Source organism: Ranitomeya imitator, chromosome 10 (assembly GCF_032444005.1).
Source record: "Ranitomeya imitator isolate aRanImi1 chromosome 10, aRanImi1.pri, whole genome shotgun sequence".
In the NCBI taxonomy this organism is placed as follows: Eukaryota; Metazoa; Chordata; class Amphibia; order Anura; family Dendrobatidae; genus Ranitomeya; species Ranitomeya imitator.
The window spans coordinates 119,223,867-119,295,955 of record NC_091291.1 but is presented as its reverse complement, the minus strand read 5'-3'; the positions used below and the strand labels follow the sequence as shown (position 1 = coordinate 119,295,955).

The following is a 72,089-nucleotide window of genomic DNA, read 5'->3' as shown; positions in this document are numbered from 1 at the left end:
CTTTGTATTTTTGACCAGTTCTTTCATGCTTTAGGTAAATATTTGTTATTTTATGTAATAATTAATTATTATTGTTATTAGGTGATTGCTGTGAATACTGAGATATCAATGGAGCTGCTGCTCTCTGGTGGTAGAAAGGTGAACTGCATGGAAAGGAAAGGAAAGAAATATATATTGGTACCGTGTTAGCCAGTAGATAGAAAAATATTTAGAATTGAGAGTCCTCAGTGGTTGATACCTTCTAATGGCCAACTGAAAAGATGATAACAAATTGCAGCTTTCGAGACTACACAGGTCTCTTCATCAGGCAAAGACTAATGCAAAATCTGAAGAATCACATATTTATGCACAACATCGTATAGAAAAAAAAAAAAAAACACCATGGATAAGCCAGGTGACATGAAGCAGAATTACCATGGGTGATAAACAGTTATGTCCATAAATATTGGGCCAATTATTGTTTTATTGTCCTGTGATTAGGGTCTCTGTTGTGGTGACCCTTCATGGTCTGAGGGGCAAGTTCCTTAGTTGATGTAAAAAAACATAAATCCGTGTGACACATTCATTCCTGCATTTAGAGTGTCAAAGGTCGTCATCAGTTTATATTCCCAGACTCTCCTTTCTCTCTGGGATTTGAATTTCCCCTTTAACACAAGTAATTTCATGTCCATAATATATATACACTGTATTCCAAATTATTATGCACATAATATTTCCCCGTATTTTCTCTAAATTACCTATCTGAATTGCAGTCATTGTTATTTTCCAGTCATCTACTATTCTAGTATAATTGCAATGTTTCGGAACAAACTGCCTATGAAAACAGTATCTTTAAAAAAAAAAAAAAAAAAAAACATTCAAAATGCATTTTCCAAATTATTATGCACAGCAAAGTTTTCAACCTTTTTTATCTAATTTTGAACCAAAAAAAATGGTCAATGGTGAAGTTATAAGCATTATCAGCTTATTATGAAATGAAATCAAACAGTTTTCAAGTGAAAACTTTATTCTAGGTGATGTTACGTTTGCACATAGGACCCCTTGTTGGAAAGAAGCTTCTGAACTCTCTCGTCCATTGAATTTGTCAGTTTTTGGATGGTTTCTGCTCCAATTGTTTTGCATGTGGACAGAATCCCCTCCCAGAGCTGTTGCTTAGTTGTGAACTGCCTCCCGCCATCATAGGTCCTCCTTTTGATGATGCTCCAGAGGTTCTCAATGGGGTTGAGGTCAGGGGAAGATGGTGGCCGCACCATAAGTTTGTCCTCTTTTATGCCCATAGCAGCCAGAGATGCAGATGCATGAAAATGATCTTGCTGCGGAAAGCACGGTTCTTCCTCTTGAACCATGGCAGGAAGTCTTGTTTTATAGACTCCACATAGATTATGGAGTTCATCTTTACCCCTCCAGGGATCATAAAGGGGCCGACAATCTCTCTCCCCATGATTCCAGCCCAAACCATTACTCCACCTCCTCCTTGTTGGCGCCTTAGCCGAGTTTTCATGGGGTGTCCATCAACCAGCCATCCTCCACTCCATCCATCTGGACCATCACGGCACTCATCGGTGAACAAAACAGTTTGGACGTCAGTCTTCATGTATCGTTTGGCCCACTGGAGCCGTTTCTGCTTGTGTGCAGTGGATAGAGCTGGTCGACAGGAAGGCTTACATACAAACCTCTGGAGGACCCTGCATCTTGTTGTTCTGGGGACGTTGGAGGCACCAGCAGCTTCAAAAACTTGTCTGCTGCTATGATAAGGCATTTTTGCAGCTGCTCTTTTAACCTTACGCAATTGCCTGTTGGAAAGAGTCCTCAGTTTTTCCTTATCAGCACGCAAACGTGTATGCTGGGAATCAGCTACATACTTCTTGACTGTGCGGTTATCACGATGAAGTGTCTTGGCAGTGTTGATTGTAGTCATGCCTTGACCTAAATACTCCACAATTTGTTGCTTCTCAGCAGCCGACACATCCTTTTTCTTTCCCATTTTGGCCAAAAATGTAGGCTGCTTAATAATGTGGAACAGCCTTCTTAAGTAGTCTTGCCTTTATTTGAACACACCGGCCAAACTAATGTGCACAGGTATCTGCAATTGCTTTCCGTGATATAAAGAGCCCTGACACACATCACCATCAATGAGTTTACATGACAAACAAAAACATTCTAACCTTATCACTCCGAAACTCTTTGTGCATAATAATTTCGAACACAGTGTATATGCTGGATGGTGGCCCGATTCTAACGCATCGGGTATTCTAGAATATGTATGTATGTATGTATATACGTACTTCGCGCTGTGAGAGGGGGTTAAATTCCGTGCCAATATCGCTGATTGGTCGTGACCGGCTGGCCGATCAGCGAAGCGTGGTTCAAATCTGGCGCCAATTTGCGGCCGGACTGCGCCTGTTGCTGATTGGTCGCGGCTGGCCGTGCACGACCAATGACTGAAGCCGTGTTTAAATTCCACGCCAATATCGCTGATTGGTCGCGGCCGAGCACGACCAATGAACGAAGCGGTCTTTAAATACCACGGCAATATCGCTGATTGGTCGCGGCCAGCCGGGCGCGACCAATCAGCGAAGCGTGGTTTAAATCCCACGTCAATTTGCGGCTGGACTGCATCTGTCACTGATTGTTCGCAGGATGTTGGGGGTTCGGGGTGCAGGATATAGCACCTCCACGTAGTATATAACACAGCCACGTAGTATATAACACAGCAACGTAGTATATAACACAGCCACGTAGTATATAGCACAACCCGTAGTATATAGCACAGCCACGTAGTATATAGCACAGCCATTTAGTATATAACACAGCCACGTAGTATATAGCACAGCCACATAGTATATAGCACAGCCACCTAGTATATAACATAGCCCGCGTACTATATAACACAGACTGCCACGTAGTATATAGCAGCCACGTAGTATATAGCACAGCCCGTAGTATATAGCACAGCCATGTAGTATATAGCACAGCCACGTAGTATATAGCACAGCCACGTAGTATATAGCACAGCCACATAGTATATAGCAGCCATGTAGTATATAGCACAGCCATGTAGTATATAGCACAGCCACGTAGTATATAACACAGCCCACGTAGTATATAGCACAGCCCATGCAGTATATAGCACAGCCCACGTAGTATATAACACAGCCACGTAGTACATAGCACAGCCACGTAGTATATAGCACTGCCACATAGTATATAACACAGCCCACGTAGTATATAGCACAGCCCATGCAGTATATAACACAGCCACGTAGTATATAGCACAGGCACATAGTATATAACATAGTATATAACACAGCCCACGTACTATATAACACAGACAGCCACGTAGTATATGGCATAGAAATGTAGTATATAGCACAGCCACGCATATACCACAGCCACGTAGTATATAGCACAGCCACGTAGTAAATAACACAGCCCACACAGTATATAACATAGCCCACGTAGCATACAGCAGTGTGGGCACCATATGTCTGTTAAAAAAAAGAAATAAAATAAAAAATAGTTATATACTCACCCTCCGGCATCCACCGATGTGCGCGCGGCTACCGCCAGCTTCCGTTCCCAGAGATGCATTGCGAAATTACCCAGATGACTTAACGGTCTCGCGTCTGTGGACGCCGGAGGGTGAGAATAGCACCATTTTTTTTTAATTATTTTTAACATTATATCTTTTTACTATTGATGCTGCATAGGCAGCATCAATAGTAAAAAGTTTGTCACACAGTGTTAATAGCAGCGTTAACAGACTGCGTTACACCGCGTTATGCCGGACATTATGCCGCGTTATGTGACAGACAAGCAGACAGACAGACAGACAAACAGACGGAAGTGCCCCTTAGACAATTAGATAGATAGATAGATAGATAATAGATAGATAGATATAGTAACATATTAACACATAACATTGTGCAAAAGACCAAACTGTTCTTCATGCCTTTTCCAAACTCCCAAGTTTCCCAGCCTCTGTTAGCACATTTAAAGGGAAAGCGCATGCAGGTTTTTATTATGTAATATCAGAGATGTAGGGACAGAGACCCTGATTCCACCTAAGTATCAGTTACTGGGTTGCTCTGTGCAGTTTTGATGAAATCCCTGCTTTCTCTGCTGTGGATGTAGCAATAGTCAGAATGCTGAGTTGTGTATAACCCCGCCCATGCCACTGATTGGTAGCTTCAATGGTGGGGGGTGGGGTTACACAGATTAGCTGGACTGGCTTGCACGTGAGACCTAGTCCTGTAGTGATAGTCTCCTACTGATAAAACACTGATTGTATTGAAACTACCACCCACCACTGGAATCAGACTCTCTGATCCTACATTATACTGGTCTCCGATTATATACCAAAAATTTGCTGAAAAATAACCTTTAAAAATCAGCATTGATTTAGAAAAGTTATTATGAGCCACTGACAAAACCAAACTGTTCTATTAAAACTATGATAGGTGGAATGATTTCTGTCCATTAATACCAGAAGATCCCCAGCAAACGCGAGTATTGTGATGATAGTTCAACCTTAAGAGATGCCTTTAAAAATTGTTAAAGAGTTAAGTGATGTAAGAAGGGGGTCGAGGGCAATATTACATAGGGATGGTGATAGAGGACATCCTTGACGAGTACCTCGAAATATCGGAAAAGTTGTAATTTGGAGGCATTCATTCCAAATAGATAGTTCACATCATTTATCTCGCTAATAAAGGGTATCCCAAACAAGTGGCATTTCATGGCTTAGAGTAGCAAAAAATAAATGATGCCAGGTAACAGGGCACTCCGGTGAAGTGGATAGTGGATAAAAAGCCACCACGGCATAAACGCAGCCTTAGGAAAATACAACGCGTTTCGGTTCATGAACTTTTATTAAAGGTAATAGTTTAGCCATGTACAAAACCGATTTGTGTTCCGTCTAGAATGCCAGGAAGTATACCCTGCGGTCTAATGATTTTAGGAAGAAGGTTAAAATCCGTTTTAGTAAAGAGAAAGGATGCTATGAGCAACGCAAATCTGGGTCCCTACCTGGTTCCAATAAAAGGGACCAATACCATTAAATCTGTCAAATAAGGAACCTGAACATATTAGTGAAAGGAATGAAGGGGAAGTGATAACTGTGGGTCTAACATCCTTTACATTTCCCCAGAAAACCCATCTGGCCCCATCAGGTGACTTCCCCAACTTCAACATCTGGATAACATTTTCACCTTCCTTTTAGGTAATAGGGAAATTTAATGGGGTTGTCCAGGGCCATTGATATTTTTATTTTTACAATGAGCCTAAGAACTAACAAGCAGGTAGTGCTAACAGAGGCAGCTACCTGCCTACTCTACCCGACGCTGGCACAGATTGGTCACCAACCGCTCCTGCCGGCGATTCGGCTGCTCCATGTCAACAGAACAGCTCTTCCTCTTCAGGGCTACTCTGTCGAAGGGCGATGACTGCCAGCATTATGCTGATTGACACCCGACTCCCTGCAGTTAGGAAGCAGGGAGCCGGCTGTTAGTCGTCATGATATCGGCAGGAGCACCCGTTTGACAGAGCGCAGGGGAAGAGAAGCCGATGCTCTGTTAATGTCACATAAGCGGAAGGCAGCAGAATCGCTGGTAGGAGCGGTCTGTTACTCTTTGCCCCGGCAGACGCTGGAGCCGGGCACAACAGGCAGGTAGTTAGCAACCAGCTGATCATTAGATAACTTAGGAGAATAGTTTTCTTGAAGAAAGTTAATTCTGTCCTCTACTTTTGTATCTGTATATAGACTAGAGAACCTCGATCATGTCTATGAAACTGAGAGAAAAGTTGATTCTTTACAGTAATTTGAGAGGGAGGCTAGACGATGAAGAGTAAGGCAAAAAAAGCTGGGACATAAATATCAGCGGGCTTGGGAATTTTGTAAAAGTTTTTCTGACTCCTTTTTTTTTCTGCCTCATCAGGGAGTGAAATGATTTATTCTTCTGTATGTATTTAATATCTAGGTATTTTTCAAAATTATTTATAAAGCATTTAAGTATAAAAAATAAGCTTTATAAATTAGACACCCTTGGATTTATTCATTTATTATCTAGTTGAAATACTATCAGTAAGTACATATCGTAGCTGAGCCAGGCAGAAGGGTTAAGTCCAAGCTTTGCCAGATTTGACTAGATGCATTTGCCGAACTTTTTACTAGAACCAGGGCCTATGTTCAATGAAGCAGAATGGAGTGTGCAGGAGCTGGCGAGTGACCAGCCAAAATGTCAGCTGTAGCCGAGAGAGAGAGACGTTGCGGGGTCTCTCTCTGATTGGAGACTGTATGGGTCTGCTTTAGAACCTTTTCCCACTCAGATCTGTTTCGTTTAGCATTATCCACAAATAGCCCATAGGACCCCATTGATTATGTGTCCTGTGTAGACATTTATAAGTAAAAAATTTAGGGAGCAAATTAAATTGCACCTACACAGTCTATATAAATAGAGAACACAGCCCCTGGACAACCAGTTCAACAAGATCTTTATCAGTGTCTTGGTGTCGATATTAAAAGATGAAATTGGGCAATCAACCTCTGCCTCATAAGCTGGTTTTAAAATAATTGTAGCTGCATAATTGGAGGGCATCCAACTTGGAAGAGGCTGTAAACGTCCCCAGGAGATGAGGAGCCACCACTTCTTTATAGTTTTGGTAAAATTTATATGATAGCCTGTAGTGTAATATATATATATATGTATATATATATATATATAATTTCCAATATAAAAATGTGCAGGGGTTAATTTGCCCACATATCTGGGCAACGTTTCAGCTCCAAATGAGCCTTTCTCAAGCACCTGGCACAAGCGCAGGTGTTATTTTCTATTTGTATTTCCCTGTCGAGGCTTGGAGCAGTACCATGGGGGCTCATGCTGTATAGAGGGGACTATATTGGGGCCATACTGAGGTTGTGTGGGCTTTGATTGTGCATGGGGGGCTATTTGTGGACTCCTACTATATAGAGGGGACTATGTGTGGGCTTATGCTGTATATAGGGGGCTGTGTGTGGGCTGTGTAGAGGAGGCTGTTTGGAGTCATACTGTATCTGGAGGGGCAAGACGCTCAGCACAGTCGCCTCACACTTTTTACTCCATCATGGGGGCAGCTGTGGCAATACCAGGATTGTGGGCTTGGAGCAGGTCAGGAGTTCGGGCAGAGGTGGTTCTCTACACAAACGGCTTCTACAAGTTGAGTCTCGTTGGATCTATTTACTCCATTCTACAGCGCCCCAGGGAATCAATGAGGATTTTCACTTCACGGGCTTCCTGGGCTGAACTGGCTATCTGGATTCCAGCACTATGGGCCTGGTCTCAGCCTGGGGTTGGATAAGCCCTTGAGAAGGGACTTTATGACTGGTTCATATTTATGAATATGTCACACATTGGACTACCAGCTGGTGATCCGTTTTGATCTTCTGATGAGACTGGATGGGTTAGAACTTTTGTGGACTATTATTGTTTCTTTGGAAGAAAATATAGTGGCTGGTTAATCATCTTCCTCTCCTCCCCTCTTGGGGTTCATGATTTATAATGGTCCATGTTATATTGATATTTATATACATTTTGCAGTTGTGTTTCCATTACTGATTTGTATGTATCCTAATTTGTATATTATATTTGTATTTGTATATATTTTGTAGTTTTGTATCCATCATTGTATCTTAAATTTGGATTCCTGTCATGTTCTAATCATTTCTTGCCCTAACAGACATTTTGTGCCGTTTAGGAGTATTTGTGGTTTTACCTCTCTATGGGTGGGCAGTGGGTTCATGCCTCTATGCCCCGGGTTTTCATATTTAAAAATAATTTGTTTTCCTCTTCTCACCCATTACTTCGTTGCTGTGGTCACTACTTATTGATTTTGTCCGCTGCTGTTATTCTCTCTTGGTTTCTATGCGGACCGCTGGTTAGTTGACCGTCGCGGCGCATTGGAACTGTGTGGGCAGAGACGTCTGCCCACTTGTAGCGTCTTTTACCCTCTGCGCAGGCGCGGGCGGTCCTATACGTTTTTCAATGTCTTCACTCCCTGCTTTTCGGCCATGTTACTTCCGGCCTATGGCGGCGCACATGTTGGCGTCTACTGATCACCGTTTTCTGCATTTAAGGATGTTACTCGCTATGGTAAGCACTTCCCCTGACGAAGCGGTCCTTGTAACCGCGACACGCGTTGGGATCTCCCGCCTGTCGGTCCTGCTTTCTATTTGGCTGCTTGGTTACTATCCTCATTGTAGGTGATCGTATGGTAACCGTTCACTCACGGTGTTCTTTTGGGTTGGGGTTCCGTACGGGATTTTCCTGGCCTCTCACCCTTGCTTACGGATAGCAGGGGGTTCATTGCATTATCATATGCTACAGTGGTCACTGTGTCAGACCTTGAATTCATCTTGGTCTACCAGGGATACTTACAGGAGTGGGTTGTGTTTTCACTTCCCCTCCCCCCCTTGTTTTGGGGGTTACTGGGGTATATGCTCTTTATATTAGGGTGCTTTACCCATAAGTATTCGGTTCCTGAGTCATTTTTGCAGTACGTTATTTCATGGTGTTTTTTCATGCGTACCATCAAGCATGTTTTCATGTCTTTTTTTGCAGCAGTTATTCTTCAATGGACTTGATGGGGGGAGTATTTTTCTGTATCATTTTTAATTGCTTTTAATTATTGTGTTACCAATAAAGTTGCTCCTTTTTGATATCTATTATGGGTGGTGTGCATATACTTGTATAGTGGCTTCTTTTCTCTTTGCTTCAGTGACATTGCATCAGCCACTTGCTTTTGCACCCCCACCACTTTCGGATTAATACGTATTTAGTGAGTGCGCCAGCTATTTTGGTATTTTGAGTCATACTGTATATTAAGGGGCTTTGTATGGGCTCATACTGTACATAGGGCGGCTATAACCTGTCCAGCCAGGGTGCGATTTAGTGTAGGACCCAACACTTTAGATGTATTGCCATCACAATGTCCCGTCTGATGTGTGGTGTGGGAGTATTGCACAAAACTCCCGTTTGTGTTTGCAGATCGTCTCTGGACGATATCACACACTCAGGAACAGACACCGTGTTCCGCTTTAACCCCTTAAGGACCAAGGCCATTTCCGCTTTTGCGTTTCCATTTTTTTGCTCCCCTTCTTCCCATGGCCATAACTTTTTTTATTTTCCCATCAATATGGCCGTATCAAGGTTTGTTTATTGCGGGACGAGTTGTACTTTTGATTGGCACCATTGACTTTACCCATATCGTTTACTGGAAAGCGGCAAAAAAAATTGCACAAAAGTGCAATTCCACAATTTTTGGGGGGGATTTTCTTTTACCATGTTCACTAAATGCTAAAGCTGACCGGCCATTATGATTCTCCAGGTCATTACGAGTTCATAGACACCAAACATGTCTAGGTTTTCTTTTATTTAAGTGGTGAAAAAAAAAATCCAAAGTTTGTAGAAAAAAAACAAAACTTGCCATATTCCGAGCCCCGTAGCGTCTCCATTTTTCGGGATCTGGGACCGGGTGAGGGTTTATTTTTTGTGCGCCGATCTGACTTTTTTTATTAATACAATTTTGGTGTGTATACGATCTTTTGATCGCCCGTTATTGCATTTTATTGCAATGTTGCAGCGACCAAAGAAATGTAATTACGGCGTTTTGATTTTTTTTTCTCGCTACGCGTTTCCCGATGATTGGATTAATTCTTTTTATATGTTGATAGATTGGGCGATTCTGAATGCGGCGATACCAAATATGTGTACGTTTCATTTTTTTTATTGTTTTATTTTGAATGGGGGAATTGGGGGGTGATTTGAACTTTTATATTTTTTTAAAATATTCTTAAAACCATTTTTTTTACATTACCTTGTGCTGCATAGAGCAGAAATGCTCACTTGCTATGAGCGCCGATCGCCAATATATTCCGAAGTACGTGCAAATTCTGTGGCGCATTCTTAGGACCGGTGAGCAACGTCAAAAAAAAAAATTGCCAAAAAATCAAGTCCGTCAAACTCGTACCCAGCTTTCCCTAAAAAGGATACATGTATCTCCTATGACTTGTTCTTGTAGCTACAAAGGAGTTTGTTCCAGGAGAAGAAAGTTCATGAATTGCTTTTAGTCCCAGAAAAGTTTAGGATGCTGCAATAAGAACACGTTAAATAATAGACAATAAATATAGTGACACCTAGTGGTGAAATAAAAGATGATGGCAGCGGTGGGATTCGAACCCACGCCTCCAGAGAGACTGGAGCCTAAATCCAGCGCCTTAGACCGCTCGGCCACGCTACCAGGTGACTTTGCCATTTAATTGCATAGGAGAAGAGCCAATACCGGCAGGCCAAATCCTGCCCCCCTCCCACTGGTTAGAGTGGGCGTTACCCATTCATTTAACCCTTTCAGTTAAAACCTTAGCAGGTGTCCATTAAACTCACCATTTACAAAAAGTGATTTTATGACCACGAAGCGCTGATTTTTTTTTCCCCCTTACTTTAACATTTGTTGTCGGTCAGTAAAGTAAAAACTGAACTTTTTTCAGACAATTTTAGGAATTTGTTTGCAATTTTAAAGAGCATCCAAAAAGAGAGGAGGAACCCTCCCTAAAGTAAAATTTCGCTGTTATGTGATTGTGTCAGTCTATTAGCAACCGCTGATTGGCTGCAGCGCTGACTTGAAAATTTTGCTGGGGGTATCAGGAGACCTGGTGGAACATCGCTGATGCAAGAGGAGAGTATGATTCAGTAAATATTCAGGCCAGATGACTCAAACAATGGCACGGAACAGCCGCTACCTGCATGCAACAGTGTCCTCCCTTATTATACTATTATTACAGTGTCCTCCCTTATTATACTATTACAGTGTCCTCCCTTATTATACTATTATTACAGTGTCCTCCCTTATTATACTATTAGTGTCCTCCCTTATTATACTATTATTACAGGAGTCCTCCCTTATTATACTATTACAGTGTCCTCCCTTATTATACTATTACAGTGTCCTCCCTTATTATACTATTATTACAGTGTCCTCCCTTATTATACTATTAGTGTCCTCCCTTATTATACTATTATTACAGTGTCCTCCCTTATTATACTATTATTACAGTGTCCTCCCTTATTATACTATTACAGTGCCCTCCCTTATTATACTATTATTACAGTGTCCTCCCTTATTATACTATTATTACACCTATGCCGAGCGCTGCTTTTCTCCTTCCTGATTCAGAGCTTTTCTTTTTTTTCTCGTTTCTTTCTTTTGGTAATTTAAGAAACGATTATCCGTTCAAGAAGAGGTTTGCGCTGGCTGATTATCCTAGGAAAGCATGTTACACAATAAGGCCATGTTCACACGATCCTTTTTTTCATGCGGAATTGCCGCGATTTTCCCGCTGCGGGTCCGCAGCTGTTTTCCATGCAGGGTACATTACATTGTACCCTATGGAAAACAGGAACTGCTGTGCCCACAATGCGGAAAATAAAAAAAAAAAGCCGCGCTGAATAGCTGCGGGAAAAAAGAAGTACCATGTCACTTCTTATTTCGGAGCCGCAGCGGTTCTGCACCCATTGACCTCCATTGTGAGGTCAAACCCGCAGTAAAACCCGCAGATGAAAAAAATATCTGCGGGTTTTACTGCGGTTTGTGGTGCAGAACCGCTGCAGCAGGAAGTGCGGGGAAGCGGGCGGAAGTGCGTGGGCGGAGTGTGGCTGCCCCCCCGTGCTCCGATCCCGCCCCCCCGTGCTCCAATCCCACCTCCCCGTGCTCCGATGCCCCCCCCCAGTGCTCCGATGCCCCCCCCGTGCCCTAATCTCCCCCCCTTATACTTACCCGGCGTCCCGGTGTCCGTCCGGCCGTCTTCTCCCTGGGCGCCGCCATCTTGCAAAATGGCGGGCGCATGTGCAGTGCGCCCGCCGAATCTGCCTGCCGGCAGATTCGTTCCAAAGTGCATTTTGATCACTGAGATAGATTATATCTCAGTGATCAAAATAAAAAAAATAGTAAATGACACCCCCCCCCCTTTGTCACCCCCATAGGTAGGGACAATAAAAAAAAATTAAGAATTTTTTTTTTTTCCACTAAGGTTAGGGGTAGGGTTAGGGGTAGGGTTAGGGGTAGGGTTAGGGTTAGGGTATTTTCAGCCATTTTAACCCTAAAAAACTTCCTAGAAAACACACAGACTCTGCATAGAAAACTGCATAAAAAAAAGGATCAAAAAAAGGATCAAAAAACGCATCAAAAAACGCATCAAAAAAAGGACAAAAAAAGGACCAAAAAAAGGACCTGCGTTTTCTGCCAAGAGCTGCAGTTTTTTAAAAAACAGTCCTGAAAAAAAAGGATGGAAATCAGGAACGTGTGAACATACCCTTATCGTGCTGCCCATGTCACCCGACGAACAAGCAGAATCCTTGTTCGTCGGGCGAATTGACCTTTCAGGGAGCCGACGGTCAATTGTACTCACTAACTTGCCCCTATCCCTAAGTTTTTTTGGATGCAAATTGTTCTAATAAAAGACAGAAATGACAATGAAGAATCCAAATTTTAAGGCTGTGTTCACACTCTGCGGTTTTTTCCACCCCTCTGCAGTTGTTTTATTTTTTCTGCAGAAAATCCACTTTGTCTCCTGCCCACTGGTGTTTAATGACGCTGTTGAACCATATGGGTTTTTTTTTTCCCCTTAAAGGATTTTAGGGGGAGCCTGAAAGAACACACGATGAGATACAATTGCGTTTTAAAATACAGATTTTTAAATAGAGAATCTCAGTGTTTCCAGACTTATAATAAGAAAAAAGCACAGAAAAAAAAAGTATGAAAAACAGAAAACGCTGCAAAAACCTAAGTAAAAAAAAAAAGAAGCGGGGAAAAAAATGCAACATGTCCACACTTGGGAGCATGGACTGAGAGTTATAGATCACACTGCACATTAGTCCAGTCATGTGGTTTTAATTGGATTAATTCATTAATTAATCCAATAATTAAATTATTTATTTATTTTAATTATTTCATACATATTCTTTAAAAAAATAATTTGCCGAAGCCGTTATATCAGATAACATGTCAAGTGAATTTTGTTTTGTTTAATAAATAAAAGTCTTAGATGAATAATAAATAAATGAAGAAACATTATTCTAGTTTTGCTGGTACTGTCAATGAAACTGAAAGGGAGAAGACACAGATTTTGACAGTGAGGCTGATGAATGAGTGGAACAGGCGGCCACGAGAGGTGGTGAGTTCTCCTTCAATGGAAGTCTTCAAACAGGCTGGACAGACATCTGTCTGAGATGGGTTGGTGAGTCCTGCATTGAGCCGGGGGTTGGATTAGATGACCCCGGAGATCCCTTCCAATTTCAACATTCTAGGATTCTATGATTGTTCTGTTACTTTAGCTCAGTTTTCTGTATAGAACACTCATGTCAGGAAGTGACAGTCAGCGCTCATACCGCCGAAATAGCTCAGTTGGGAGAGCGTTAGACTGAAGATCTAAAGGTCCCTGGTTCGATCCCGGGTTTCGGCATAAGTTTTTTTTAACCACTTATTTACCAGTAATTGTACATTTCTAATGTCTTGGAGGTTACATGGTGGAAAGAGGCTAGGATGAAATTGTATATATCAAGTTTTTCCTTAAATTTAGCTAGTATAATGTATATATAAATATACATATATAATGTGTGTAAATATAAAATATATTACACACACATAAATATATATATATATGCACTAGATGGTGGCCCGATTCTAACGCATCGGGTATTCTAGAATATGCATGTCCACGTAGTATATTGCCCAGCCACGTAGTATATTGCACAGCGACGTAGTATATTGCCCAGCCACGTAGTATATTGCCCAGCCACGTAGTATATTGCCCAGCCACGTAGAATATTGCCCAGCCACGTAGTATATTGCCCAGCCACGTAGTATATTGCACAGCCACGTAGTGTATTGCCCAGCCTTGTAGTATACAGAACAGAGCCACGTAGTATATTGCCCAGCCACGTAGTATATTGCCCAGTCACGTAGTATATTGCCCAGTCACGTAGTATATTGCCCAGCCACGTAGTATATTGCCCAGTCACGTAGTATATTGCCCAGCCACGTAGTACGGTATATTGCCCAGCCACGTAGTATATTGCACAGCCACGTAGTGTATTGCCCAGCCTTGTAGTATACAGAACAGAGCCACGTAGTATATTGCCCAGCCACGTAGTATATTGCCCAGCCACGTAGTATATTGCCCAGTCACGTAGTATATTGCCCAGTCACGTAGTATATTGCCCAGCCACGTAGTATATTGCCCAGTCACGTAGTATATTGCCCAGCCACGTAGTACGGTATATTGCCCAGCCACGTAGTATATTGCCCAGCCACGTAGTATATTGCCCAGTGACGTAGTATACAGCACAAAGCCACGTAGTATATTGCCCTGTCACGTAGTATATTGCCCAGTCACGTAGTATATTGCCCAGCCACGTAGTATGTTGCCAAGTCACATCATAGTATATTGCCCAGCCACGTAGTATATTGCCCAGCCACGTAGTATGTTGCCAAGTCACATCATAGTATATTGCCCAGCCACGTAGTATATTGCCCAGTGACGTAGTATACAGCACAAAGCCACGTAGTATATTGCCCAGTCACGTAGTATATTGCCCAGTCACGTAGTATATTGCCCAGCCACGTAGTATATTGCCAAGTCACATAGTATATTGCCCAGCCACGTAGTATATTGCCCAGCCACGTAGTATATTGCCCAGCCACGTAGCATATTGCCCAGTCACGTAGTATATTGCCCAGCCACGTAGTACGGTATATTGCCCAGCCACGTAGTATATTGCCCAGTGACATAGTAAACAGCACAAAGCCACATAGTATATTGCACTGTCACGTAGTATATTGCCCAGCCATGTAGTATATTGCCCAGTCACGTATGTCACAGGTTAAAAAATAAAAAATAAACATATACTCACCTTCCTTGTAGTTTGGTCACATGACCGTGACGTCATGGCAGGTCCTTGTCGCCTACCATCCTTGGCACCGGAACTTGCCACTTGCATGGAGCGGTCACCGGAGCGTTGCGAGGAGCGGGAAAGGTGGCGGAAGGTGAGTATATAATGATTTTTTATTTTTTTTATTATTTTTAACATTGGATGTTTTTACTATTCACGCTGCATAGGCAGCATCAGTAGTAAAAACTTGGTCACACAGGGTTAATAGCGGCGGTAACGGAGTGAGTTACCCGCGACATAACGCGGTCCGTTACTGGCATTAACCCTGTGTGAGCGGTGACTGGAGGGGAGTATGGAGCGGGCGCCAGGCACTGACTGCAGGGGAGTAGGGGAGGGACTAATCGGACTGTGGCCGTCGCTGATTGGTCGCGGCAGCCATGACAGGCAGCTGGTGAGACCAATCAGCGACTTGGATTCCATGACAGACAGAGGCCGCGACCAATGAATATCCGTGACAGACAGAAAGACGGAAGTGACCCTTAGACAATTATATAGTAGATATGTATATATACACACACACACATACATAACAGAAAAATATGCACAAATAAATATATACATACAGTACACATAAAAATAAAAACACACACACATATATATAAACATTTATAGTGAATATATTAGGCTATATGACCTGAGGAATGTTGAAACACACGCTGCCCCTTTTTCTAAGTTCTGTGATAAGTTTTTTTTTCTTCTTTTACAAAAAACTATCCATTTGCTGTCAGAAGTGGGATTCGAACCCACGCCTCCAGGGGAGACTGCGACCTGAACGCAGCGCCTTAGACCGCTCGGCCATCCTGACCGCCGGCTCTGAGGACAGGACTGTCAGTACAAACGATCACACAGGGAACAATGTGGTGCAGGAAGACCCCTGAGAGGTCAGACCCCCAGGTGACACACCGTTCACACCACCAGGGACTCCTGTACGAATAGTGATACTTGTGTAACAAGAGTCCGCACCGGGATAGGTTCACATGTGGGGTTTTTCTTCTGTGTATTTGATGCATAAAATATTCAGTGGGTTCCTGCCACCGCTCTGGTTTTTGGAGAAGTGAAAATACCCTACAAAAACGCAATGTGTGAACATATCCTAAAGTGTCTAGTATAAACTGCGTTAATCATTAAAAAACAAACCGAGTGCTACTCACCCTCCCCAGGTCCTGGGCCGACTCGCCGCCGCAGCTTTGGTCTTCGCGCTTTAGATGCAGTGGAGATATCACTGGTCACATCCAATCACTGTGCTCAAGGGTTCTGCCTATGTATACATCACGAACCGCTGCACTTAACGATTGGCTGCAGCCAAACAACAGAGACTGCAGCGGAGAGACGGCGCTGGACCTGGTGAGGGTAATAATCAGTTTTTTGTTTTTTTTTAATAATTAAAGCAATTTACAGTAGAAAGTTTTCTGAACGAGGACAAGCCATTTACAAAGGGAAAAAACGCAGCTTTTCTGCATAGTGGGAACATGGTGTAAAGTAAGTCTATGGCCTGAAGGTGCAAATAGAATCAGGAGACGCCGTCGATTTCTACGCCTGTACGCAGCGGGCAGGGGATTTAGATTTGCACTTTGGTCAGGACATGGATGCTGTGTTTGGTCCGTCAGCCACGGAGGATTTTTTTTAAGTGGATCTGCTCCAAAATCCTCATCAAAATCCTCTCCCTGATTCATTCAATGGAAAACCAACTTTGTACTGCAGTTCATCCAGCAAGATCGAACCTTTTTTCTGATGACGCAGTGAGATGTCACTTCTCTGAGGAGGATCCCTTGTGGAATCCGCTCAAAATTTGACACTTTAAAAAAAGGTGTTGTGTGTACAAAGCCTGAAAATTGCAGCAGGTGTAAAGAGACATATGGCAGCATTATTGGGCCGATTCGCTGGGATGAAATAATCTACTGCCATCCATGTACACCTGCCCGGAAGTTTATCTTCATACAGTTTGCATGGATTTTGGGGTCCCAAAAAAAATGTCAACAACAAGCTATGTAAACAAAGAATTGTGTAAACAATCAGCTGTGCAAACAACTAGCTGTGTAAACAATGAGACATGTAAACAATGAGCAGTGTAAATATGAAACAATGTAAGCAAAGAGCCATGTACACAATAAGCAGAGTAAATAATAAAGTGTAAAGAAAAAACAGTGCAAACAATGAGCTGTGCAAACAATGAACCATGTAAACAAAGATCCATTCATGTAAACAATGAGCCCTGCAAACAATGAGCCGTGTAAACAATGAGCACAGTAAACAAAGAGCAGTGTAAACAATGAACAATGCAAACAATGGGCATTGTAAACAATGAGTTAGTAAACAATGAAAACAACGAGTATAGTAAACAAAGAGCAGTGTAAACAATCAACAATGCAAACAATGAGCCGTGTAAACAATGAGTATAGTAACAATGAACAATGCAAACAATGAGCCGTGTAAACAATGAGTATAGTAACAATGAACAATGCAAACAATGAGCCGTGTAAACAATGAGTATAGTAAACAAAGAGCAGTGCAAACAATCAACAATGCAATGAGCCATGTAAACAATGAGTATAGTAAACAAAGAGCAATGTAAACAATAAAAAATGCAAACAATGAGCCGTGTAAACAATGAGTATAGTAAACAATGAACAATGCAAACAATGAGCCATGTAAACAATGAGTATAGTAAACAATGAACAATGCAAACAATGAGCCATGTAAACAATGAGAATAGTAAACAAAGCAGTTTAAACAACGAGCAGTGTAAATAACGAGTATAGTAAACAACGAGCAGTGTAAACAATAAACAATGCAAACAATGAGCCGTGTAAACAATGAACAATGCAAACAGTGAGCCATGTAAGCAATAAGTATAGTAAACAAAGCAGTGTAAACAATGGGCAGTGTAGACAATGAGCTGTGTAAACATTGTGTTATGTCCCTTCTGGTTTCCGTCTATAATTTTCTCCAAACTTTATATTGAAACCAAAAGACTGAAATAAAAATTGATCTGGATTTCTCTCGTAAACCAGGTCAGATATTTCCGCCTTTAAAAAGATAAAAAACCCTCTGAAAATACCCCGAGAATCATCACAGAACGTGATGGAAAATCATTGCTCATCCTGCTAACAATAGTATACCCGTGCCACGTGACTTTTGGAAAAACTGGTAATATTTATGTCATTGCTACAAGTTGGGCGATTTTAAAAACGTCCCTTTTTCTTCTTTCTTGTAATTGCCTCGTAGTAAGAGATGATCGTCTTCTTACATGGTTGATCGAGGCTCGTGTCATTTACAGGGGCGTCTCACTAAATTAGAATATCATCTAAAAGTTACTTTATTTCAGTTCTTTAATACAAAAAGTGAAACTCCTATATTATACAGAGTCACTACAAGCAGAGTGATCTATTTCAAGTGGTTATTTCTGTTAATGTTGATGATTATGGCTTACAGCCAATGAAATCCCAAAAGTCATTATCTCAGTAAAAGAAATGTAGCACAGACACAAAAGACTAGTGATGAGCGAACGTGGTCGGATTAGGTGTTATCTGAGCATGCTCAGGTGCTAACCGAGTGTCTTTGGCGTGCTCGAATATTATGCTCGAATCCCCGCAGCTGGATGTCTCATGGCTGCATGAGTCCGTAGAAAACATCAGACGGTACTCGGATGACATCTGAGTGCAGCCTGATTTCCACAGACTGGCACAATGGAGAAGATGGGAGAAAAAAAATAATTCTCCATCTTCTCCATTGTGAGAATCAGTTCACACTGTCAATTATTAGCATAACTGACTCAATTATCTCAGATGAGGGAATGTGGTGACGAGTTTCTATGATACTTTTCCTCTGATTGTTCCTCTCCTGATTTTGGCTTACAAATACTGAACGTGGCCTAACCATCAGTAGAAACTTCATAAACATCACATATATCAGAAAGAAGCTAAATTTTTCATTTTTTTGCATCATTAAAGAAATTAAATTATTAAAATTGTATCTTTTTCCAGCTTTTTACAAAAATAAAGTCACATCTGTCGAGGGGGAAAAAACCCAAAAAAATCAGCTTCAAGTTAAACTGGTCTGGTCATGAAAAGGTTAAATCCTTGACAATTGGTTTTGGTGGAGAGATTTTCGGGTGGAGTGTCTATGGATCCCTCCCGCATCACAGTCACGTAGAATAAGCCACTGGATACCAGTGAGTAATAAGCAGTCCATGAACTGCGCTCCCTCGCGAGACCTCCGTCATGCGGGACAGTCCTTGGGAAGACTGGAGTCAGAACTCGTGCTCTCCTCTTGTACGGGAACGCGGACCCTCTCACCTCCTGGGAAGAGACACAAAAGGGAAGAATTAATAAAAAAAAATGATAAATCCTGCAATAGATCCCAAGCTGGGTGCCCAGTGTCGGACTAAAGCTTACGACTGTAGTAAAATTGCTGGGTACCAAGACCGCTGCGTTTCGCACAAACACAGCGGTTATGGGGCGGCCGTAGCATCTTCATTATCCGGATGGGTGGACGTCACAGGGATTAAATGATGATATAACCTAGTGATTGGTCGTAAGAATATAGGATGCTAACGACATCTGTCATAATACAAACTGCATACATTATTGAACGGTTATCTTAGCCCTGATGGGGCTGGTGTACTTACTTTGAAAATTCACATGAGAATGGCTGAATTATTCTTTGTGAAACGTTTTTCTTTTTCTGTCTAACTATTGGACTCATAAAATGCTCATCGTATAATCAGGATTATATAGCCATTTTGACTCAGGTTTTCAAAGAAAGTACTCCAGTCTCATCAGGTCTAATATGTACACAGTAATGTATTCAGTTTGTATTGTAAAATCTGGTGACGGATCTGGTTTAATATCAGTTTAATTATTGGATAAAAGGATAATCAATTCTTGTGACTCAGTAACATACCCGTCTACAGTACTAATAGGCCTAAGGACTGTTTGGTTTTTTTTTTGTATCTGATTTTATTGCCACTACTGCCCCTGAATAATCTATTTTTCTTTCAGCTTTTTTTAAATCCGCCATACAGTTCCAAAAATGTTTTTTTTTAATTTGGTGATAATTTTCCTAGCCTTTACAAGTAGACAGTGCTTATAGCGTAATACGGAGCAGCCTAATGACATGCCCCAGAGGATCCTGTGAGCCACACCCCCAGAGGATCCTGTGAGCCACACCCCCAGAGGATCATGTGAGCCACACCCCAGAGGATCCTGTGAGCCACACCCCCAGAGGATCCTGTAAGCCACACCCCCAGAGGATCCTGTAAGCCACACCCCCAGAGGATCCTGTAGGCCACAGCCCCAGAGGATCCTGTGAGCCACACCCCAGAGGATCCTGTGAGCCACACCCCCAGAGGATCCTGTGAGCCACACCCCCAGAGGATCCTGTAGGCCATGCCCCAGAGGATACTGTTGGCCATGCTCCAGAGGATCCTGTGAGCCACACCCCCAGAGGATACTGTAGGCCATGCCCCAGAGGATCCTGTGAGCCACACCCCCAGAGGATACTGTAGGCCATGCCCCAGAGGATCCTGTGAGCCACACCCCCAGAGGATACTGTAGGCCATGCCCCAGAGGATCCTGTGAGCCACACCCCCAGAGGATACTGTAGGCCATGCTCCAGAGGATCCTGTGAGCCACACCTCAGAGGATCCTGTGAGCCACCCTCCCAGAGGATACTGTAGGCCAGGGGTGTCAAACTGCATTCCTCGAGGGCTGCAAACAGGTCATGTTTTCAGGATTTCCTTGTACTGCACAGGTGATAATTTACTCACCTACACAAATAATGAGTTGGTGATTAAATTATCACCTGTGCAGTACAAGGAAATCCTGAAAACATGACCTGTTTGCAGCCCTCGAGGAATGCAGTTTGACACCCCTGCTGTAGGCCATGCTCCAGAGGATCCTGTGAGACACCCTCGCAGAGGTTCATGTTAGCAACGTCCCAGAAGATCATGTGAGTGACGCCCCAGAGGATCCTGTGAGCCACGCCTCCTCGTAAAGAGCCAAAAAATTGCATTAAATAAAGAGGTTTATATCTCTGGAACCATATGGTGGATTTAAAACAAAAAACAAATCAGAATTCTCAGGGGAGCAGTGGGAGTAAAAGAGTAAATTCTGGACACTTTTGACCTTGTGACACTACCTCTAGTAACACAGACAGCATGTAACAACCCTGCTGGCATCACTGCATGGCCTCCCATCCCCCACCTGCATTACACTCAATCTCACTTACTTCTCTCTGCTGCCAGCTCCATGCTGTGTGCCTCATGTCTGCTGCTTGCTCTGTGCATGCTCTGTCTGTGTGCATAGGGGGGGCGGTGCCGGTAACTCCTGTTTCTTATTGAGACTGTGTTCACCTTGCTAAGGTGTCCCTGGCCAATCGCCATGAGGCTTCCTGTATTTAAGACATCCCCATCCATTGGTGGGGGCCTGTGCAACTTACTCCCTCAGTCAGTTCTTAGCTGCTGAGGTGCCAGGCCCCGTCTCTGTGACTCTTGTGTCCGCCACCCATTGGGGCTTCGTACCCTGGTCTGTGTCCTGTGTTTGCCACCCAGTGGGGCACAGTACCCTGGCCTATGTCCTTGCATAGCCACCCAGAGGGGAGTAGTACCCTGGCCTGTGTCCGTGTCTCTGTGCTTTGTCCCGTTCCTGACTCTGTCTTAGTCTAGTCCTGTTCCTGTGTTCGTTTATATCCGTGTCTTGGTTTGCTTTCTCTGCTGTGTGTACTCTGTGTCTTGCTTTGCTCTGCTTTCAGCGACCTTGCTTTGCTCCTTGCTCTGCACTGTGGTTTTAATCTCAGCTCTGTATTCTGTTACCTTGCTCTCGGCTCTGCACTCTGTGTCTTGCTCTGCACTCTGACTTTGCTTTGCTCTCAGCTCTGCACTCTAACTTTGCTCTGTTCTCCGCTCTGCAGTTGGTGTCTTGCTTTGCTCTGCTCTCAGCTCTGCACTCTGTGGTCCTTCTCTGCTCTGTGGTTCTACCTGGCTCCGCTCTTTGCGGTTCTACCTTGCTCCGCTCCTGCATCTCTGCTCTTGGCTCCGCCTCCTGCGGTTCTGCACTTGGCTCCGCCTCCTGCGTTTCCGTGCTTGGCTTCGCCTCCAGCATTTGTGCTTGGCTCCACCTCCTGCTCTTGGCTCCGCCTCCTGCATCTCTGTTCTTGGCTCTAGCTCCTGTGCTTTCGCTCTGCATCCGCTCTTACCGTCTTTCTCTACCTATTCTTAAGTCCTCCTGTCTGAACAGGTTCTTACCTGTTTTTACATACCTGCCTGCAGACCGGTCCCTACCGGTTCTTCCAGTGTACCAGTCTTGTCCGCCTGTCCTGCCAGAGAGCCAGCCGTACCTGCCTGCCTACCAGAGAGCCAGCCGTGCCCGCCTGCCAGTGTCTCTGTTGTACCCGTCTGTCTGCCTTTGTCCCAGCCGTGCCTGCCAGTGTCTCTGTTGTACCCGTCTGCCTGCCTGTGTCCCAGCCGTGCCAGCCTGCCTGTGTCTGTTGTACCCGTCTGCCTGCCTGTGTCCCAGCCGTGCCTGCCTGCCTGTGTCTCTGTTGTATCCATTTGCCTGCCTGTGCCCAGCTGTGCCCGCCTGCCTGTGTCTCTGTTGTACCCGTCTGCCTGCCTGTGTCCCAGCCGTGCCCACCTGCCTGCCAGTGTCTCTGTTGTACCCGTCTGCCTGCCTGTGTCCAAGCCGTGCCCGCCTGCCTGCCAGAGTGCCCACTTGCCTGTCCATGTTCCGTTCCCCAGTGGGATCAGCAACCACAGTCAGACACCACCCTGGAGTGGCACCTGGCAGCTACATGCCGCACAAGCCTGACCTAACCATCAGAGGCTCCAGCGAAGACTAAGGAAGCTACTTAGTTACGCCCCTTCCAGGGTAGTCTGGTCTGTGGCACAGTGGGGCCACACGCCCGCGCCAACCAGTCTGGCCAGGAGCGTGACACAGCAGAAGAGACAGACACATCCCCTCAAATCAACTTGTCTTACTGTACTTGACCCCAGCTTGTTGAGAGACCTAGGCAGGTGCCAAGACTGCCTAGTTTTCTCCTGTTGAGCCCCCTAATAAGAAGGAATTGTGGGGTCGCACTTACTGATGTAACCTCTGTTCTTCTTCTTACGATAGGTCTGCATTATCAGGGTCAGGATTATTCCAGCAGATGCTACAAGCAGGATGGCCCCGATCAGGATTAATGACAGAGTCCCTGAAACAACAAACAGGACATTATGTTACATCTTAATTAACGAGGAAAGCGAGCTCTGAAGGACCAAGTCATAAATGATCAGGGGTCACTTTTGATTTTTTTGTCTTGCGATATTTGTTTGTTTCAGGACAGATGATGCAAGTGGTGGATGATGAAATTTGTGCAAAACTACTTTTTCTTTAACCATTTTTTACAACTTTTTAGCCCAAAAAGACCCAAAGATCTTCTAAATGTTGGATAAAAAAAAATAATTATGACATACATAAAATCACGGGGGGAGGGGGGGGACTTTGTGCAAAACTTTTGCAACTTTTAAAAAAGTTAAAATTTAATGAATATAGTCAGTAAACATCTGGAACACCCCCCCCCCCCCAAACGTCGCTTGCAAATGACACCCGTAAAACAATAGGTGAACACACCCGTGCTATATACTTACGCCTTAATATCTAAACTCTGGCAGGACATGGACAATTAAAGGGACGGTCAGACAGGTCTGCACCACTTTTCTTAGAGCGGCTGAGTATTGTTTCACCCAACAAGACGAATCAGAGCCACCAAACCGCAGCATTTTTGTTACGAAGTTTCCACCAAAAAACACCCGTATTCCCATGTCTCTCAAGTCTTAATACTTTAGGTCTGCACAAGTAGAGACCAGATACAAGGGGAAGCTGCTGAACAGGAAATAGGATCCCGTCTGACACTGATCCTCGCCACAGGCTGAACGCTTCGTTCCGATTTCTCCCCCACCTCCTTCCTCTTCAGGGTTTTTCCCTCATGAACATTTATGATGCATCAATTGGAGACGTCATCGGTGTGTGATTATCTTCTATGACTACCATGCAATAATCATATGGATTTTTGCTATGGGAAAGTAATAATCTTTCTTATGTTATGTCAAAAATGGAAAGACTACAAAAAGACAGAAGAGGATTTTCCCCTGTGGGAAAAAAAAAAACACATCTGCAGAAAACCCCAAACTGAAAAATATACATATATATTTCAGCCTGACCAGGAAAGTCTGAAAGTTTATGCTCTCTATTTCTCTATTCTAACATCATTTTCTTGGAATCCCCTGTATGGAAACTGAGACTTGCTGAATGCAGGCGGAAACGGGCTGAGATCTGCTGGAGTTTTAGAATCCAATGGGCTTGGACTGGCCGGCTGGAGAGCAGGAAAATCCTCCGGCGGGCTGCAGCACAGGAATGGGCAACCACCTACTTATATGAGCACGTGAAACGTGGAAAAAAAAAAACTTTAAATTACATTTACCGGCAGAATTCTAGCTAGTCTATCTTTCACCCAGGGATAAAGTGCCCTAAATACCCTGGATATTTGTTCCAGTTGCCCCCTAGTGAAGCCCCTCGGCTTACCCCAATCCAACGATCTACTAGATGTGGTGGTGTTACGGACCGAGATATGGTTAGTAGTAGATGTAACATTCGGAAGGCTGGATACTTTTCTTCTGTAACTGGAAGAAGTTGGCGTCCAAGTAGTGGTGGGAATTGTAACCATCACATTGCTGGATTTGGTACATTTCACGTCCATCACGGCAGATCCTTGCTCTAAGACGTTTTGACCGTTAGCACTACAGCTGAAAAGCAAAAAACAGGGCAATGTAAAAATCAAAAATACAGCTTAAAGGGAATCTGTCAGCAGGTTTTTGCTGTGTAATCTGAAGACAGCATACTGTAGGGATTAAAACACAGATTTCAGCCTTGCCTCTCTTATCAAGCTCTGTGGTTTTGTTTGCTTGCAATGATTGTTTTAGCACCAAGAGCTCATTATTGCTGGACCATCCGGCAACGCCCGTTCCTGTGATAGGCATCTCACTGTACATCGACTTCGTACACAGAAAGCCTGGTGTGGGCAGGGCTAGCTGTGGTGTGGGCAGGGCTAGCTGTGGTGTAGGTGTGGTTAGCTGTGATGGGGTGGGGCTAGCTTTCTCAGCTCTGCTTCACTCTAAATCTAAAAGCTCTGATTGTGTCAGAATGGCTGCGCCCAGTAATCTACAGTAAGTGATACATCGTTGGATTCAGATTCTTATTGCCTATATTATGCTTCTCTCAAATAAGGTAGGAAAAACCTGCTGACAGATTCCCTTTAAATATAAAAAACAGGCAACATGGATAGCAGAGTAGGCAGACTACACGAATAAGGAATTCATAGGCTATGATTGAAACACATTGCGACAGCCCTTCTACGACAGCCCTAACCCACCTCTTCAACCTATCGCTATCTTCTGGTAATTTCCCCTATGCCTTCAAACATGCCACAATCACACCCATCCTCAAAAAAACAAACCTCGACCCAACTGCTATGCCCAGCTATCGCCCCATATCACTGCTCCCGTTTGCTTCAAAACTCTTTGAGCAGCATGTCCATGGTCAACTTTCCTCCGACCTCTCATCTAACTCTCTCCTTGACAACCTCCAATCTGGCTTCCACCCCCACCACTCCACCAAAACTGTTCTGACCAAAATTACTAATGACTTATCCACAGCCAAAGCCAACAGACAGTTCTCCATCCTCCTCCTTCTCGACCTGTCCTCTGCTTTCGACACAGTCGATCACTGCCTACTGCTACACACTCTTTCTTCCCTCGGCATCTAAGACCTTGGCCTGTCCTGGATTGCCTCATACCTTTCCGACCGCACATTTAGCGTTTCCCACTCCCACACTACCTCCTCACCCCGCCCCCTCTCTGTTGGAGTCCCTCGAGGCTCTGTCCTAGGACCCCTACTTTTTTCCATCTATACCCTTGGCCTAGGACATCTCAAAGTCCCATGGCGTCCAGTACCACCTGTATGCGGACGACACTCAGATCTACCTCTCTGGCCAAGATGTCACCTCTCTGCTGTCCAGAATCCCGGAAGTGTCTGTCAGCCATATCCTCCTCCTTCAACCCTCACTTCCTAAAACTCAATGTACACAAAACCGAACTCATCACCTTTCCCCCATCTCATGTATCCCCCCTACCTGATCTATTTATTATGGTAAACGGCATCACACTCTCTCCCGCACCTGAAATCCGCTGCCTCGGGGTAACTCTCGACTTTGCCCTGACCTTCAAACCGCACGTCCAAACTCTTGCCACCTCCTGTCGCCTCCACCTCAAAAATATTTCCAGAATCTGTCCCTTCCTCAGCCCACAATCTACTAAAATGCTTGTGCATGCCCTCATCATCTCCCGCCTCGACTACTGCAACACCCTCCTCTGTGGCCTCCCTGCTAACACCCTTGCACCACTCCAGTCTGTCCTTAATTCTGCTGCCCGGCTAATCCACCTCTCTCCGCGCTACTCCCCTGTTTTTCCCCTCTAAAAATCCCTCCACTGACTCCCAATTCCCCAACGAATCCAGTTCAAACTACTAACACTGATCTACAAAGCCATCCACAACCTGTCCCCTCCCTATATCTCTGAACTAATCTCCCACTATCTTCCCTCACATAATCTCCAATCCTCCCAAGACCTTCTACTCTCCTCCACACTTATTCATTCCTCACACAACCGCCTCCAAGATTTCTCGCGAATATCCCCCATCCTCTGGAATTCCATGCCTCAACACGTCCAGTTATCCACCACATTTGGATCCTTCAAACAGAACCTGAAAACCCATCTCTTCAGGAAAGCCTACAGCCTGCAATAACCATTCTGCTGCCTCACCACCACCCGAGCTGCCGCCTCACCACCACCCGAGCTGCCGCCTCACCACCACCCGAGCTGCCGCCTCACCACCACCAGAGCTGCCGCCTCACCACCACCAGAGCTGCCGCACCCTCGACCTTCTGTCTCTTACCCATTATCCCGTAGAATGTAAAGGTACTGTCACACTAGACGATATCGCTAGCGATCCGTGACGTTGCAGCGTCCTCGCTAGCGATATCGTCCAGTGTGACAGGCAGCAGCGATCAGGCCCCTGCTGGGAGATCGCTGGTCGGGGAAGAAAGTCCAGAACTTTATTTCGTCGCTGGACTCCCCGTAGACATCGCTGAATCGGCGTGTGTGACACCGATTCAGCGATGTCTTCGCTGGTAACCAGGGTAAACATCGGGTAACTAAGCGCAGGGCCGCGCTTAGTAACCCGATGTTTACCCTGGTTACCATCCTAAAAGTAAAAAAACAAACAGTACATACTTACCTACAGCCGTCTGTCCTCCAGCGCTGTGCTCTGCTCTCCTCCTGCTCTGGCTGTGAGCGTCGGTCAGCCGGAAAGCAGAGCGGTGACGTCACCGCTCTGCTTTCTGGCTGCCCGGCGCTCACAGCCAGACCAGAGAAGCAGAGCGCCGAGGACAGACAGCGGTAGGTAAGTATGTAGCGTTTGTTTTTTTACTTTTTAGGATGGTAACCAGGGTAAACATCGGGTTACTAAGCGCGGCCCTGCGCTTAGTTACCCGATGTTTACCCTGGTTACCGGGGACCTCGGGATCGTTGGTCGCTGGAGAGCTGTCTGTGTGACAGCTCTCCAGCGACCAAACAGCGACGCTGCAGCGATCCGGATCGTTGTCGGTATCGCTGCAGCGTCGCTATGTGTGACGGTACCTTTAGTCCGCAAGGACAGGGTCCTCTCCCCTCTGTACCAGTCTGTCATTGTAAATTTGTTTACTGTAAACGATATCTATAATTTTGTATGTAACCCTTTCTCATGTACAGCACCATGGAATTAGTGGTGCTATATAAATAAATAATAATAATACATCTGCAGTATTTCCATCATGACAAAATTGCATCAGAAAACTGTACCAGGTTGGACTGCAACTTGCTGCAGTTTTGCAATTGTTCGCTCAGTTTTTACAAGTGAAACATTATTTCATATGTTTTACCTATAATAAAAAGCTTTTTTTTAAATGTAGTTTTGTACCAGGTAAATAATCACTAAAATCACATAGGTCAACATACTCTATATTTGTCAACCCAAGTGACCAGTAGAAAAGGGGCCCCCTGGAGCTGTCGTGGCCACGGGGGCGGCTGCTCTCCTCTATCAAGCATTTGTCATGGCATGAAGACTTTATTTTTGCCGAATAAGATCCCAGTAGTTGGGTCAAGAAAACAACGGGACTTCTTAAAATAAGATTGCTTGTATTTATTTTTGAATTACTTACTTTGTCCATGGCTGACAGACACTATTTTCTGCTACTGAAAAATATCCAGGTTTGCAGGGCTGGCATTCTGAAAAAAAAAATTGATAGTGTCCTAGTGATTCACAGTAGTATAACCAAAAGCTGCCAGTTATAAAGCTGGTCTGACCTGGTCTACATATACTCCCATCTATAGAAGGAAAAAAGTGCCCATACACCTTCTACAACTGGTGACTAGGATGTGTGACAGTCATTTCCCATCAGGGGCTTAACTATAGTATTAGTAGTCGATTCGCTTCGCCCTGGTCCAGCGTTCAGTCTAACTTCAGGGAAGCTGCTCTTCATTTCTGCGCCCAGCATCCACGGCTGGATATCATGGGCACTTCCGACACTAGCGTCATGGCACGCTGTCACAATATGTGGATCTTGGTAAGGCTTAGAGGTGCACAGTATGTCAGGCCATGGAGGTCGGGCTCAGAAATGAAGAACGGCTGTCAGGTAGGATCAGACTGGACGCTGGGCCAGAGCGAAGCTCAGTAAATTGCTCCTGATTAGTACTCTTTATATATGAATGGCCATGAACACCACATACTGTTATTCACAATCTCCTTTCCCTTGTCACATAGGCAGGCGGTTTTGCGCTTGTTTTTTGCTGTACTTCCTTCAGGACATTCACAAACGGCATCGGAGCTTTTCGTGCACGGCCTCTTCTCAATGCTCCCTAAAGCTGTCAAATCAGGAGGCAATAAAATCGTGATCAGAAGAAGTGACTTTTCTATATTATCTCATTTGCATGTCCTCCAGTGTCCCCAATTATTAAGAGTTTAATAAGTGACTTCACTCCATGGGTGTGCCGATCGTGGTCGCGAATGGACATGAGTGGGTGAACGGTCTGCCGACGCCAGAGAGCAAACTTCAACTGGATGTGCATCCTCGGGTGTACATTCAGCTGAAGTGCATTGCGGTGCACCACTGCAATACAATCTGCCGGCCAATCAGAGGCCAGCAGCTGATTTTGGTGTGAATGTGACCGGGGGTGTATGGCAGTGCCATAATCCACTCCCATTGATTGCACGTTAAAGTTAACTTCCGGCTTCAGAATAGGATGCAATGTGGCTGGGGAGCGGAGGAAAAGTAAGTATAATCGTTTTTTTCTATGCATTAAAGAACAGCGGCAGAATGGGGACGTATACCAGGATGGAGGGCATATATACCAGGATAAGGGACACTATGCCACATTCTTCTTGTGAAGACAAGCTTCAGTAGCCATTTTTCCTGAGATCTGCAGAGAGGCACACGTGCTCCTGTCTCGCTTACTTTCTTACCCCTGTCCTAACGGATCTCGGTACGTTTATAAAGGTTTAATGCATCTTATGTTTGTGTTAGTATTTAAGCCTTATGCAGCTCCTATAGTCAGATATAGTTAGGCAGATGTGCTTTGCAGCTTGCAGTTAGGTTCAGGTGTACTCTGCATGTAGATAGATGCATTCTTGTATAGAATAGGGCAGTGCTGTTAGAATTACTGTGTAATGCACTCTGTATAATTCTTGCTGTAATGTCCCAGTTATTTATGTGATTGCACCCTGTATGTGCATATACTGAAATGCTGTTATTCTTTACAGTTTTTCACCAGTCATCCACTATGATCAGTCATCCACTATGATCAGTCATCCACTATGATTATTCACTGAACATCCACTTTGTACATCAACATCATTCACTATTCGATCATCTACTATGAATACTGTCCACCATTGTTGTTCAACTTTATAGTTTTGGTTATCATCACCCTAATAAATAAGACTTAAGCATCAACACGGTCTGTTTACTGGGATGTGGATGAAGGTTTAGCCGTATGTTGGAATCCACACAGCATCCTACGTGGAGGAAGACAGAACAGTGAAAAACGAGACCGCCAGTCGCAGGCGGTGATTGTAAAGTAAGAACAGATTAGCTGCCTTCAGTGAAACTTATAGCCGGTCGCAGGCTGTAGTTGTTCAGACTGTACGGAACCGCTAACACCCACACTGCTCCGCATTCGGGTATCACAGCAGCCGCCATACAGCCGCGGGACTATACTGCAGCCCGCCAAGAGAAGCTACATCATTCCCGCCACGCGGAAGCTCACTGCACCTAGACTCAGTTTCCCGCCAAAACACTCAGCAGTACGCAGCTAAGCGCACAATGTCTCGAAACAGCACATCCTCACTCAAGAAGAGGTCACGAGCAAGCTCTAACAGGTCATCATTAGCAGAGCTGGCCGCTGTCGCTCGTGCTGAAGCTGAAGCAGCCAAAGCGAGGTCCTCCTTTGCCGAGAAAGAAATGCATCTAAAGCTGAGACAAGCAGAGCATGAAGCAGAAAATGCACGTTTGCAGGCTTAAACTGCACGTTTGCGGGCAGAGCAAGAAGCAGAAGGTGCGCGCCTGCAAGTGTCTCTAGAAAGACTTATGGTAGACAAAGAGGCAGCAGCTGCAATAGCTAAGGCAGAGTACTTGGAAGCCATGAAGGATCCTGATTATGAGGGACGCAGCAACGTTCTTGGAACAGATCTAGAGCAGCAAGATCCAGCTCAGCGCGTCGCAGAGTACGTTCATCGACACTCCAGCATGGACAACACCCTCGACAGACTACAACGATCAGCCTACGCCGATTATCATCGATCTAACCCCGAACTTCGCTACTACAAACAAGAAGACGTCCAACACAGAGGAGTCGGCCACAGCTATCGTTCCACTGAGAAGAAGGTACAGCTCCCACCTCACCTTAAAGAGACATCTTCTTTACCAGAAAGGTACTATGCAGACTGTCCGAAGCCAAGAGCGTCTCACAGGTATGGTGATGCACCACACACTAGACATGGCTATAACATACCGGCTCGTACCAACACTGATCAAGCCACCATAGACTTGGCAAAGTTCTTTGCCCGCCGAGAACTGGTAACAAAAGGACTTGTAAAGTTCACTGACAAAGCCGAAAACTACAGGTCGTGGCGAGCTTCGTTCCAGAACGCCATTCAGGGACTGGACCTTTCTAGTAGTGAGGAGTTAGATCTCCTGGTAAAGTGGCTTGGAACTGAATCGGTCGAGCATGCTAAAAGACTAAGAGACATTAACATAGAATACCCACACATAGGTTTACGTAAAGTGTGGGAAAGACTTGACGAATGCTATGGGTCCGTAGAAGTAATAGAGAATGCTTTATTCAAAAGAATTGATGATTTCCCTAAGATAGGGCCCAAGGGTTATCAAAGACTTAGAGAATTGAGTGATTTATTGATAGAGTTACAGGTCGCCCAGAAGGAAGGTCACTTGGCTGGATTGGCATTCTTAGACACTGCTAGGGGTGTCAATCCAATAGTACAAAAACTTCCTTACAATCTTCAAGAAAGGTGGATTATACATGGCTCACGGTATAAACAAATTCATAACGTACCATTCCCTCCTTTTACTGTATTTGTTGAGTTTGTCACCCAGCAAGCCAAGATCAGAAATGACCCTAGTTTTGATTTCACTCTGTCAAGTTCCACTACCCCTGGTGTCAAACCCAGTAAGACACCCGTGGCAGTCCATAAAACTGATATTGATTCCACAGGTCCTCCACACAAGACAACTAAGCCCCCTACGGAAGAGAGCAAACCTCAGGATGTCAGTAAGCAGTGTCCTCTACACAGGAAACCACATCCTCTACTAAAGTGCAGAGCCTTCAGGGAGAAGACTTTAGAGGATCGCAAAGGTTTCCTCAAGGAAAACAACATCTGCTTCAAATGCTGTGCTACGACCTCTCACTTCGCCAGGAACTGTGGAGCTAGCGTGAAATGTGCAGAATGCAGCAGCACGGATCACAATACAGCCTTGCATCCTGGACCACCTCCAGGAGTGTTGTCACAAGCAGAGGGGAAAGATGAGAAACAGAAGAACACCGTCGAAGACACCCCTGCGGTCACCTCTCAATGTACGGAGATCTGTAAGGGACTCAAGGGAGGAAGATCCTGCTCAAAAATCTGCCTTGTCCGAGTCTATCCAACAGGCCACAGAGACAAAGCGCTCAAGATATATGCAATCCTAGATGACCAAAGTAATAGGTCTTTAGCCAGGTCCATCTTCTTTGACAACTTCAGCATTGTAGGCCCCAGTTCTCCCTACTCCCTTAGGACATGTTCAGGTACCGTCGAGACGGCGGGGAGGAAAGCAACCGGATACAAAGTGGAGTCCATGGATGGCCAGACCTGTCTGTCACTACCGACCATCCTGGAGTGCAACCAGATTCCTGACAACAGGTCTGAGATACCTTCACCAGAGGTGGCAACGTATCACCCCCACCTGAAGCGTATAGCCCACCTGATACCTAAGTTGGAACCAGAAGCGCCAATAGCTTTACTTCTGGGAAGAGATATACTACGAGTCCACAAGACTAGAGAATATATCAACGGCTCACTGAATGCTCCATACGCGCAGAGGCAAGACCTTGGATGGGTCATTGTAGGAGATGTCTGTCTAGGAGGAGCACACAAGCCGGTCTCAGTCAACAGTATGCTTACCAGCACACTAGAAAATGGACGTCCATCTCTCTTCCAGCCGTGTCACAATAGTCTGCTGGTAAAGGAACTACCGAGCAGCACTCCCCTACCTTGCCCTTTCTCAGTTCCTATCAACGAAGACCACGCCTGTGAAGGTGAACAAGACCACATAGGATGTACAGTCTTCCACAGGACGAAGGAAGACAACAAGGTAGCGATGTCTATAGAAGACAAGATATTCCTGGACATCATGGACGAACAAATAGTCAAGGATACGGCGAATAGTTGGGTCGCACCTCTACCATTTCGACCTCAGAGGAGACGCCTACCCAACAACAAGGAATTGGTCTACAGCAGATTCATCTCCCTAAGACACAAGCTTCAGAAGTCACCTGAGACGAAGGAACATTTCTTTACCTTCATGGGAAAGATATTCCAGAACAACCACGCAGAGATTGCACCTGCACTTCGACACGGAGAGGAGTGTTGGTACCTGCCCATCTTCGGAGTGTACCATCCTAAGAAGCCAGGTCAAATTAGAGTGGTATTCGACTCAAGTGCCAAATGCGAAGACGTGTCATTGAATGATGTCTTACTGTCGGGCCCAGACCTCAACAACAGACTTCTGGAAGTATTACTCTGTTTCCGTAGAGATTCAGTGGCATTTATGGCCGACATACAACAGATGTTCCACTGTTTTCTCGTCAAAGAGGAACACAGAAACTACCTGAGGTTCTTCTGGTACCGTGACAACGACCCGGACGAAGACATCGCAGAGTACCGGATGCGGGTACACATCTTTGGGAACAGTCCTTCCCCAGCGGTCGCAATCTACGGCCTCCGACATTCTGCCAAAAAGGGTGAAGAAGAGTATGGCTCGGACGTCAGGTCCTTTGTGGAAAAGGATTTTTACGTGGATGACTGTTTGACGTCCACACCGACAAGTGAGGCCGCAATCAGTCTACTAAAGAGGACTCGTGACATGCTCGCTCAGTCTAACCTAAGGTTACACAAGATTTCTTCCAACAGCCGAGAGTTGATGGAAGCCTTTCCCTCTGAAGACTATTCCAGCGATCTAAAGGATTTAGACCTCAGCATCGACCCCCTTCCTATGCAGCGGAGCCTTGGATTGCTGTGGGACCTGAAGACAGATACCTTCACCTTTCAGATCAGCAAGGATGAGAAACCCTTCACGCGCAGAGGAGTTCTTTCCTTCGTGAATAGTTTATACGACCCCTTGGGGTTCGTAGCTCCAGTAACCATCCAAGGAAAGCTGATGCTCAGGGACTTCACCCAAGACACTACTGATTGGGATGATCCACTTCCAGCGGGAAAGGCTGACCTGTGGGCAGAGTGGAGGAAGTCTCTTGAAGCCCTTACCAACCTTCGTGTGAAACGACTGTATGCTCCTGTGCCATCCACAGAGGTCAAAACGCAAACACTTTGTATTTTCTGTGATGCATCAGTCAAAGCGATTGCAGCAGTAGCGTACCTCAAATCCACAGACGTAAGCGGACAATGCCATATCGGGTTCGTTATGAGCCGGATGAAATTGGCGCCACTTCGTGAACACACGATACCCAGACTGGAACTCTGTGCTGCTGTCCTCGCAGTTGAGTTGGCCGAGCTGGTCTCGGATGCGATGGGCCTGAAGATCGAGGATGCAGAGTTCTACACCGATAGCAAGGTGGTACTGGGGTATATCTGTAACGAGACACGACGCTTCTACGTCTACGTCAGCAACCGGGTACTTCGGATAAGAAGATCCACCGACCCTAATCAGTGGCAATACGTACCTACTAACCACAATCCTGCGGACCACACGACTAGATCCGTTGCACCCAGTCATCTGAAGGACACTTCATGGTTCACAGGCCCTACCTCTTTGTACCGTTCGATGTCCCACATCAGCAGGCCTGAAACTTTCGAACTAGTGGGTCCAGACGCAGACGAAGAGATCCGACCTCAAGTGTCTGCTCTACATACAGAGATTTCAAGCTGCCACCTCGAATCTCACCGGTTCAGCAGGTTCTCCACATGGAAGTCACTTGTTCGAGCTATAGCTTGTCTATTTTATGTAACCCAGTCCTACAAGACAGCACTTTCTAGTGATTCTGGAGATCCATCCATCCTTACTCCTGCAATGTTACTCACACAGAAAACCTGTGTCCCGAAAGCTCCACTCGGAGAATTCAATGACAAAGACCTCTACAGACGACAATAGAGGCAGGTACAAAGCGTGTCCAACGTCTTTTGGAATAGATGGAGGAAACAGTATCTTTCCACTCTGCAAAGCAGGACAAAGTGGCAGAAAGACCACCCAAACATTCAATCTGGCGATGTTGTACTCGTCAAAGACAGTCAGTCACATCGGAACGAGTGGCCACTCAGCCTAGTCATTAAGACCCTGCCCAGTAAAGATGGGAAAGTGCGGAAAGTAGAGGTCAGAGTGTGCAAGCTTGGAGAAAACAAACTGTTCCTCAGACCCGTTACCGAGCTTGTATTATTATTTTCCCCAAAAGAACCTAATTGTGGCATCTGTTGACGCCAAGCGGGGAGTGTTCTGCCCATCTTAATGTGCAAAGAGTTAATTATCATGTTATTCAAGTTGTGGCCACTGGAGGTCATCAGTTGCCTACTTTTCATGTTGTTTACCAACCTTTCCCTCCTAAGAGCAATGTCTTATGGGTTAGTTCCGCCCACATTCTTCTTGTGAAGACAAGCTTCAGTAGCCATTTTTCCTGAGATCTGCAGAGAGGCACACGTGCTCCTGTCTCGCTTACTTTCTTACCCCTGTCCTAACGGATCTCGGTACGTTTATAAAGGTTTAATGCATCTTATGTTTGTGTTAGTATTTAAGCCTTATGCAGCTCCTATAGTCAGATATAGTTAGGCAGATGTGCTTTGCAGCTTGCAGTTAGGTTCAGGTGTACTCTGCATGTAGATAGATGCATTCTTGTATAGAATAGGGCAGTGCTGTTAGAATTACTGTGTAATGCACTCTGTATAATTCTTGCTGTAATGTCCCAGTTATTTATGTGATTGCACCCTGTATGTGCATATACTGAAATGCTGTTATTTACAGTTTTTCACCAGTCATCCACTATGATCAGTCATCCACTATGATCAGTCATCCACTATGATTATTCACTGAACATCCACTTTGTACATCAACATCATTCACTATTCGATCATCTACTATGAATACTGTCCACCATTGTTGTTCAACTTTATAGTTTTGGTTATCATCACCCTAATAAATAAGACTTAAGCATCAACACGGTCTGTTTACTGGGATGTGGATGAAGGTTTAGCCGTATGTTGGAATCCACACAGCATCCTACGTGGAGGAAGACAGAACAGTGAAAAACGAGACCGCCAGTCGCAGGCGGTGATTGTAAAGTAAGAACAGATTAGCTGCCTTCAGTGAAACTTATAGCCGGTCGCAGGCTGTAGTTGTTCAGACTGTACGGAACCGCTAACACGTACACTGCTCCGCATTCGGGTATCACAGCAGCCGCCATACAGCCGCGGGACTATACTGCAGCCCGCCAAGAGAAGCTACATCATTCCCGCCACGCGGAAGCTCACTGCACCTAGACTCAGTTTCCCGCCAAAACACTCAGCAGTACGCAGCTAAGCGCACAATGTCTCGAAACAGCACATCCTCACTCAAGAAGAGGTCACGAGCAAGCTCTAACAGGTCATCATTAGCAGAGCTGGCCGCTGTCGCTCGTGCTGAAGCTGAAGCAGCCAAAGCGAGGTCCTCCTTTGCCGAGAAAGAAATGCATCTAAAGCTGAGACAAGCAGAGCATGAAGCAGAAAATGCACGTTTGCAGGCTTAAACTGCACGTTTGCGGGCAGAGCAAGAAGCAGAAGGTGCGCGCCTGCAAGTGTCTCTAGAAAGACTTATGGTAGACAAAGAGGCAGCAGCTGCAATAGCTAAGGCAGAGTACTTGGAAGCCATGAAGGATCTTGATTATGAGGGACGCAGCAACGTTCTTGGAACAGATCTAGAGCAGCAAGATCCAGCTCAGCGCGTCGCAGAGTACGTTCATCGACACTCCAGCATGGACAACACCCTCGACAGACTACAACGATCAGCCTACGCCGATTATCATCGATCTAACCCCAAACTTCGCTACTACAAACAAGAAGACGTCCAACACAGAGGAGTCGGCCACAGCTATCGTTCCACTGAGAAGAAGGTACAGCTCCCACCTCACCTTAAAGAGACATCTTCTTTACCAGAAAGGTACTATGCAGACTGTCCGAAGCCAAGAGCGTCTCACAGGTATGGTGATGCACCACACACTAGACATGGCTATAACATACCGGCTCGTACCAACACTGATCAAGCCACCATAGACTTGGCAAAGTTCTTTGCCCGCCGAGAACTGGTAACAAAAGGACTTGTAAAGTTCACTGACAAAGCCGAAAACTACAGGTCGTGGCGAGCTTCGTTCCAGAACGCCATTCAGGGACTGGACCTTTCTAGTAGTGAGGAGTTAGATCTCCTGGTAAAGTGGCTTGGAACTGAATCGGTCGAGCATGCTAAAAGACTAAGAGACATTAACATAGAATACCCACACATAGGTTTACGTAAAGTGTGGGAAAGACTTGACGAATGCTATGGGTCCGTAGAAGTAATAGAGAATGCTTTATTCAAAAGAATTGATGATTTCCCTAAGATAGGGCCCAAGGGTTATCAAAGACTTAGAGAATTGAGTGATTTATTGATAGAGTTACAGGTCGCCCAGAAGGAAGGTCACTTGGCTGGATTGGCATTCTTAGACACTGCTAGGGGTGTCAATCCAATAGTACAAAAACTTCCTTACAATCTTCAAGAAAGGTGGATTATACATGGCTCACGGTATAAACAAATTCATAACGTACCATTCCCTCCTTTTACTGTATTTGTTGAGTTTGTCACCCAGCAAGCCAAGATCAGAAATGACCCTAGTTTTGATTTCACTCTGTCAAGTTCCACTACCCCTGGTGTCAAACCCAGTAAGACACCCGTGGCAGTCCATAAAACTGATATTGATTCCACAGGTCCTCCACACAAGACAACTAAGCCCCCTACGGAAGAGAGCAAACCTCAGGATGTCAGTAAGCAGTGTCCTCTACACAGGAAACCACATCCTCTACTAAAGTGCAGAGCCTTCAGGGAGAAGACTTTAGAGGATCGCAAAGGTTTCCTCAAGGAAAACAACATCTGCTTCAAATGCTGTGCTACGACCTCTCACTTCGCCAGGAACTGTGGAGCTAGCGTGAAATGTGCAGAATGCAGCAGCACGGATCACAATACAGCCTTGCATCCTGGACCACCTCCAGGAGTGTTGTCACAAGCAGAGGGGAAAGATGAGAAACAGAAGAACACCGTCGAAGACACCCCTGCGGTCACCTCTCAATGTACGGAGATCTGTAAGGGACTCAAGGGAGGAAGATCCTGCTCAAAAATCTGCCTTGTCCGAGTCTATCCAACAGGCCACAGAGACAAAGCGCTCAAGATATATGCAATCCTAGATGACCAAAGTAATAGGTCTTTAGCCAGGTCCATCTTCTTTGACAACTTCAGCATTGTAGGCCCCAGTTCTCCCTACTCCCTTAGGACATGTTCAGGTACCGTCGAGACGGCGGGGAGGAAAGCAACCGGATACAAAGTGGAGTCCATGGATGGCCAGACCTGTCTGTCACTACCGACCATCCTGGAGTGCAACCAGATTCCTGACAACAGGTCTGAGATACCTTCACCAGAGGTGGCAACGTATCACCCCCACCTGAAGCGTATAGCCCACCTGATACCTAAGTTGGAACCAGAAGCGCCAATAGCTTTACTTCTGGGAAGAGATATACTACGAGTCCACAAGACTAGAGAATATATCAACGGCTCACTGAATGCTCCATACGCGCAGAGGCAAGACCTTGGATGGGTCATTGTAGGAGATGTCTGTCTAGGAGGAGCACACAAGCCGGTCTCAGTCAACAGTATGCTTACCAGCACACTAGAAAATGGACGTCCATCTCTCTTCCAGCCGTGTCACAATAGTCTGCTGGTAAAGGAACTACCGAGCAGCACTCCCCTACCTTGCCCTTTCTCAGTTCCTATCAACGAAGACCACGCCTGTGAAGGTGAACAAGACCACATAGGATGTACAGTCTTCCACAGGACGAAGGAAGACAACAAGGTAGCGATGTCTATAGAAGACAAGATATTCCTGGACATCATGGACGAACAAATAGTCAAGGATACGGCGAATAGTTGGGTCGCACCTCTACCATTTCGACCTCAGAGGAGACGCCTACCCAACAACAAGGAATTGGTCTACAGCAGATTCATCTCCCTAAGACACAAGCTTCAGAAGTCACCTGAGACGAAGGAACATTTCTTTACCTTCATGGGAAAGATATTCCAGAACAACCACGCAGAGATTGCACCTGCACTTCGACACGGAGAGGAGTGTTGGTACCTGCCCATCTTCGGAGTGTACCATCCTAAGAAGCCAGGTCAAATTAGAGTGGTATTCGACTCAAGTGCCAAATGCGAAGACGTGTCATTGAATGATGTCTTACTGTCGGGCCCAGACCTCAACAACAGACTTCTGGAAGTATTACTCTGTTTCCGTAGAGATTCAGTGGCATTTATGGCCGACATACAACAGATGTTCCACTGTTTTCTCGTCAAAGAGGAACACAGAAACTACCTGAGGTTCTTCTGGTACCGTGACAACGACCCGGACGAAGACATCGCAGAGTACCGGATGCGGGTACACATCTTTGGGAACAGTCCTTCCCCAGCGGTCGCAATCTACGGCCTCCGACATTCTGCCAAAAAGGGTGAAGAAGAGTATGGCTCGGACGTCAGGTCCTTTGTGGAAAAGGATTTTTACGTGGATGACTGTTTGACGTCCACACCGACAAGTGAGGCCGCAATCAGTCTACTAAAGAGGACTCGTGACATGCTCGCTCAGTCTAACCTAAGGTTACACAAGATTTCTTCCAACAGCCGAGAGTTGATGGAAGCCTTTCCCTCTGAAGACTATTCCAGCGATCTAAAGGATTTAGACCTCAGCATCGACCCCCTTCCTATGCAGCGGAGCCTTGGATTGCTGTGGGACCTGAAGACAGATACCTTCACCTTTCAGATCAGCAAGGATGAGAAACCCTTCACGCGCAGAGGAGTTCTTTCCTTCGTGAATAGTTTATACGACCCCTTGGGGTTCGTAGCTCCAGTAACCATCCAAGGAAAGCTGATGCTCAGGGACTTCACCCAAGACACTACTGATTGGGATGATCCACTTCCAGCGGGAAAGGCTGACCTGTGGGCAGAGTGGAGGAAGTCTCTTGAAGCCCTTACCAACCTTCGTGTGAAACGACTGTATGCTCCTGTGCCATCCACAGAGGTCAAAACGCAAACACTTTGTATTTTCTGTGATGCATCAGTCAAAGCGATTGCAGCAGTAGCGTACCTCAAATCCACAGACGTAAGCGGACAATGCCATATCGGGTTCGTTATGAGCCGGATGAAATTGGCGCCACTTCGTGAACACACGATACCCAGACTGGAACTCTGTGCTGCTGTCCTCGCAGTTGAGTTGGCCGAGCTGGTCTCGGATGCGATGGGCCTGAAGATCGAGGATGCAGAGTTCTACACCGATAGCAAGGTGGTACTGGGGTATATCTGTAACGAGACACGACGCTTCTACGTCTACGTCAGCAACCGGGTACTTCGGATAAGAAGATCCACCGACCCTAATCAGTGGCAATACGTACCTACTAACCACAATCCTGCGGACCACACGACTAGATCCGTTGCACCCAGTCATCTGAAGGACACTTCATGGTTCACAGGCCCTACCTCTTTGTACCGTTCGATGTCCCACATCAGCAGGCCTGAAACTTTCGAACTAGTGGGTCCAGACGCAGACGAAGAGATCCGACCTCAAGTGTCTGCTCTACATACAGAGATTTCAAGCTGCCACCTCGAATCTCACCGGTTCAGCAGGTTCTCCACATGGAAGTCACTTGTTCGAGCTATAGCTTGTCTATTTTATGTAACCCAGTCCTACAAGACAGCACTTTCTAGTGATTCTGGAGATCCATCCATCCTTACTCCTGCAATGTTACTCACACAGAAAACCTGTGTCCCGAAAGCTCCACTCGGAGAATTCAATGACAAAGACCTCTACAGACGACAATAGAGGCAGGTACAAAGCGTGTCCAACGTCTTTTGGAATAGATGGAGGAAACAGTATCTTTCCACTCTGCAAAGCAGGACAAAGTGGCAGAAAGACCACCCAAACATTCAATCTGGCGATGTTGTACTCGTCAAAGACAGTCAGTCACATCGGAACGAGTGGCCACTCAGCCTAGTCATTAAGACCCTGCCCAGTAAAGATGGGAAAGTGCGGAAAGTAGAGGTCAGAGTGTGCAAGCTTGGAGAAAACAAACTGTTCCTCAGACCCGTTACCGAGCTTGTATTATTATTTTCCCCAAAAGAACCTAATTGTGGCATCTGTTGACGCCAAGCGGGGAGTGTTCTGCCCATCTTAATGTGCAAAGAGTTAATTATCATGTTATTCAAGTTGTGGCCACTGGAGGTCATCAGTTGCCTACTTTTCATGTTGTTTACCAACCTTTCCCTCCTAAGAGCAATGTCTTATGGGTTAGTTCCGCCCACATTCTTCTTGTGAAGACAAGCTTCAGTAGCCATTTTTCCTGAGATCTGCAGAGAGGCACACGTGCTCCTGTCTCGCTTACTTTCTTACCCCTGTCCTAACGGATCTCGGTACGTTTATAAAGGTTTAATGCATCTTATGTTTGTGTTAGTATTTAAGCCTTATGCAGCTCCTATAGTCAGATATAGTTAGGCAGATGTGCTTTGCAGCTTGCAGTTAGGTTCAGGTGTACTCTGCATGTAGATAGATGCATTCTTGTATAGAATAGGGCAGTGCTGTTAGAATTACTGTGTAATGCACTCTGTATAATTCTTGCTGTAATGTCCCAGTTATTTATGTGATTGCACCCTGTATGTGCATATACTGAAATGCTGTTATTTACAGTTTTTCACCAGTCATCCACTATGATCAGTCATCCACTATGATCAGTCATCCACTATGATTATTCACTGAACATCCACTTTGTACATCAACATCATTCACTATTCGATCATCTACTATGAATACTGTCCACCATTGTTGTTCAACTTTATAGTTTTGGTTATCATCACCCTAATAAATAAGACTTAAGCATCAACACGGTCTGTTTACTGGGATGTGGATGAAGGTTTAGCCGTATGTTGGAATCCACACAGCATCCTACGTGGAGGAAGACAGAACAGTGAAAAACGAGACCGCCAGTCGCAGGCGGTGATTGTAAAGTAAGAACAGATTAGCTGCCTTCAGTGAAACTTATAGCCGGTCGCAGGCTGTAGTTGTTCAGACTGTACGGAACCGCTAACACGTACACTGCTCCGCATTCGGGTATCACAGCAGCCGCCATACAGCCGCGGGACTATACTGCAGCCCGCCAAGAGAAGCTACATCATTCCCGCCACGCGGAAGCTCACTGCACCTAGACTCAGTTTCCCGCCAAAACACTCAGCAGTACGCAGCTAAGCGCACAATGTCTCGAAACAGCACATCCTCACTCAAGAAGAGGTCACGAGCAAGCTCTAACAGGTCATCATTAGCAGAGCTGGCCGCTGTCGCTCGTGCTGAAGCTGAAGCAGCCAAAGCGAGGTCCTCCTTTGCCGAGAAAGAAATGCATCTAAAGCTGAGACAAGCAGAGCATGAAGCAGAAAATGCACGTTTGCAGGCTTAAACTGCACGTTTGCGGGCAGAGCAAGAAGCAGAAGGTGCGCGCCTGCAAGTGTCTCTAGAAAGACTTATGGTAGACAAAGAGGCAGCAGCTGCAATAGCTAAGGCAGAGTACTTGGAAGCCATGAAGGATCCTGATTATGAGGGACGCAGCAACGTTCTTGGAACAGATCTAGAGCAGCAAGATCCAGCTCAGCGCGTCGCAGAGTACGTTCATCGACACTCCAGCATGGACAACACCCTCGACAGACTACAACGATCAGCCTACGCCGATTATCATCGATCTAACCCCAAACTTCGCTACTACAAACAAGAAGACGTCCAACACAGAGGAGTCGGCCACAGCTATCGTTCCACTGAGAAGAAGGTACAGCTCCCACCTCACCTTAAAGAGACATCTTCTTTACCAGAAAGGTACTATGCAGACTGTCCGAAGCCAAGAGCGTCTCACAGGTATGGTGATGCACCACACACTAGACATGGCTATAACATACCGGCTCGTACCAACACTGATCAAGCCACCATAGACTTGGCAAAGTTCTTTGCCCGCCGAGAACTGGTAACAAAAGGACTTGTAAAGTTCACTGACAAAGCCGAAAACTACAGGTCGTGGCGAGCTTCGTTCCAGAACGCCATTCAGGGACTGGACCTTTCTAGTAGTGAGGAGTTAGATCTCCTGGTAAAGTGGCTTGGAACTGAATCGGTCGAGCATGCTAAAAGACTAAGAGACATTAACATAGAATACCCACACATAGGTTTACGTAAAGTGTGGGAAAGACTTGACGAATGCTATGGGTCCGTAGAAGTAATAGAGAATGCTTTATTCAAAAGAATTGATGATTTCCCTAAGATAGGGCCCAAGGGTTATCAAAGACTTAGAGAATTGAGTGATTTATTGATAGAGTTACAGGTCGCCCAGAAGGAAGGTCACTTGGCTGGATTGGCATTCTTAGACACTGCTAGGGGTGTCAATCCAATAGTACAAAAACTTCCTTACAATCTTCAAGAAAGGTGGATTATACATGGCTCACGGTATAAACAAATTCATAACGTACCATTCCCTCCTTTTACTGTATTTGTTGAGTTTGTCACCCAGCAAGCCAAGATCAGAAATGACCCTAGTTTTGATTTCACTCTGTCAAGTTCCACTACCCCTGGTGTCAAACCCAGTAAGACACCCGTGGCAGTCCATAAAACTGATATTGATTCCACAGGTCCTCCACACAAGACAACTAAGCCCCCTACGGAAGAGAGCAAACCTCAGGATGTCAGTAAGCAGTGTCCTCTACACAGGAAACCACATCCTCTACTAAAGTGCAGAGCCTTCAGGGAGAAGACTTTAGAGGATCGCAAAGGTTTCCTCAAGGAAAACAACATCTGCTTCAAATGCTGTGCTACGACCTCTCACTTCGCCAGGAACTGTGGAGCTAGCGTGAAATGTGCAGAATGCAGCAGCACGGATCACAATACAGCCTTGCATCCTGGACCACCTCCAGGAGTGTTGTCACAAGCAGAGGGGAAAGATGAGAAACAGAAGAACACCGTCGAAGACACCCCTGCGGTCACCTCTCAATGTACGGAGATCTGTAAGGGACTCAAGGGAGGAAGATCCTGCTCAAAAATCTGCCTTGTCCGAGTCTATCCAACAGGCCACAGAGACAAAGCGCTCAAGATATATGCAATCCTAGATGACCAAAGTAATAGGTCTTTAGCCAGGTCCATCTTCTTTGACAACTTCAGCATTGTAGGCCCCAGTTCTCCCTACTCCCTTAGGACATGTTCAGGTACCGTCGAGACGGCGGGGAGGAAAGCAACCGGATACAAAGTGGAGTCCATGGATGGCCAGACCTGTCTGTCACTACCGACCATCCTGGAGTGCAACCAGATTCCTGACAACAGGTCTGAGATACCTTCACCAGAGGTGGCAACGTATCACCCCCACCTGAAGCGTATAGCCCACCTGATACCTAAGTTGGAACCAGAAGCGCCAATAGCTTTACTTCTGGGAAGAGATATACTACGAGTCCACAAGACTAGAGAATATATCAACGGCTCACTGAATGCTCCATACGCGCAGAGGCAAGACCTTGGATGGGTCATTGTAGGAGATGTCTGTCTAGGAGGAGCACACAAGCCGGTCTCAGTCAACAGTATGCTTACCAGCACACTAGAAAATGGACGTCCATCTCTCTTCCAGCCGTGTCACAATAGTCTGCTGGTAAAGGAACTACCGAGCAGCACTCCCCTACCTTGCCCTTTCTCAGTTCCTATCAACGAAGACCACGCCTGTGAAGGTGAACAAGACCACATAGGATGTACAGTCTTCCACAGGACGAAGGAAGACAACAAGGTAGCGATGTCTATAGAAGACAAGATATTCCTGGACATCATGGACGAACAAATAGTCAAGGATACGGCGAATAGTTGGGTCGCACCTCTACCATTTCGACCTCAGAGGAGACGCCTACCCAACAACAAGGAATTGGTCTACAGCAGATTCATCTCCCTAAGACACAAGCTTCAGAAGTCACCTGAGACGAAGGAACATTTCTTTACCTTCATGGGAAAGATATTCCAGAACAACCACGCAGAGATTGCACCTGCACTTCGACACGGAGAGGAGTGTTGGTACCTGCCCATCTTCGGAGTGTACCATCCTAAGAAGCCAGGTCAAATTAGAGTGGTATTCGACTCAAGTGCCAAATGCGAAGACGTGTCATTGAATGATGTCTTACTGTCGGGCCCAGACCTCAACAACAGACTTCTGGAAGTATTACTCTGTTTCCGTAGAGATTCAGTGGCATTTATGGCCGACATACAACAGATGTTCCACTGTTTTCTCGTCAAAGAGGAACACAGAAACTACCTGAGGTTCTTCTGGTACCGTGACAACGACCCGGACGAAGACATCGCAGAGTACCGGATGCGGGTACACATCTTTGGGAACAGTCCTTCCCCAGCGGTCGCAATCTACGGCCTCCGACATTCTGCCAAAAAGGGTGAAGAAGAGTATGGCTCGGACGTCAGGTCCTTTGTGGAAAAGGATTTTTACGTGGATGACTGTTTGACGTCCACACCGACAAGTGAGGCCGCAATCAGTCTACTAAAGAGGACTCGTGACATGCTCGCTCAGTCTAACCTAAGGTTACACAAGATTTCTTCCAACAGCCGAGAGTTGATGGAAGCCTTTCCCTCTGAAGACTATTCCAGCGATCTAAAGGATTTAGACCTCAGCATCGACCCCCTTCCTATGCAGCGGAGCCTTGGATTGCTGTGGGACCTGAAGACAGATACCTTCACCTTTCAGATCAGCAAGGATGAGAAACCCTTCACGCGCAGAGGAGTTCTTTCCTTCGTGAATAGTTTATACGACCCCTTGGGGTTCGTAGCTCCAGTAACCATCCAAGGAAAGCTGATGCTCAGGGACTTCACCCAAGACACTACTGATTGGGATGATCCACTTCCAGCGGGAAAGGCTGACCTGTGGGCAGAGTGGAGGAAGTCTCTTGAAGCCCTTACCAACCTTCGTGTGAAACGACTGTATGCTCCTGTGCCATCCACAGAGGTCAAAACGCAAACACTTTGTATTTTCTGTGATGCATCAGTCAAAGCGATTGCAGCAGTAGCGTACCTCAAATCCACAGACGTAAGCGGACAATGCCATATCGGGTTCGTTATGAGCCGGATGAAATTGGCGCCACTTCGTGAACACACGATACCCAGACTGGAACTCTGTGCTGCTGTCCTCGCAGTTGAGTTGGCCGAGCTGGTCTCGGATGCGATGGGCCTGAAGATCGAGGATGCAGAGTTCTACACCGATAGCAAGGTGGTACTGGGGTATATCTGTAACGAGACACGACGCTTCTACGTCTACGTCAGCAACCGGGTACTTCGGATAAGAAGATCCACCGACCCTAATCAGTGGCAATACGTACCTACTAACCACAATCCTGCGGACCACACGACTAGATCCGTTGCACCCAGTCATCTGAAGGACACTTCATGGTTCACAGGCCCTACCTCTTTGTACCGTTCGATGTCCCACATCAGCAGGCCTGAAACTTTCGAACTAGTGGGTCCAGACGCAGACGAAGAGATCCGACCTCAAGTGTCTGCTCTACATACAGAGATTTCAAGCTGCCACCTCGAATCTCACCGGTTCAGCAGGTTCTCCACATGGAAGTCACTTGTTCGAGCTATAGCTTGTCTATTTTATGTAACCCAGTCCTACAAGACAGCACTTTCTAGTGATTCTGGAGATCCATCCATCCTTACTCCTGCAATGTTACTCACACAGAAAACCTGTGTCCCGAAAGCTCCACTCGGAGAATTCAATGACAAAGACCTCTACAGACGACAATAGAGGCAGGTACAAAGCGTGTCCAACGTCTTTTGGAATAGATGGAGGAAACAGTATCTTTCCACTCTGCAAAGCAGGACAAAGTGGCAGAAAGACCACCCAAACATTCAATCTGGCGATGTTGTACTCGTCAAAGACAGTCAGTCACATCGGAACGAGTGGCCACTCAGCCTAGTCATTAAGACCCTGCCCAGTAAAGATGGGAAAGTGCGGAAAGTAGAGGTCAGAGTGTGCAAGCTTGGAGAAAACAAACTGTTCCTCAGACCCGTTACCGAGCTTGTATTATTATTTTCCCCAAAAGAACCTAATTGTGGCATCTGTTGACGCCAAGCGGGGAGTGTTCTGCCCATCTTAATGTGCAAAGAGTTAATTATCATGTTATTCAAGTTGTGGCCACTGGAGGTCATCAGTTGCCTACTTTTCATGTTGTTTACCAACCTTTCCCTCCTAAGAGCAATGTCTTATGGGTTAGTTCCGCCCACATTCTTCTTGTGAAGACAAGCTTCAGTAGCCATTTTTCCTGAGATCTGCAGAGAGGCACACGTGCTCCTGTCTCGCTTACTTTCTTACCCCTGTCCTAACGGATCTCGGTACGTTTATAAAGGTTTAATGCATCTTATGTTTGTGTTAGTATTTAAGCCTTATGCAGCTCCTATAGTCAGATATAGTTAGGCAGATGTGCTTTGCAGCTTGCAGTTAGGTTCAGGTGTACTCTGCATGTAGATAGATGCATTCTTGTATAGAATAGGGCAGTGCTGTTAGAATTACTGTGTAATGCACTCTGTATAATTCTTGCTGTAATGTCCCAGTTATTTATGTGATTGCACCCTGTATGTGCATATACTGAAATGCTGTTATTTACAGTTTTTCACCAGTCATCCACTATGATCAGTCATCCACTATGATCAGTCATCCACTATGATTATTCACTGAACATCCACTTTGTACATCAACATCATTCACTATTCGATCATCTACTATGAATACTGTCCACCATTGTTGTTCAACTTTATAGTTTTGGTTATCATCACCCTAATAAATAAGACTTAAGCATCAACACGGTCTGTTTACTGGGATGTGGATGAAGGTTTAGCCGTATGTTGGAATCCACACAGCATCCTACGTGGAGGAAGACAGAACAGTGAAAAACGAGACCGCCAGTCGCAGGCGGTGATTGTAAAGTAAGAACAGATTAGCTGCCTTCAGTGAAACTTATAGCCGGTCGCAGGCTGTAGTTGTTCAGACTGTACGGAACCGCTAACACGTACACTGCTCCGCATTCGGGTATCACAGCAGCCGCCATACAGCCGCGGGACTATACTGCAGCCCGCCAAGAGAAGCTACATCATTCCCGCCACGCGGAAGCTCACTGCACCTAGACTCAGTTTCCCGCCAAAACACTCAGCAGTACGCAGCTAAGCGCACAATGTCTCGAAACAGCACATCCTCACTCAAGAAGAGGTCACGAGCAAGCTCTAACAGGTCATCATTAGCAGAGCTGGCCGCTGTCGCTCGTGCTGAAGCTGAAGCAGCCAAAGCGAGGTCCTCCTTTGCCGAGAAAGAAATGCATCTAAAGCTGAGACAAGCAGAGCATGAAGCAGAAAATGCACGTTTGCAGGCTTAAACTGCACGTTTGCGGGCAGAGCAAGAAGCAGAAGGTGCGCGCCTGCAAGTGTCTCTAGAAAGACTTATGGTAGACAAAGAGGAAGCAGCTGCAATAGCTAAGGCAGAGTACTTGGAAGCCATGAAGGATCCTGATTATGAGGGACGCAGCAACGTTCTTGGAACAGATCTAGAGCAGCAAGATCCAGCTCAGCGCGTCGCAGAGTACGTTCATCGACACTCCAGCATGGACAACACCCTCGACAGACTACAACGATCAGCCTACGCCGATTATCATCGATCTAACCCCAAACTTCGCTACTACAAACAAGAAGACGTCCAACACAGAGGAGTCGGCCACAGCTATCGTTCCACTGAGAAGAAGGTACAGCTCCCACCTCACCTTAAAGAGACATCTTCTTTACCAGAAAGGTACTATGCAGACTGTCCGAAGCCAAGAGCGTCTCACAGGTATGGTGATGCACCACACACTAGACATGGCTATAACATACCGGCTCGTACCAACACTGATCAAGCCACCATAGACTTGGCAAAGTTCTTTGCCCGCCGAGAACTGGTAACAAAAGGACTTGTAAAGTTCACTGACAAAGCCGAAAACTACAGGTCGTGGCGAGCTTCGTTCCAGAACGCCATTCAGGGACTGGACCTTTCTAGTAGTGAGGAGTTAGATCTCCTGGTAAAGTGGCTTGGAACTGAATCGGTCGAGCATGCTAAAAGACTAAGAGACATTAACATAGAATACCCACACATAGGTTTACGTAAAGTGTGGGAAAGACTTGACGAATGCTATGGGTCCGTAGAAGTAATAGAGAATGCTTTATTCAAAAGAATTGATGATTTCCCTAAGATAGGGCCCAAGGGTTATCAAAGACTTAGAGAATTGAGTGATTTATTGATAGAGTTACAGGTCGCCCAGAAGGAAGGTCACTTGGCTGGATTGGCATTCTTAGACACTGCTAGGGGTGTCAATCCAATAGTACAAAAACTTCCTTACAATCTTCAAGAAAGGTGGATTATACATGGCTCACGGTATAAACAAATTCATAACGTACCATTCCCTCCTTTTACTGTATTTGTTGAGTTTGTCACCCAGCAAGCCAAGATCAGAAATGACCCTAGTTTTGATTTCACTCTGTCAAGTTCCACTACCCCTGGTGTCAAACCCAGTAAGACACCCGTGGCAGTCCATAAAACTGATATTGATTCCACAGGTCCTCCACACAAGACAACTAAGCCCCCTACGGAAGAGAGCAAACCTCAGGATGTCAGTAAGCAGTGTCCTCTACACAGGAAACCACATCCTCTACTAAAGTGCAGAGCCTTCAGGGAGAAGACTTTAGAGGATCGCAAAGGTTTCCTCAAGGAAAACAACATCTGCTTCAAATGCTGTGCTACGACCTCTCACTTCGCCAGGAACTGTGGAGCTAGCGTGAAATGTGCAGAATGCAGCAGCACGGATCACAATACAGCCTTGCATCCTGGACCACCTCCAGGAGTGTTGTCACAAGCAGAGGGGAAAGATGAGAAACAGAAGAACACCGTCGAAGACACCCCTGCGGTCACCTCTCAATGTACGGAGATCTGTAAGGGACTCAAGGGAGGAAGATCCTGCTCAAAAATCTGCCTTGTCCGAGTCTATCCAACAGGCCACAGAGACAAAGCGCTCAAGATATATGCAATCCTAGATGACCAAAGTAATAGGTCTTTAGCCAGGTCCATCTTCTTTGACAACTTCAGCATTGTAGGCCCCAGTTCTCCCTACTCCCTTAGGACATGTTCAGGTACCGTCGAGACGGCGGGGAGGAAAGCAACCGGATACAAAGTGGAGTCCATGGATGGCCAGACCTGTCTGTCACTACCGACCATCCTGGAGTGCAACCAGATTCCTGACAACAGGTCTGAGATACCTTCACCAGAGGTGGCAACGTATCACCCCCACCTGAAGCGTATAGCCCACCTGATACCTAAGTTGGAACCAGAAGCGCCAATAGCTTTACTTCTGGGAAGAGATATACTACGAGTCCACAAGACTAGAGAATATATCAACGGCTCACTGAATGCTCCATACGCGCAGAGGCAAGACCTTGGATGGGTCATTGTAGGAGATGTCTGTCTAGGAGGAGCACACAAGCCGGTCTCAGTCAACAGTATGCTTACCAGCACACTAGAAAATGGACGTCCATCTCTCTTCCAGCCGTGTCACAATAGTCTGCTGGTAAAGGAACTACCGAGCAGCACTCCCCTACCTTGCCCTTTCTCAGTTCCTATCAACGAAGACCACGCCTGTGAAGGTGAACAAGACCACATAGGATGTACAGTCTTCCACAGGACGAAGGAAGACAACAAGGTAGCGATGTCTATAGAAGACAAGATATTCCTGGACATCATGGACGAACAAATAGTCAAGGATACGGCGAATAGTTGGGTCGCACCTCTACCATTTCGACCTCAGAGGAGACGCCTACCCAACAACAAGGAATTGGTCTACAGCAGATTCATCTCCCTAAGACACAAGCTTCAGAAGTCACCTGAGACGAAGGAACATTTCTTTACCTTCATGGGAAAGATATTCCAGAACAACCACGCAGAGATTGCACCTGCACTTCGACACGGAGAGGAGTGTTGGTACCTGCCCATCTTCGGAGTGTACCATCCTAAGAAGCCAGGTCAAATTAGAGTGGTATTCGACTCAAGTGCCAAATGCGAAGACGTGTCATTGAATGATGTCTTACTGTCGGGCCCAGACCTCAACAACAGACTTCTGGAAGTATTACTCTGTTTCCGTAGAGATTCAGTGGCATTTATGGCCGACATACAACAGATGTTCCACTGTTTTCTCGTCAAAGAGGAACACAGAAACTACCTGAGGTTCTTCTGGTACCGTGACAACGACCCGGACGAAGACATCGCAGAGTACCGGATGCGGGTACACATCTTTGGGAACAGTCCTTCCCCAGCGGTCGCAATCTACGGCCTCCGACATTCTGCCAAAAAGGGTGAAGAAGAGTATGGCTCGGACGTCAGGTCCTTTGTGGAAAAGGATTTTTACGTGGATGACTGTTTGACGTCCACACCGACAAGTGAGGCCGCAATCAGTCTACTAAAGAGGACTCGTGACATGCTCGCTCAGTCTAACCTAAGGTTACACAAGATTTCTTCCAACAGCCGAGAGTTGATGGAAGCCTTTCCCTCTGAAGACTATTCCAGCGATCTAAAGGATTTAGACCTCAGCATCGACCCCCTTCCTATGCAGCGGAGCCTTGGATTGCTGTGGGACCTGAAGACAGATACCTTCACCTTTCAGATCAGCAAGGATGAGAAACCCTTCACGCGCAGAGGAGTTCTTTCCTTCGTGAATAGTTTATACGACCCCTTGGGGTTCGTAGCTCCAGTAACCATCCAAGGAAAGCTGATGCTCAGGGACTTCACCCAAGACACTACTGATTGGGATGATCCACTTCCAGCGGGAAAGGCTGACCTGTGGGCAGAGTGGAGGAAGTCTCTTGAAGCCCTTACCAACCTTCGTGTGAAACGACTGTATGCTCCTGTGCCATCCACAGAGGTCAAAACGCAAACACTTTGTATTTTCTGTGATGCATCAGTCAAAGCGATTGCAGCAGTAGCGTACCTCAAATCCACAGACGTAAGCGGACAATGCCATATCGGGTTCGTTATGAGCCGGATGAAATTGGCGCCACTTCGTGAACACACGATACCGAGACTGGAACTCTGTGCTGCTGTCCTCGCAGTTGAGTTGGCCGAGCTGGTCTCGGATGCGATGGGCCTGAAGATCGAGGATGCAGAGTTCTACACCGATAGCAAGGTGGTACTGGGGTATATCTGTAACGAGACACGACGCTTCTACGTCTACGTCAGCAACCGGGTACTTCGGATAAGAAGATCCACCGACCCTAATCAGTGGCAATACGTACCTACTAACCACAATCCTGCGGACCACACGACTAGATCCGTTGCACCCAGTCATCTGAAGGACACTTCATGGTTCACAGGCCCTACCTCTTTGTACCGTTCGATGTCCCACATCAGCAGGCCTGAAACTTTCGAACTAGTGGGTCCAGACGCAGACGAAGAGATCCGACCTCAAGTGTCTGCTCTACATACAGAGATTTCAAGCTGCCACCTCGAATCTCACCGGTTCAGCAGGTTCTCCACATGGAAGTCACTTGTTCGAGCTATAGCTTGTCTATTTTATGTAACCCAGTCCTACAAGACAGCACTTTCTAGTGATTCTGGAGATCCATCCATCCTTACTCCTGCAATGTTACTCACACAGAAAACCTGTGTCCCGAAAGCTCCACTCGGAGAATTCAATGACAAAGACCTCTACAGACGACAATAGAGGCAGGTACAAAGCGTGTCCAACGTCTTTTGGAATAGATGGAGGAAACAGTATCTTTCCACTCTGCAAAGCAGGACAAAGTGGCAGAAAGACCACCCAAACATTCAATCTGGCGATGTTGTACTCGTCAAAGACAGTCAGTCACATCGGAACGAGTGGCCACTCAGCCTAGTCATTAAGACCCTGCCCAGTAAAGATGGGAAAGTGCGGAAAGTAGAGGTCAGAGTGTGCAAGCTTGGAGAAAACAAACTGTTCCTCAGACCCGTTTCCGAGCTTGTATTATTATTTTCCCCAAAAGAACCTAATTGTGGCATCTGTTGACGCCAAGCGGGGAGTGTTCTGCCCATCTTAATGTGCAAAGAGTTAATTATCATGTTATTCAAGTTGTGGCCACTGGAGGTCATCAGTTGCCTACTTTTCATGTTGTTTACCAACCTTTCCCTCCTAAGAGCAATGTCTTATGGGTTAGTTCCGCCCACATTCTTCTTGTGAAGACAAGCTTCAGTAGCCATTTTTCCTGAGATCTGCAGAGAGGCACACGTGCTCCTGTCTCGCTTACTTTCTTACCCCTGTCCTAACGGATCTCGGTACGTTTATAAAGGTTTAATGCATCTTATGTTTGTGTTAGTATTTAAGCCTTATGCAGCTCCTATAGTCAGATATAGTTAGGCAGATGTGCTTTGCAGCTTGCAGTTAGGTTCAGGTGTACTCTGCATGTAGATAGATGCATTCTTGTATAGAATAGGGCAGTGCTGTTAGAATTACTGTGTAATGCACTCTGTATAATTCTTGCTGTAATGTCCCAGTTATTTATGTGATTGCACCCTGTATGTGCATATACTGAAATGCTGTTATTTACAGTTTTTCACCAGTCATCCACTATGATCAGTCATCCACTATGATCAGTCATCCACTATGATTATTCACTGAACATCCACTTTGTACATCAACATCATTCACTATTCGATCATCTACTATGAATACTGTCCACCATTGTTGTTCAACTTTATAGTTTTGGTTATCATCACCCTAATAAATAAGACTTAAGCATCAACACGGTCTGTTTACTGGGATGTGGATGAAGGTTTAGCCGTATGTTGGAATCCACACAGCATCCTACGTGGAGGAAGACAGAACAATATATATACCAGGATAAGGGACACATATACCAGGATAGGGTGTAATTATATATATATTATAATATATATATATATATATACACACACACATGTATACATATATATATATATATATATATATACACACACACACAGCACAGACCAAAAGTTTGGACACACCTTCTCATTTAAAGATTTTTCTGTATTTTCATGACTGATAACTGTACATTCACACTGAAGTCATCAAAACTATGAATTAACACATGTGGAATTATATACTTAACGAAAAAGTGTGAAACAACTGAAATTATGTCTTATATTCTAGGTTCTTCAAAGTAGCCACCTTTTGCTTTGATGACTGCTTTGCACACTCTTGGCATTCTCTTGATGAGCTTCAAGAGGTCACCGGGAATGGTCTTCCAACAATCTTGAAGGAGTTCCCAGAGATGCTTAGCACTTGTTGGCCCTTTTGCCTTCACTCTGCAGTCCAGTTCACCCCAAACCATCTCGATTGGGCTCAGGTCTGGTGACTGTGGAGGCCAGGTCATCTGGTGTAGCACCCATCACTCTCCTTCTTGGTCAAATAGCCCTTACACAGCCTGGAGGTGAGTTTGGGGTCATTATCTTGTTGAAAAATAAATGATGGTCCAACTAAACACAAACCGGATGGAATAGCATGCCGCTGCAAGATGCTGTGGTAGCCATGCTGGTTCAGTATGCCTTAAATTTTGAATAAATCCCCAACAGTGTCACCAGCAAAGCACCCCCACACCATCACACCTCCTCCTCCATGCTTCACAGTGGTAACCAGGCATGTAGAGTCCATCCGTTCACCTTTTCTGCGTCGCACAAAGACACGGTGGTTGGAACCAAAGATCTCAAATTTGGCCTCATCAGACCAAAGCACAGATTTCCACTGGTCTAATGTCCATCCCTTGTGTTCTTTAGCCCAAACAAGTCTCTTCTGCTTGTTGTCTGTCCTTAGCAGTGGTTTCCTAGCAGCTATTTTACCATGAAGGCCTGCTGCACAAAGTCTCCTCTTAAAGGGACTCTGTCACCTGAATTTGGAGGGAACAATCTTTAGCCATAGGGGCGGGGTTTTCGAGTGTTTGATTCACCCTTTCCTTACCCGCTGGCTGCAATCTTGGATTGAAATTCATTCTCTGTCCTCCGTAGTACATGCCTGCGCAAGGCAATCTTGCCTTGCGCAGGCGTGTACTATGGAGGACAGAGAATGAACTTCCATCCAATATTGCAGCCAGCATGCAGCCAGCGGGTAAAGAAAGGGTGAATCAAACACCCGAAAACCCTGCCCCTATGGCTAAAGATTGTTCCCTCCAAATTCAGGTGACAGAGTCCCTTTAACAGTTGTTGTAGAGATGTGTCTGCTGCTAGAACTCTGTGTGGCATTGACCTGGTCTCTAATCTGAGCTGCTGTTAACCTGCGATTTCTGAGGCTGGTGACTCGGATAAACTTGTCCTCAGAAGCAGAGGTGACTCTTGGTCTTCCTTTCCTGGGGCAGTCCTCATGTGAGCCAGTTTCTTTGTAGCGCTTGATGGTTTTTGTAACTGCACTTGGGGACACTTTCAAAGTTTTCCCAATTTTTCGGACTGACTGACCTTCATTTCTTAAAGTAATGATGGCCACTCGTTTATCTTTACTTAGCTGCTTTTTTCTTGCCATAATACAAATTCTAACAGTCTATTCAGTAGGACTATCAGCTGTGTATCCACCAGACTTCTGCACAACATAACTGATGGTCCCAACCCCATTTATAAGGCAAGAAATCCCACTTATTAAACCTGACAGGGCACACCTGTGAAGTGAAAACCATTCCCGGTGACTACCTCTTGAAGCTCATCAAGAGAATGCCAAGAGTGTGCAAAGCAGTCATCAAAGCAAAAGGTGGCTACTTTGAAGAACCTAGAATATAAGATTTTCAGTTGTTTCACACTTTTTTGTTAAGTATATAATTCCACATGTGTTAATTCATAGTTTTGATGCCTTCAGTGTGAATGTACAATTTTCATAGTTATGAAAATACAGAAAAATCTTTAAAGGAGAAGGTGTGTCCAAACTTTTGGTCTGTACTGTATATACCAAGATAGGGTATACATATACCAGGATGAGGGATATATAAACCAGGATGGGGCCCAAGTTAAGGTATATATATATATATATATATATATATATATATACCAGGATGGGGCACAGATCTTGCACTTGGCCCTGGTCCAAATCTTGCAGCGGGGCCCATCGGACTCTGCTCACGCCACTGTTTCCATCAGAGCAGGACATACCCTTTAAAATAGCTGGATTATGAGTTGGGAGGACAATTCTGTCACTCACAAGCCCTACTAAGAACTATAGAAGGGGCTGTCATCTCCCCGGTATTTTTTTTAGCTCACCTGTGTTACAGAACGTGCACTGCTTACAGCCTTCTCGGACATTCTTCTCATTGAAGCTTTTTTCCCTACAATTTCCACATTTCGATGCTTTATTCCAGGGTGTGCATATTTCTGATATCTCCTGACCTAAAAAAAAGGGCAAGAAACAATATGAAATATAACGTCATCAGTCAGGAGGGATGAGACGTCATACCGGCACATGACCGCTGCAGCCAATCGCTGGGCTCACGGTGATGCCTGCAAGTATGGTAGGTGATCACTGAGGCTGGTGATTGGCTCCTGGAAAGGAAACAAAGACCGGCAGGAAACCACTGGTGCCAATCAGCAGAGCTTTAGCCAATAGTAATGTGCCTTTTTCTTGCTTATAGGGGTTGCCCACCTTAATCTTTGTCCCTGAGCGCAGTTTGATATTATTGTACTTTTTTGGCAACAGATTGCGTCACCACAAGGGAAATTACAGCAGTTGTCCGGTCCTCGGACAAAACTCACCAGCGAGTGCGGATGGTCACATGTATGAGATTTACATGCGTGCAGTCACATGCAGACTAGACGAGCTTGGCTAGTCGGAATGTGGCCGGAAGTGTGCAATTCGCATACCACGTGACCGCCTGCTCTCGCTGGCACACTGGTGACAGTGTGTGCACCGCAAGCTCTCAGACTTCAGAATCAAAGTTTTATCAGAGGACCAGACACCCCCTTTTAAGTATTATACTGGCAACATTTAAATTGATGAGCCAATTTCTCCTGCGGGGGGTGCCGCAGTGAAATTGTACACTTGCAGCACGTCTACCCCCTGTACTGTACGATGTGAAACTTTTAGGGCGCAATCAGACAGCCATAATAATCGGAACAAGACCGGAACACAGTGCACAGACCGCCAGGGGTGAATGGGTCCTGCTGATGTCATTGATTTGGAAATTAGGCTGGAGAGCTATTTGTAGATCTGAAGCCTCCGTCACTCCAGCTCTATTCCCAGCTAAGGCTACGTTCAGATTAGCGTTGTGCGCCGCTGCGACGCACAACGCACGGCAAAACGCGGCAAAAACGCTGCGTTTTGCGACGCGTGCGTCGTTTTTTGCCGAAAATCGGACGCAAGAAAAATGCAACTTGTTGCGTTTTCTTGGTCCGACGCTTGCGGCAAAAAAGACGCACGCATCGCAAAACGCAACAAGCAAAAACGCATGCGTCCCCCATGTTAAACATAGGGGCGCATAACGCGTGCGTCGCCGCTGCGTTGCCCGACGCAGCGCCGACGCAGACTAGCACAACGCTAGTCTGAACGTAGCCTAAGTGCCGCGTCCTCCTGCATGACTGACAGCCTCTATACTGCGTGGACTTCAGGCAAAGGAGCTGTCAATCAAGGTGCTGGGCGGGGAATAGAGCTGGAGTGACGGAGGCTTCAGATATACCATAGCTCTTAAGCATCGTTTGCATATCAAATCGAATGCTGATTTCTCAGTAATAGACCGGCTATGTAAAGGTATTGATGGACTAGTTTTTCAAAGCGCTAAGGTAAGGACGTAACACATTTAGGTGCTTCGGCAGATCCGCAGCCATAGCGCTATGTGCGAGCACAAGACCAGTCCCTTTCTTTTCGGGATTTCCCCCTTTGTCGGCTTTTCACTACAAAAGGTGCAACGTCTGCAGATCTCTGTATAGTAAATGTGAACTATATTTATCTCAAGACAAAAACGAAAAAAACATCCTCACCCCCATCCCCCACCCCCACACACAGGAGCCTTAAAGGCGCAGGTGCACTTTACATGTATCACAATAGGAAGTCACAGACTGATATCTGATCAGCGACAGGATTTAATATTTCCATATCCAACTTCTGGGGAAATTACATAGAAGTTTATCTTAAATGACAATTCACAAGGAGGAAGGCTCGTGTAATATGGAGCCAGATAGCGACACATCAGCGGTCAAAATATGGATGTAACAAAAACAGAAGACGTCCGAATATAAAGGACAAATGGCGCAAACAATTGTGGACTTTATTCCCAATGCGGCATTTCAGTCGTAGTCAGCAGTGCGGCCTTCCTCCAGATCTGGATATCTAGACAGACAGTGATATTAGACGATATATATCAAGATATAAAAGAAAAATAACTATATGGAAAAACAAAGCAACAGCAAGCCAAGAAAAAGTGGCCGCGAGAGTCACAGATCCTGGAACTACTGTACCCACTACATCACTACATGTAAAATGAGGAAAAGGCAGCGAATGCACAAGGAGGCACGGAATAAAACCATCGCTCCACCCGCAACTAATGCAAGGGTTCATTTTATATAGCTAGAAACAGATCGCTTTAAAAGAGAAGAGATGGAGAAAGGGGAAAGGAGAAGAAAAAGAGGAGATGAGACGGAGAAAGAGGAGAAAAAGAGAAAAGAAAGAAGTGGAGTAAAGAGAGGACAGGACAGGGAAAGAAAGAAAGAAAGAAAGAAAGAAAGAAAGAAAGAAAGAAAGAAAGAAAGAATAATAGATAGACGGATAGACAAATGATAGATACGGTGAATTTAATGTTACAGAGTAAATGATTCTGATAATTCCCAGTGCTGTGACCCCTGTATATAGCGGAGCTGCCCCCTGTATATAGCGGAGCTCCCCCCTGTATATAGCGGAGCTGCCCCCTGTATATAGCGGAGCTCCCCCCTGTATATAGCGGAGCTGCCCCCTGTATATAGCGGAGCTCCCCCCTGTATATAGCGGAGCTGCCCCCTGTATATAGCGGAGCTGCCCCCTGTATATAGCGGAGCTGCCCCCTGTATATAGCGGAGCTCCCCCTGTATATAGCGGATCTCCCCCTGTATATAGCGGAGCTCCCCCTGTATATAGCGGAGCTGCCCCCTGTATATAGCGGAGCTCCCCCCTGTATATAGCGGAGCTCCCCCCTGTATATAGCGGAGCTGCCCCCTGTATATAGCGGAGTTGCCCCCTGTATATAGCAGAGCTCCCCCTGTATATAGCGGAGCTGCCCCCTGTATATAGCGGAGCTGCCCCCTGTATATAGCGGAGCTCCCCCTGTATATAGCGGAGCTGCCCCCTGTATATAGCGGAGCTCCCCCTGTATATAGCGGAGCTCCCCCCTGTATATAGCGGAGCTCCCCCCTGTATATAGCGGAGCTGCCCCCTGTATATAGCGGAGCTCCCCCTGTATATAGCGGAGCTCCCCCCTGTATATAGCGGAGCTGCCCCCTGTATATAGCGGAGCTCCCCCCTGTATATAGCGGAGCTCCCCCTGTATATAGCGGAGCTGCCCCCTGTATATAGCGGAGCTGCCCCCTGTATATAGCAGAGCTCCCCCTGTATATAGCGGAGCTGCCCCCTGTATATAGCGGAGCTCCCCCTGTATATAGCGGAGCTCCCCCTGTATATAGCGGAGCTGCCCCCTGTATATAGCGGAGCTCCCCCTGTATATAGCGGAGCTCCCCCTGTATATAGCGGAGCTGCCCCCTGTATATAGCGGAGCTCCCCCTGTATATAGCGGAGCTCCCCCCTGTATATAGCAGAGCTCCCCCTGTATATAGCGGAGCTCCCCCTGTATATAGCTCCCCCTGTATATAGCGGAGCTCCCCCTGTATATAGCTCCCCCTGTATATAGCTCCCCCTGTATATAGCTCCCCCTGTATATAGCGGAGCTCCCCCTGTATATAGCTCCACCCTGTATATAGCGGAGCTCCCCCTGTATATAGCTCCCCCTGTATATAGCGGAGCTCCCCCTGTATATAGCTCCCCCTGTATATAGCTCCCCCTGTATATAGCTCCCCCTGTATATAGCGGGGCTCCCCCTGTATATAGCTCCCCCTGTATATAGCGGAGCTCCCCCTGTATATAGCTCCCCCCCTGTATATAGCGGAGCTCCCCCTGTATATAGCTCCCCCTGTATATAGCGGAGCTCCCCCTGTATATAGCGGGGCTCCCCCTGTATATAGCTCCCCCTGTATATAGCGGGGCTCCCCCTGTATATAGCTCCCCCTGTATATAGCGGGGCTCCCCCTGTATATAGCTCCCCCTGTATATAGCGGGGCTCCCCCTGTATATAGCTCCCCCTGTATATAGCTCCCCCCTGTATATAGCGGAGCTCCCCCTGTATATAGCTCCCCCTGTATATAGCTCCCCCTGTATATAGCGGAGCTCCCCCTGTATATAGCTCCCCCCTGTATATAGCGGAGCTCCCCCTGTATATAGCTCCCCCTGTATATAGCTCCCCCCTGTATATAGCGGAGCTCCCCCTGTATATAGCTCCCCCTGTATATAGCTCCCCCCTGTATATAGCTGCCCCTGTATATAGCTCCCCCTGTATATAGCGGAGCTCCCCCTGTATATAGCTCCCCCTGTATATAGCTCCCCCCTGTATATAGCTCCCCCTGTATATAGCTCCCCCTGTATATAGCGGAGCTCCCCCCTGTATATAGCGGAGCTGCCCCTGTATATAGCTCCCCCTGTATATAGCTCCCCCTGTATATAGCGGAGCTCCCCCTGTATATAGCTCCCCCTGTATATAGCTCCCCCTGTATATACTGTAGCTCCCCCCTGTATATAGCTCCCCCTGTATATAGCGGAGCTCCCCCCTGTATATAGCGGAGCTCCCCCTGTATATAGCTCCCCCTGTATATAGCGGAGCTCCCCCTGTATATAGCTCCCCCTGTATATAGCTCCCCCTGTATATACTGTAGCTCCCCCCTGTATATAGCTCCCCCTGTATATAGCGGAGCTGCCCCTGTATATAGCTCCCCCTGTATATACTGTAGCTCCCCCTGTATATAGCGGAGCTCCCCCTGTATATAGCTCCCCCTGTATATAGCTCCCCCTGTATATAGCGGAGCTCCCCCTGTATATAGCTCCCCCCTGTATATAGCTCCCCCTGTATATAGCTGCCCCCTGTATATAGCTCCCCCTGTATATAGCTGCCCCTGTATATACTGTAGCTCCCCCCTGTATATAGCTCCCCCTGTATATAGCTCCCCCTGTATATAGCGGAGCTCCCCCTGTATATAGCTCCCCCCTGTATATAGCTCCCCCTGTATATAGCTGCCCCTGTATATACTGTAGCTCCCCCCTGTATATAGCTCCCCCTGTATATAGCTCCCCCTGTATATAGCGGAGCTCCCCCTGTATATAGCTCCCCCTGTATATACTGTAGCTCCCCCCTGTATATAGCTCCCCCTGTATATAGCTCCCTCTGTATATAGCGGAGCTCCCCCTGTATATAGCTCCCCCTGTATATAGCTCCCCCTGTATATAGCGGAGCTCCCCCTGTATATAGCTCCCCCCTGTATATAGCTCCCCCTGTATATAGCTGCCCCTGTATATACTGTAGCTCCCCCCTGTATATAGCTCCCCCCTGTATATAGCTGCCCCTGTATATAGCTCCCCCTGTATATAGCTGCCCCTGTATATACTGTAGCTCCCCCTTGTATATAGCTCCCCCTGTATATAGCGGAGCTCCCCCTGTATATAGCTCCCCCTGTATATAGCTCTCCCTGTATATAGCTCCCCCTGTATATAGCGGAGCTGCCCCTGTATATAGCTCCCCCTGTATATAGCGGAGCTCCCCCTGTATATAGCGGAGCTGCCCCTGTATATAGCGGAGCTGCCCCCTGTATATAGCTCCCCCTGTATATAGCTCCCCCTGTATATAGCGGAGCTGCCCCTGTATATAGCTCCCCCTGTATATACTGTAGCTCCCCCCTGTATATAGCTCCCCCTGTATATAGCTCCCCCTGTATATACTGTAGCTCCCCCCTGTATATAGCTCCCCCTGTATATAGCGGAGCTCCCCCTGTATATAGCTCCCCCTGTATATAGCGGAGCTGCCCCTGTATATAGCTCCCCCTGTATATAGCGGAGCTCCCCCTGTATATAGCGGAGCTGCCCCTGTATATAGCGGAGCTGCCCCTGTATATAGCTCCCCCTGTATATACTGTAGCTCCCCCCTGTATATAGCTCCCCCTGTATATAGCTCCCCCTGTATATACTGTAGCTCCCCCCTGTATATAGCTCCCCCTGTATATAGCTCCCCCTGTATATAGCGGAGCTGCCCCCTGTATATAGCGGAGCTCCCCCTGTATATAGCGGAGCTCCCCCCTGTATATAGCGGAGCTCCCCCCTGTATATAGCGGAGCTGCCCCTGTATATAGCTCCCCCTGTATATAGCGGAGCTCCCCCTGTATATAGCGGAGCTGCCCCTGTATATAGCTCCCCCTGTATATAGCTCCCCCTGTATATAGCTCCCCCTGTATATAGCGGAGCTGCCCCTGTATATAGCTCCCCCTGTATATAGCGGAGCTGCCCCTGTATATAGCTCCCCCTGTATATACTGTAGCTCCCCCCTGTATATAGCTCCCCCTGTATATAGCGGAGCTGCCCCTGTATATAGCAGAGCTGCCCCTGTATATAGCTCCCCCTGTATATAGCGGAGCTCCCCCTGTATATAGCTCCCCCTGTATATACTGTAGCTCCCCCCTGTATATAGCTCCCCCTGTATATAGCGGAGCTGCCCCTGTATATAGCTCCCCCTGTATATAGCGGAGCTGCCCCTGTATATAGCTCCCCCTGTATATAGCGGAGCTGCCCCTGTATATAGCTCCCCCTGTATATAGCGGAGCTGCCCCTGTATATAGCTCCCCCTGTATATAGCTGCCCCTGTATATACTGTAGCTCCCCCCTGTATATAGCTCCCCCCTGTATATAGCTGCCCCTGTATATAGCTCCCCCCTGTATATAGCTCCCCCCTGTATATAGCGGAGCTCCCCCTGTATATAGCTCCCCCCTGTATATAGCGGAGCTCCCCCCTGTATATAGCTCCCCCTGTATATACTGTAGCTCCCCCCTGTATATAGCTCCCCCCTGTATATAGCTCCCCCTGTATATAGCTCCCCCTGTATATAGCGGAGCTCCCCCTGTATATAGCTCCCCCTGTATATAGCGGAGCTGCCCCTGTATATAGCTCCCCCTGTATATAGCGGAGCTCCCCCTGTATATAGCGGAGCTGCCCCTGTATATAGCGGAGCTCCCCCTGTATATAGCGGAGCTGCCCCTGTATATAGCTCCCCCTGTATATAGCGGAGCTCCCCCTGTATATAGCGGAGCTCCCCCTGTATATAGCGGAGCTCCCCCCTGTATATAGCTCCCCCTGTATATAGCTCCCCCTGTATATAGCTCCCCCTGTATATAGCGGAGCTGCCCCTGTATATAGCTCCCCCTGTATATAGCTCCCCCTGTATATAGCTCCCCCTGTATATAGCGGAGCTCCCCCCTGTATATAGCTCCCCCTGTATATAGCTCCCCCTGTATATAGCGGAGCTCCCCCCTGTATATAGCTCCCCCTGTATATAGCTCCCCCTGTATATAGCTCCCCCTGTATATAGCTCCCCCTGTATATAGCGGAGCTCCCCCTGTATATAGCTCCCCCTGTATATAGCGGAGCTGCCCCTGTATATAGCGGAGCTGCCCCTGTATATAGCTCCCCCTGTATATACTGTAGCTCCCCCCTGTATATAGCTCCCCCTGTATATAGCGGAGCTGCCCCCTGTATATAGCTCCCCCTGTATATAGCTCCCCCCTGTATATAGCTCCCCCTGTATATAGCGGAGCTGCCCCTGTATATAGCTCCCCCTGTATATAGCGGAGCTGCCCCCTGTATATAGCTCCCCCTGTATATAGCTCCCCCTGTATATAGCTCCCCCTGTATATAGCTCCCCCTGTATATAGCGGAGCTGCCCCTGTATATAGCGGAGCTGCCCCTGTATATAGCGGAGCTGCCCCTGTATATAGCGGAGCTGCCCCTGTATATAGCTGCCCCTGTATATAGCTCCCCCTGTATATAGCTCCCCCTGTATATAGCGGAGCTCCCCCTGTATATAGCTCCCCCTGTATATACTGTAGCTCCCCCCTGTATATAGCTCCCCCTGTATATAGCTCCCCCTGTATATAGCTCCCCCTGTATATACTGTAGCTCCCCCCTGTATAGCGCTCCCCCTGTATATAGCGGAGCTGCCCCTGTATATAGCTCCCCCTGTATATAGCGGGGCTCCCCCCTGTATATAGCTCCCCCTGTATATACTGTAGCTCCCCCCTGTATATAGCTCCCCCTGTATATAGCGGAGCTGCCCCCTGTATATAGCTCCCCCTGTATATACTGTAGCTCCCCCTGTATATAGCTCCCCCTGTATATAGCGGAGCTGCCCCCTGTATATAGCTCCCCCTGTATATAGCGGAGCTGCCCCCTGTATATAGCTCCCCCTGTATATACTGTAGCTCCCCCTGTATATAGCTCCCCCTGTATATAGCTCCCCCTGTATATACTGTAGCTCCCCCTGTATATAGCTCCCCCTGTATATAGCGGAGCTGCCCCTGTATATAGCTCCCCCTGTATATAGCGGAGCTCCCCCTGTATATAGCTCCCCCTGTATATACTGTAGCTCCCCCTGTATATAGCTCCCCCTGTATATAGCGGAGCTGCCCCTGTATATAGCTCCCCCTGTATATAGCGGAGCTCCCCCTGTATATAGCTCCCCCTGTATATACTGTAGCTCCCCCTGTATATAGCTCCCCCTGTATATAGCGGAGCTGCCCCTGTATATAGCTCCCCCTGTATATAGCGGAGCTGCCCCTGTATATAGCTCCCCCTGTATATAGCGGAGCTCCCCCTGTATATAGCTCCCCCTGTATATAGCGGAGCTCCCCCTGTATATAGCTCCCCCTGTATATAGCGGAGCTCCCCCTGTATATAGCTCCCCCTGTATATAGCGGAGCTCCCCCTGTATATAGCTCCCCCTGTATATAGCGGAGCTGCCCCTGTATATAGCTCCCCCTGTATATAGCGGAGCTCCCCCTGTATATAGCTCCCCCTGTATATACTGTAGCTCCCCCTGTATATAGCTCCCCCTGTATATAGCGGAGCTGCCCCTGTATATAGCTCCCCCTGTATATAGCGGAGCTGCCCCTGTATATAGCTCCCCCTGTATATAGCGGAGCTCCCCCTGTATATAGCTCCCCCTGTATATACTGTAGCTCCCCCTGTATATAGCTCCCCCTGTATATAGCGGAGCTGCCCCTGTATATAGCTCCCCCTGTATATAGCGGAGCTCCCCCTGTATATAGCTCCCCCTGTATATACTGTAGCTCCCCCTGTATATAGCTCCCCCTGTATATAGCGGAGCTGCCCCTGTATATAGCTCCCCCTGTATATAGCGGAGCTGCCCCTGTATATAGCTCCCCCTGTATATAGCGGAGCTCCCCCTGTATATAGCTCCCCCTGTATATAGCGGAGCTCCCCCTGTATATAGCTCCCCCTGTATATAGCGGAGCTCCCCCTGTATATAGCTCCCCCTGTATATAGCGGAGCTCCCCCTGTATATAGCTCCCCCTGTATATAGCGGAGCTGCCCCTGTATATAGCTCCCCCTGTATATAGCGGAGCTCCCCCTGTATATAGCTCCCCCTGTATATACTGTAGCTCCCCCTGTATATAGCTCCCCCTGTATATAGCGGAGCTGCCCCTGTATATAGCTCCCCCTGTATATAGCTCCCCCTGTATATAGCGGAGCTCCCCCTGTATATAGCTCCCCCTGTACATACTGTAGCTCCCCCTGTATATAGCTCCCCCTGTATATAGCGGAGCTCCCCCTGTATATAGCTCCCCCTGTATATACTGTAGCTCCCCCTGTATATAGCTCCCCCTGTATATAGCGGAGCTCCCCCTGTATATAGCTCCCCCTGTATATACTGTAGCTCCCCCTGTATATAGCTCCCCCTGTATATAGCGGAGCTGCCCCTGTATATAGCTCCCCCTGTATATAGCGGAGCTGCCCCTGTATATAGCTCCCCCTGTATATAGCTCCCCCTGTATATACTGTAGCTCCCCCTGTATATAGCTCCCCCTGTATATAGCGGAGCTGCCCCTGTATATAGCTCCCCCTGTATATAGCGGAGCTGCCCCTGTATATAGCTCCCCCTGTATATAGCGGAGCTGCCCCTGTATATAGCTCCCCCTGTATATAGCGGAGCTGCCCCTGTATATAGCTCCCCCTGTATATAGCTCCCCCTGTATATACTGTAGTTCCCCCCTGTATATAGCTCCCCCTGTATATAGCTCCCCCTGTATATAGCGGAGCTCCCCCTGTATATAGCTCCCCCTGTATATAGCGGAGCTCCCCCTGTATATAGCTCCCCCTGTATATAGCGGAGCTCCCCCTGTATATAGCTCCCCCTGTATATAGCGGAGCTGCCCCTGTATATAGCTCCCCCTGTATATAGCTCCCCCTGTATATAGCTCCCCCTGTATATAGCGGAGCTGCCCCTGTATATAGCTCCCCCTGTATATAGCTCCCCCTGTATATAGCTCCCCCTGTATATAGCTCCCCCTGTATATAGCTCCCCCTGTATATAGCGGAGCTGCCCCTGTATATAGCTCCCCCTGTATATACTGTAGCTCCCCCTGTATATAGCGGAGCTGCCCCTGTATATAGCTCCCCCTGTATATAGCTCCCCCTGTATATACTGTAGCTCCCCCTGTATATAGCTCCCCCTGTATATAGCGGAGCTGCCCCTGTATATAGCTCCCCCTGTATATACTGTAGCTCCCCCTGTATATAGCTCCCCCTGTATATACTGTAGCTCCCCCTGTATATACTGTAGCTCCCCCCTGTATATAGCGGAGCTGCCCCTGTATATAGCTCCCCCTGTATATAGCTCCCCCTGAATATAGCGGAGCTCCCCCTGTATATAGCTCCCCCTGTATATACTGTAGCTCCCCCCTGTATATAGCGGAGCTGCCCCTGTATATAGCTCCCCCTGTATATAGCGGAGCTCCCCCCTGTATATAGCTCCCCCTGTATATAGCGGAGCTCCCCCCTGTATATAGCTCCCCCTGTATATAGCGGAGCTCCCCCCTGTATATAGCTCCCCCTGTATATAGCGGAGCTCCCCCTGTATATAGCTCCCCCTATATATAGCTCCCCCTGTATATACTGTAGCTCCCCCCTGTATATAGCGGAGCTGCCCCTGTATATAGCTCCCCCTGTATATACTGTAGCTCCCCCTGTATATAGCTGCCCCTGTATATAGCTCCCCCTGTATATAGCGGAGCTGCCCCTGTATATAGCTCCCCCTGTATATACTGTAGCTCCCCCCTGTATATAGCTCCCCCTGTATATAGCTCCCCCTGTATATAGCTCCCCCTGTATATAGCGGAGCTCCCCCTGTATATAGCTCCCCCTGTATATACTGTAGCTCCCCCTGTATATAGCTCCCCCTGTATATAGCGGAGCTCCCCCTGTATATAGCTCCCCCTGTATATAGCGGAGCTGCCCCTGTATATAGCTCCCCCTGTATATACTGTAGCTCCCCCTGTATATAGCGGAGCTGCCCCTGTATATAGCTCCCCCTGTATATAGCTCCCCCTGTATATACTGTAGCTCCCCCTGTATATAGCTCCCCCTGTATATAGCGGAGCTGCCCCTGTATATAGCTCCCCCTGTATATACTGTAGCTCCCCCTGTATATAGCTCCCCCTGTATATACTGTAGCTCCCCCTGTATATACTGTAGCTCCCCCCTGTATATAGCGGAGCTGCCCCTGTATATAGCTCCCCCTGTATATAGCTCCCCCTGAATATAGCGGAGCTCCCCCTGTATATAGCTCCCCCTGTATATACTGTAGCTCCCCCCTGTATATAGCGGAGCTGCCCCTGTATATAGCTCCCCCTGTATATAGCGGAGCTCCCCCCTGTATATAGCTCCCCCTGTATATAGCGGAGCTCCCCCCTGTATATAGCTCCCCCTGTATATAGCGGAGCTCCCCCCTGTATATAGCTCCCCCTGTATATAGCGGAGCTCCCCCTGTATATAGCTCCCCCTATATATAGCTCCCCCTGTATATACTGTAGCTCCCCCCTGTATATAGCGGAGCTGCCCCTGTATATAGCTCCCCCTGTATATAGCTCCCCCTGTATATACTGTAGCTCCCCCTGTATATAGCTGCCCCTGTATATAGCTCCCCCTGTATATAGCGGAGCTGCCCCTGTATATAGCTCCCCCTGTATATACTGTAGCTCCCCCCTGTATATAGCTCCCCCTGTATATAGCTCCCCCTGTATATAGCTCCCCCTGTATATAGCGGAGCTCCCCCTGTATATAGCTCCCCCTGTATATACTGTAGCTCCCCCTGTATATAGCTCCCCCTGTATATAGCGGAGCTGCCCCTGTATATAGCTCCCCCTGTATATAGCGGAGCTCCCCCTGTATATAGCTCCCCCTGTATATACTGTAGCTCCCCCTGTATATAGCTCCCCCTGTATATAGCGGAGCTGCCCCTGTATATAGCTCCCCCTGTATATAGCGGAGCTCCCCCTGTATATAGCTCCCCCTGTATATACTGTAGCTCCCCCTGTATATAGCTCCCCCTGTATATAGCGGAGCTGCCCCTGTATATAGCTCCCCCTGTATATAGCGGAGCTGCCCCTGTATATAGCTCCCCCTGTATATAGCGGAGCTCCCCCTGTATATAGCTGCCCCTGTATATAGCTCCCCCCTGTATATAGCTCCCCCTGTATATACTGTAGCTCCCCCCTGTATATAGCTCCCCCTGTATATAGCTCCCCCTGTATATAGCTCCCCCTGTATATAGCGGAGCTCCCCCTGTATATAGCTCCCCCTGTATATACTGTAGCTCCCCCTGTATATAGCTCCCCCTGTATATAGCGGAGCTCCCCCTGTATATAGCTCCCCCTGTATATACTGTAGCTCCCCCTGTATATAGCTCCCCCTGTATATAGCGGAGCTCCCCCCTGTATATAGCTCCCCCTGTATATAGCGGAGCTCCCCCTGTATATAGCTCCCCCTATATATAGCTCCCCCTGTATATACTGTAGCTCCCCCCTGTATATAGCGGAGCTGCCCCTGTATATAGCTCCCCCTGTATATAGCTCCCCCTGTATATACTGTAGCTCCCCCTGTATATAGCTCCCCCTGTATATAGCGGAGCTGCCCCTGTATATAGCTCCCCCTGTATATACTGTAGCTCCCCCCTGTATATAGCTCCCCCTGTATATAGCTCCCCCTGTATATAGCTCCCCCTGTATATAGCGGAGCTCCCCCTGTATATAGCTCCCCCTGTATATACTGTAGCTCCCCCTGTATATAGCTCCCCCTGTATATAGCGGAGCTGCCCCTGTATATAGCTCCCCCTGTATATAGCGGAGCTCCCCCTGTATATAGCTCCCCCTGTATATACTGTAGCTCCCCCTGTATATAGCTCCCCCTGTATATAGCGGAGCTGCCCCTGTATATAGCTCCCCCTGTATATAGCGGAGCTCCCCCTGTATATAGCTCCCCCTGTATATACTGTAGCTCCCCCTGTATATAGCTCCCCCTGTATATAGCGGAGCTGCCCCTGTATATAGCTCCCCCTGTATATAGCGGAGCTGCCCCTGTATATAGCTCCCCCTGTATATAGCGGAGCTCCCCCTGTATATAGCTGCCCCTGTATATAGCTCCCCCCTGTATATAGCTCCCCCTGTATATACTGTAGCTCCCCCCTGTATATAGCTCCCCCTGTATATACTGTAGCTCCCCCCTGTATATAGCTCCCCCTGTATATAGCGGAGCTGCCCCTGTATATAGCTCCCCCTGTATATAGCGGAGCTCCCCCTGTATATAGCTGCCCCTGTATATAGCTCCCCCCTGTATATAGCTCCCCCTGTATATACTGTAGCTCCCCCCTGTATATACTGTAGCTCCCCCCTGTATATAGCTCCCCCTGTATATAGCTCCCCCTGTATATAGCGGAGCTCCCCCTGTATATAGCTCCCCCTGTATATACTGTAGCTCCCCCTGTATATAGCTCCCCCTGTATATAGCGGGGCTCCCCCTGTATATAGCTCCCCCCTGTATATAGCTCCCCCCTGTATATAGCTCCCCCTGTATATACTGTAGCTCCCCCTGTATATAGCTCCCCCTGTATATACTGTAGCTCCCCCTGTATATAGCTCCCCCTGTATATACTGTAGCTCCCCCCTGTATATACTGTAGCTCCCCCTGTATATAGCTCCCCCTGTATATACTGTAGCTCCCCCTGTATATAGCTCCCCCTGTATATACTGTAGCTCCCCCCTGTATATACTGTAGCTCCCCCTGTATATAGCTCCCCCTGTATATAGCTCCCCCTGTATATACTGTAGCTCCCCCCTGTATATACTGTAGCTCCCCCTGTATATAGCTCCCCCCTGTATATACTGTAGCTCCCCCCTGTATATACTGTAGCTCCCCCTGTATATAGCTCCCCCTGTATATAGCTCCCCCTGTATATACTGTAGCTCCCCCTGTATATAGCTCCCCCTGTATATAGCTCCCCCTGTATATAGCTGCCCCTGTATATACTGTAGCTCCCCCTGTATATAGCGGAGCTGCCCCTGTATATAGCTCCCCCTGTATATACTGTAGCTCCCCCTGTATATAGCTCCCCCTGTATATAGCTCCCCCTGTATATAGCTCCCCCTGTATATAGCTGCCCCTGTATATACTGTAGCTCCCCCTGTATATAGCGGAGCTGCCCCTGTATATAGCTCCCCCTGTATATACTGTAGCTCCCCCTGTATATAGCTCCCCCTGTATATAGCTCCCCCTGTATATAGCTGCCCCTGTATATACTGTAGCTCCCCCTGTATATAGCGGAGCTTCTGCCTCTCTTCTGACTCCTCTGTGATGAGCCCACGGCGCCCGTGTACAGTAATGAGGGGATATCACGGTGTCCGTCCCCTCTCACCCCCCGCCGCCCCCCTGTACACAGACCCCCGGTCCCACCTGCGTCGCAGTAGTTGCAGCACACGTCCCGACCCCCGGAGGTCTCCGGATACTGCTCCGCAGGACACGCAGAGGCGGCAGCCCGGTCAGGCAGCAGAGCGCTGAGTGTGAGTAGCAGCAGCCCGGTGATCGCCCGCAGCCCCGCAGCCTCCATCAGCGGCAATGACACTGCTCCATACCGGCTCTGCTTATTATAACGGGGAGGAGTGGGCGGGGCTTCCTTTACAGCTGAATATAACAGTAACCAATCAGATTTCTGCTTTAATGTGAATTAATGTGCTACAGAAATAAAAGCTGGAGTCTGATTGGTCGCTATAGAAAATCGCTTTGGCTTGTTCCCTAACTTTGGAAATAGTCGTTCTTAGCAACCAATGAGACAATCACAATAATGCGGAATCCCAGAGAAAAATCTAAACCAAAACAAAGAAACAGAGATCCCTAAGAAATAACTTTTAATAATATGATTAAAAAGACTATATTTATCCACAATGCAAATAAAACAGTATTAAATGTACCTAGTAGACCCTAAATCGAACTACAATGAGTCCTGCCTGGCAGTGGAGGTTGGCACCCTACTTTTCTGCGGTAGGCGCCCCCACTCCTCGACGGCTCGCCCTTACAAGCCCTATAAGGACCTACAATCAAAGAAAGGCTAGTAAGCCCTACTCATAATATCTATGATGGTCACCTGCCTAACAGTGGAGGTAGACACCCTAATTTTCTGCGGTAGGCGCCCCCACTCAGCGGCGGCTAGCCCTAGGGTCCCTAATAATCCCTATAATACGGGATAGACAAAAAGATTTTGTCCCACAAACACCACTGATACC

The 72,089-nt window shown here is 46.9% G+C and overlaps 1 protein-coding gene and 3 non-coding genes across 4 annotated transcripts; 1 reads left to right on the top strand and 3 right to left on the bottom strand.

Moving 5' to 3' along the window:
• Positions 1-10,193: 10,193 nt before the first annotated feature.
• TRNAL-UAG (transfer RNA leucine (anticodon UAG)) lies at positions 10,194-10,275 on the bottom strand. Its single transcript has one exon. It is a non-coding gene; the product is annotated as a tRNA-Leu (tRNA).
• A 3,144-nt stretch (positions 10,276-13,419) lies between these two features.
• TRNAF-GAA (transfer RNA phenylalanine (anticodon GAA)) lies at positions 13,420-13,492 on the top strand. The gene has a single exon. It is a non-coding gene; the product is annotated as a tRNA-Phe (tRNA).
• Positions 13,493-15,703: 2,211 nt separating this feature from the next.
• TRNAL-CAG (transfer RNA leucine (anticodon CAG)) lies at positions 15,704-15,786 on the bottom strand. The gene has a single exon. It is a non-coding gene; the product is annotated as a tRNA-Leu (tRNA).
• Positions 15,787-18,273: 2,487 nt separating this feature from the next.
• On the bottom strand, positions 18,274-71,458 carry TNFRSF4 (TNF receptor superfamily member 4). The gene is made up of 7 exons (XM_069741260.1): positions 71,263-71,458; positions 56,456-56,581; positions 28,840-28,974; positions 28,272-28,338; positions 24,542-24,762; positions 23,061-23,171; positions 18,274-19,279 (listed from the first exon to the last, which is right to left on the bottom strand). Exons 1-7 carry the CDS (start codon positions 71,414-71,416, stop codon positions 19,200-19,202), a joined length of 894 nt encoding a protein of 297 aa, XP_069597361.1. The 5' UTR covers positions 71,417-71,458; the 3' UTR covers positions 18,274-19,199.
• Between the last annotated feature and the right edge of the window lie 631 nt (positions 71,459-72,089).

Coding starts and splice junctions, on each gene's coding strand:
- TNFRSF4 (XM_069741260.1), bottom strand. CDS start 71,416: ATGGAGGCTGCGGGGCTGCGGGCGATCACCGGGCTGCTGCTACTCACA. Junction 56,582..71,262: donor CTGCAACTACTGCGACGCAG/GTGGGACCGGGG, acceptor CCTTTTTTTTAG/GTCAGGAGATATCAGAAATA. Junction 24,763..28,271: donor GTCTGTCAGCCATGGACAAA/GTAAGTAATTCA, acceptor TTTGCTTTTCAG/CTGTAGTGCTAACGGTCAAA.